This window comes from Sciurus vulgaris (genome assembly GCF_902686455.1).
Source record: "Sciurus vulgaris genome assembly, chromosome: 19".
Classification (NCBI taxonomy): domain Eukaryota; kingdom Metazoa; phylum Chordata; class Mammalia; order Rodentia; family Sciuridae; genus Sciurus; species Sciurus vulgaris.
In genome coordinates, this window is record NC_136480.1 from 556666 (window position 1) to 626085 (window position 69420).

At 55.3% G+C, this 69420-nt stretch overlaps 2 protein-coding genes and 2 long non-coding RNA genes across 4 annotated transcripts; 1 reads left to right on the forward strand and 3 right to left on the reverse strand.

Moving 5' to 3' along the window:
• Window positions 1-2255: 2255 nt before the first annotated feature.
• H1-10 (H1.10 linker histone) lies at window positions 2256-3181 on the reverse strand. The gene has a single exon (XM_079122096.1). It carries the CDS (start codon window positions 3037-3039, stop codon window positions 2392-2394), a length of 648 nt encoding a protein of 215 aa, XP_078978222.1. The 5' UTR covers window positions 3040-3181; the 3' UTR covers window positions 2256-2391.
• Window positions 3182-4356: 1175 nt separating this feature from the next.
• On the forward strand, window positions 4357-6085 carry LOC306650250. The gene is made up of 2 exons (XR_013760834.1): window positions 4357-5720; window positions 5811-6085. It is a non-coding gene; the product is annotated as an uncharacterized lncRNA (long non-coding RNA).
• A 12492-nt stretch (window positions 6086-18577) lies between these two features.
• RAB7A (RAB7A, member RAS oncogene family) lies at window positions 18578-59231 on the reverse strand. Its single transcript, XM_079122148.1, has 6 exons — window positions 59013-59231; window positions 31827-31887; window positions 28562-28688; window positions 21062-21280; window positions 20426-20554; window positions 18578-19164 (listed from the first exon to the last, which is right to left on the reverse strand). The coding sequence occupies exons 2-6, from the start codon at window positions 31877-31879 to the stop codon at window positions 19069-19071; spliced, it is 624 nt and encodes a 207-aa protein (XP_078978274.1). The 5' UTR covers window positions 31880-31887; window positions 59013-59231; the 3' UTR covers window positions 18578-19068.
• A 5164-nt stretch (window positions 59232-64395) lies between these two features.
• LOC306650291 lies at window positions 64396-66446 on the reverse strand. Its single transcript, XR_013760852.1, has 3 exons — window positions 66315-66446; window positions 65603-65814; window positions 64396-65331 (listed from the first exon to the last, which is right to left on the reverse strand). It is a non-coding gene; the product is annotated as an uncharacterized lncRNA (long non-coding RNA).
• Between the last annotated feature and the right edge of the window lie 2974 nt (window positions 66447-69420).

Below are 69420 nucleotides of genomic sequence, written 5' to 3' on the forward strand. Positions count from 1 at the left end.
TCAGAGGACTCCATCTTCCAGGACCGAAAATAAGAGGAACCTGGAGGCAGGGAACAGACTGGGAATGGCAGGTGGCATGAACAGCAAAGGGCAGATTTAAGGAAGAAATGTGGAAGGACAATGAAGCCCTAAGGACAACCTGAAGGGCCCGTTAGCGCCCATGCCATGTCCCCAAAGGATACATGGCATTTTAGCTTTCCGTCACTGTGACAAAATACTTGAGAAAATCAGCTTTAAAGAGACAAAAGGTTAGTTTTGGCTAGCAGTTTCAGAGGTTTCGGTCCACGGTGTCTTGGCCCTGTGGCAGGGCAGAACATCATGGTGGGGGGCACTCAGTGGAAGAAGCTGCTCACCTCATGGCAGCCTGGAAGCAGAGAGGGAGGGAGGAAGAGGCTGGAGCCCCATACCCCCTTCAAGGACACGCCCCCAATGACCTAACTTACTTCCATGGGCGCTGCTTCCAGAAGTTTCCACCACCTCTCAATCAGCGTCATCAGCCGGGGCCCAGCCTTCCGCACATGAGTTTTGGGAGGACATTTAGGGTGCAGGAACTCAAGGGGGGACCCTAGGAGCCCGCAGACCGTGGAGTATTCAGTGAACAATCAGGTGGGAGGCAGAAACCTCCTTCACCCTCTCGGACCGCAAAGAAATTGGTCAGAAGGCAGAGTCCCTGCCAACCCCCCGAATTCAGATCTGGACACCTGGGGCAGAGGTGGCATCTGGGTCTGCTGGGGTGCCTGAGGGTGTCCTCTGACGCATCACACTTAGCTGGTCAGTAACACCACCCTAGAATTCTGGGTAGGTCTCAGGCCTGCTGGCTGCTGGCGGCCACTGGCTGGCCTCATAGGCGGCAAGGGACAGGACCTGAGGGCACAGTGCCCCCAGTCAGAGCTGTAAGTGACTGTCGCTGTTCTTGGCCTGACGGGGGCTCTTCCCCAGACCCAGGCCTGCCTACCTCCTGGGTTCCCAAAGGAGCTGTGCCCTAAGGTCAGGGACCCCTGCTCTCCCTGTCACCAAGGCTCAACCTGCTTCTACACATCTCTCTGAACTTCTGCCAAGAGGGCCATGGTGGGCTTGAGGGACGTGGGGACAGCTGTGTCCCCCCTGGCCAGGAAGCTTGGGCAGGCCAGGCCTGTGGAACTCAGGGCGGCCTGTGGCTCAGCTCGGCAGGGAAGAAGCCCCACCAGCTGCGAAGATTAGACACGGGAGTGGCCACTTGCCCAGGCGGCCCAGGGGTCTGCCTCCTGAGCCCACCCGTGTCAGGGTGGGTGGTGGCGGCGGCCAGGGCCAGGTCAGGGGGACCCGGAGGCCGGGGTTTCTCCCACTGCTATTGCCAAAGGCCTCCCCACCCTTTCTGGGAGTCCTTTCCACTTGGGTAGAAAGAGCTCCTCTGCCCGCCTGTGTGTACATAGCTCCTATTCCAGAACCTTCGCTGGCTCCCACCGGCCCCCAGGGCCTTCCACCTCCTCAGTAAGCTTGGGTCCCCTTTGCGGCTCCAGATGGGCCAACAGGTAAGGAAGAGTAAGGGCCAGGCTGGGGCCACACCTCCAGGGAGGTCCTGTTGGGACAGGACCTGGTTGCTCCAGATTCAGAATAGCCCTAAGAGAAGCAACCTGTGGCTGCCCGCTGGGGTCCCCTGATAGAGACTTGGGGACCTTGACCAACTTCCAGCCCCGACAGGCGTGCTAGAGGGCGGGTGCAGGGGCAGCCTCACAGCCCCGGGAGGACCGAACCGTCCCCTGCCCCGCCTCCAGGCGGATCTCACGCAGCCTTCGCAGAAGGCAGCGGAGGCTCCTCCTGGGATCGGCCGGGTCCCCCCTCACCCTGCAGGCACCGTCCCTTGCCGGTGGTTCCTGGCACGCTTCAGGCCTCCTGCTTACAGATGCGGGTGCGAGGACCCCGGGCCCACCCACCCAAACCGCGTCCCCTTCCCCATCCCGCTCGGCAGAAGACGAGGACGGTCCAAAGGTTCCAACAATGTCTTTATTGTGCCCCCTCCCCCTCCAAGAAAGGCCCCGGGGACGCGCGGAGCCCGAGCGATTGTCGCGCGCCCCGGGCGGCCAAGAGGGCGGGGCCGCAGCCGCGTCCCGGCAACCAGCGGCCCCGCCCGGGCGGGCGCGGCCTCGGCCATTGGCGCCCAGGGGCCGGTAACCATGGCGACGGCCGTTGCCAAGGGCGAGAGCCAATCGGGGCGTCGCCAGGGCTGTTTCAAAAATCTACAGCAAACAACAGCAGAAAGGCCGGCCGCGGGGGGAGGGGCGGCGGCGGCCGGGGCGGACCGGGCCGGGCGCCGCGGACAGAACCGGACCCACGTCGGGGCGGGAAAAACCAAAACGCCGGAAACAGACCAATAAACAAAAACCGGAGAGCCGGGCGCGCGCGGGCGGGCGCTCACTTGCGGCCCTTGGGCACCTTGGGGACGCTGGGCTTGGCCGCCTTCTTCACCTTCGCGCCCCCGGCCGCCGCCGCCGCCGCCTTCTTGGCCTTGGCGCTGCCCTTGTCCTGCCTGGCGGCGGCCGCGGCCCTCGGGGGCGCGCGCTTCTCGGCCGGGGCGCCCTTGGCGGGCTTCGGGTCCGCGCGCCGGGGCGCGGCCGCCTTCCGGGCCTTGGGCGCGGCGGGCGCGGGCGCCGGGGCGGCGGGGGCGGCGCGCCGCTCGCCGGCCGCCAGCTTCTTGCGGTTCAGCTTGAAGGAGCCGTTGGCGCCCGTGCCCTTCACCTGCAGCAGCGTGTCGTTCTGCACCAGCGCGCGGATCGAGTACTTGAGGTAGGTGCGCCCGTTCTGCTGGTCGAACCACGCCACCTGCCTGGCCTCCGCGTAGATGCGCGCCAGCGACGAGCCGCCGCGCTCGCCCAGCCTGCGGATCGTCTCCACCACCAGCTGGCTGTACTTGCCCGGCTGGTTCTTCTTGCGCCCGTTCCTCCTCTTCCTCGCGGGCGCCAGCGCCGCCGCCGCGCCCCCGCCGCCGCCCGCGCGCGCCGCCTTCCTGGCCGCCCCCTCGGCGCCCGTGGGCGGCAGGGCCTCCTCCAGCTCCACCGACATGGTGGCCAGCGGGTTGGTGGCGGGCGGCGCGCGGAAGCCGGGGGGCCGCGCCGGGAAGAGGAAGGCGAGGGGCCGCGGGGGCGCCGGGGGGCTGGGGGCGCGCGGCGGCTCCAGGCGGGAGCGGCCGCGGCCGGGCCTGGGGCCGGGCGGCAGGGCTGGGGGCGGGCGGGCCGAGCGGGAGCGAGGGGCCGGGGCGGGGGGCGGGGGTCCCGGGCCGGGGCGGGAGCGCGGAGCCGATCGGAGCGAGGGGAGCTCGGAGCCCAAGCGCGCCGCTGCCGCTGCCGCTGCCGCTGCTGCTGCCGCCGCCGAGCTCGCCGGCGCCGCTGGAGCCGTCTGGGCGTGCGCGCTGCGCTCTGGCGGGGAGAGCGCCGCGCTCCGCCTTTATGGCTCCATGGCGGACCACGTTGAGAACAACAACAGCCTGGTCCGGGGCCAGCGCCAACTTGTGCTTCTTGGAGCCCCTTTCCCGGCCGCTGGCTTGCAGGACGGCGCCTCTGCCGCGCCGCCGCGCCCGCAGCCAGACGGCCCGGACCGGGTCCCAGCCCGCGGCGCGGCGCACAGGCGGCTGGCGCCCGGGAAGGGCTCGGCAAAGGGGAACGGAGAGGTGCACCCTAGGCTGCGGGAGCGCCAGAGGAGGGGGGCATCCCGTTTGGAAGCGAATAGCGGGGGCCCCGGGGGTGGCCCCGAGGCCCGGAGCTTTGCAGATGGCAACCAAGAGGGCGCCACGGGCCACCGAGCCCTGGCCGGGCCCCGGGGCCCCCACATCCGCCCGCAGGACGGGCTTTAATTTGTCCCAACTAACACAGGGCGCGCCCTCCCGTGGTCGGCTGGGGCAGCGCGAAGTGAGCTAGGACTTCTTCCAGGGGGTCTCCTCCTGATCCAAAGGGAATCGCGGATGCGACACGCCCTGCAGGCGCGCGCCTGGGGCCGTTTGCCTCGGGCACCCTGGCACCACCGAGGGGGGCAACGACCCCTGGACCCTCTGCGGGGACACTTGCCGCGCGGCTCCCTGATGCCCCAAGTGCCCCATTTTGAGATGCATGAGTAAGGTACCCCTAGTTCTCCCCAAAGTCCAACCGGGAGCTCCAGGGTGGTGGGCGAGTGTCAGGCCGGGGTCCTGGAGGAGTGTCCCCGAGCCCACGGGTAAGGGAACCGCTCTGGGCTGCCGACCTCGCCCCTCCCGCCGCTAGTCTGGGGAGGGCAATTTGGGCAGGAACACGTTAAAGGAGAGCGGGGTCTCTGCGGTCCCCCTTCCTGGGCATCAGAGGCGTCCTCCGGGCGGGGGCGGGGGCCGCGCCAGCCCCAGGCCCTGTGCAGAGGAGGTAAGGGGGGTTTTCTGGAAGCCGGAGGGCTGTCACTTGCGGAAACCAAGGTCGTGGTGAGACTCTGGGGAGGAAAATGGATTCTTTCCAGGTAAATGAACTCCACCCCTCCCACACCCACGCGCACCATCCTGGCGGTGCTGGTGGTGGCAGGGGCGTGGCAGAGGGGCAGACAGTAGGCAATCTCTTGAGACCCCATCATGCCCAAACCCTGGAGGGCAGGGACAGGTGGGGTGGGTCAGGCTGCTAGCCAACTGGGGTTCCCACGACGGAAGTGGAATTTGCAGTTGGCAAAAGCCAGAGACCACTGACGTCCCCAGAAGGGTATAGGTGGGCCTGTTGGGGGTCTTGAGCTGCAGCAGACCCCCTTGCCCAGGGCCAGTCCTGGCTTCCCCTCCCCTCCTGAACGCGACACCGTCACAGGCCCCCCTGTTCTGTCCCCTAGAGATGAGGAAATCGAGGCCTGGTGGGGGCAGGGACGTGGGCCAGCGTTACAGGACAGACCACAGCCCCTGCCCCTGGCAGTAGAGCCCAGGAAGAAGGGACAAGGGCCACCCAGATTTCCTAACAAAGGGAACTGGTTTCTGAAAGTCCCTGAGCTGAGCCGAGGACGGCACCTGGAGCAGAAAGGGCCTTGCAGAGGCCACACCCTTGAGTCTGGATTCCAGTCCTGGCTCCCTAGAAGCTTCGGTCCACGGATGAAAGAGAGGCAGAAAGGATGAGGTGCCCACCCCCGGGCACTGGTGCCATCCAAGGCGGAGCAGAGGTGTCCCCCCTGGGGAGGCGATGGTGGCAGCAGAGAGATGTAACTGGGACAGGGACATCGGCAGGGGACTCCGTGCCAGGCGGAACGGCAGCAGTCAGCGACCAGGCCACCTGGGGCTTGTGCTTGGGTCTCTTGAGAGGTCAGAGGGGGAAAGAGTTGGTGACCCTATTGGGATGCCAGCCCTGGGCAGCCAGGCTTGTCCCTCAGGCTGGAATGTGTCCAGACGCCGCAGGGAGAGGTGGTCACTGGAAGTGGGCACCTGGACCTGTTTGCAGCTGGGTCTGGCGGAGGCTCAGTGTCACTTGTGGGGCAGGCTGGGGAGGACACTCCGTGGGAGACGGAAGATTTGTCAGAAAGGAATGAGGGAAGCCAGGAATGACCAGTGTCATGGAAGCTAAGGAGGAGAGAGTTTCAAGAAAGAAGGGCTCCCTCTTCTAGGCCAGCCCCCGGCAGGGCGGACCAGTGGTCAGCGCAGACCGGGCGGGCACAGCTGCCAGCCACCAAGATCTGTCCCCGCCTTGATACCCTTTGTCCAGACAGTTCCACCCAGTCTTTTGTAAAACCTAAAGAAATTCCGAGATTGGAAAAACCAGGTAGTTTTTTTTCAGTAGGATGCAGGCGTCCGCCAGGTCGGATCCTGACCCCCCAACATAGAGCTGTTTTTCTAACAAATCTCCTTAAAGTTGTTTTTCAGAAATAACGTCCCACAAGCCACCCTGAGAAGCAGGAGCTGGTGGCCCAGAGGCGACCTTGACGTCCTGCTACGACCTGCATCTCCACCGTGGGATCCGCTGGGCGCAGCCCCTGCCGTCTCCAGGGCGCTGCCCAGACTGCGCCTGCGCGGGACCTTCCCCACCAGCCCAGCCGGCCCCAGGTTCAAGTCCGGGGAGGTCGCGGCTTTGCAAGTGACTCCTGGGGGCTCATCCGCTGCAAATAATGTTTTGCTGTGTGACGACCATTCTTGATCCTGTGTCCCGGTCTTCGGTGGCCACCAAGAGGCAGACTCGTTGAGGCTGGTGATGGATTGGTGGCCCCCCGGGCGGGACCCTGCCTCTGAGTTCAGGGACGCCTTTGGTGAGGGAGAATGGGGTCTCCTCTTGCTGCCCGTGATCCATGTCGCGGCCCCTCGGGTGCGGAGGGGGCGGGACCTGGACGCGCTCGTGGGGTGTCATAGAGCTGGCATCAGGGGTGTGGTCTGGTTCTTGTCCCTTTTTCTGTCTGTCAGGGAGGCCCCGACCTGATATCTGGGTTTTGGTCTGTTCACCTGAAGCCCCGAGGACGCATGTGGCCAGGGAGGAACAGATGCCGGAGGGGCGGAGGCCTGGCCAGGGCATGAGGGGACCTGTGGTGGCCTGAGTGGCCCTTGACCAGCATGCAGGAGTGTGAGGTCAGGAAGGCGCTGGCTCCGGCTTGGGGACTGGCAGAGACCAAGCGACCTCATTGTGTAGACAGGGACACCAAGGCTGGGGCCAGAGGCTGTGTCCAGTGAGGGTGCTGCCCAGAAGCCACACCCTGTCACCTCCCCCAGCACCCCACCAAATAAACCAAAGTGGTCAAGAAAAATGGCAAAATGGGGGAGAGCCCAGGAGCCCCAAGCAGGGGTGCAGACGACTCAGCCAGGGGGCGGCTGGGGACGCCCAGCTTGGAGGACGCCGTGGCCGGCCCCTCTTCCTCCTGTCCGTGGGGAGCTTGTCAAGTGGGGGACCCGTTCTGTGCACTGGCGACCCCTCTCTCCAGCCCCTCCTGCCACATGCCTTAGGATGCGCCCCAACCTTCACGTTAAGGCCGCTTCTCTGGCCTCCACCCGTGGCCTCCTGCCTGGTCCACGCACCTGTGGTGTCCTCTAGCACAGCTTCTAACACAGAAGTCTGACACCTTTGTCCCTGGAGGGCTGCAAGGGGGCTCCAAAGAGGGGTCCTCAGCTCAGGACCACTGCGTCCTTGACAAACCGCACAGAAAACGTTTGCTAGGAGCATCCAGGGTGGAGGCCCGACATTTATTTAGGAAATCAAGGGAGAATGTGGGCCCTCTTGAGAGCTTTTGGGGTCCCGGACTCTTCTTTTAAAGGAAGCACAGACCTGTCACAGGGCTAAGGTGGCCCTGACGTCTCCTCACAGTGGTTCAGTGGGCCTGTTACAGAGAAAGGCCACCCACAGGGCCAGAGTGACCGCGGATGACCTGCTACTGGTTCTGGCGATCACACCAGAAAGATTTCAGACACGTTGCTCTGAGTAAAAGGATCGAGTCTCCTGCGGGACAGGAAAAGGGAAAGGGGACACTCTCAAGGGACAGAGCGGGTCCTCAGAGAGGAGAGGGACAAGGTGCCTCTCCTGTGTTCCAGTTTTACTGGGGGGGGGGGGTCCCAGAGAAGTTTCTGGAAAGTCCCGCCCAGGTCCACCTCTTGACTTTTGACTGACAGCAGGGTGACGTCAGACTTTCTAGTCCCACTGGGCATGACAACTCTAGGTCCCCTGGGCCCAAGCTGACGTTGAGTCCTTATCTCCTGCGGGTGACAGATATTTTTGCAGAATGTCGCACAGTGGGGCTGCAGAGAGCTGCTTTCCTGTTGGGCGGTGCTGGGGAATCAACTCCAGAGCCTCAAGCATGCCACCAAGCCGGGTCCCTAGCCGGGAGATGGCTTTAGAAAAGAAAAGCAGCGGCAGAATCGGCAGCGTGGGCCCAGTGAGGGCCTGCTGTTTTGGATGGCCAGGGCGGTTGGGGTCTGTGACATGGTCTTGGTGATAAGGGAGGGCCGGGGACACCTGCCGGGCGTGGCTGCTCTTCAGTCATTTTTTCTTAAGGGGCTGTTATTCCTCAGGGCTGGAGGAAGAGGGTGGGGCTCTCTGGCCCCCAAATTCCAGGTGCTCTGGCGGTTTCCAGTCTCCCTCCCGGGTCCCCGCCCTGCCCACTCATTCATGGCCACCTAACATCAGGGCGAGGTCATCGTCTCCATTATCTGACCAATAGGGATGCCCGGGCCTTAGTAGTATCTCATTTAAATTTGCGGGGGTGTTTTTTTGTTTGCTTGTTTGTTTTTTTTGTTTTTCCTGAGGAAATTTGACTCATTCCAAGCTGGTTAAGGTCAGGGTGTTTGCGTTTCCGTCCACCGGGGTGCGAGCCGGTCTACATCTGCGGCTTCCTTCTGCAGTCTGTCTGTGCCAAGCCTGTCCTGGTGCGTTCTCTGTCCTCTGCTATGCTTTGAGAACACCCCTGTCCATGGTCATAGTCTATTAGTTACCATCGGTCACACCGCCTGGATCCCCCCCACCAGCATCGTTACCGTCTCCTGAGTCCTCAGGATGGGGTATCTGTCAGGCTCTGTCATCGAACCATCTGCAGATTTCTGACACCTAAGTACTTTTTCTTTTTCTTTTTTTTTTTTTTTTTTTATAGGGAGCAGGTACCAGGGATTGAACCCAGGGGCACTCAACCCCTGAGCCACATCCCCAGCTCTATTTTGTATTTTATTCAGAGATAGGGTCTAGCTGAGTTGCTCAGGGCCTTGCTAAGTGGCTGAAGCTGGCCTCCAACTTGCGATCCTCCTGCCTCAGCCTCCGGAGTCACTGGAATGACAGGCGTGCGCCCAGTGATTTGTAATGTCTGTAACACTCAAGTCCCACTTGACTCTTCACGCCATTTTATATATTGCAGCAAGGCTAGGAAAGGGTCGCGGCAGCCACAGCTGAACTGAGCCTGAGTGCAGGGTTATTGCAGGTAGCGCTGGTTCAGGGCGCAGAGCTTTCAAAGCACAGGAACTTATTTGAGGCCAAGGTCCACACAGATGGAGGGACCGCAGGTTCACCGTGCCAGCTTGGACTCCGTGCCACGGGTGGTCTTCACGGGCGGGAGGAACCACACTCGTAAATCCCAGGTGGTGTTCTCCTGGGCCAGCCTCTTGATGACTAGCCAGGCAACGGGCCTTGACCCAGGCGGTTGTTTTTGGCAGCCTGGGGTTATTTTGTTTATGTTTACGTGGTGCCAAGGATGGAACCAGTGCCTCCCAGCTGCCAGGAAGCCCCAGCCCCCTGGTGGCCTTGCTTATGGACACCATTACTTATCAGCTTGTGCCTATGTAGTGTCAGGCGGACGAGATGTGGGGTTGTCCCTCGCCAGCCCTTAATCTCAAAATGGAGTCGCTTATGGCAAAATGCTGCTTCACAGAACGGAGTCTCGCAGGATTAGACTCAGCCTGAATGCCCGTCACAGAGCAGTGCAGAGCAGGGCCCAGCCCGCTGTCTGCAAGGTGACACTGAGAAAAGTCCCTGTATCATAGGATTCTGGAAAAGTCCCCTATTATAGGTTTTCTGTCTCCTTTTGCTCAATCTATTCTAAAAATCCTTTTTTTTGTACCACGGATTGAACCCAGGGGCGCTTCACCACTGAGCCACGTCCCCAGCCCTTTTAATATTTTATTTAGAGACAGGGTCTCAGTTGCTTAGGGCCTCACTGAGTTGCTGAGGTTGGCCTCCAACTTGTGATCCTCCTGCCTCAGCCTCCCAAGCCACTGGGTTACAGGTGCACCACCGCACCCAGCCAGGACAGTTTTCATGAGTGAATTTCCAGATTGTTAAAGATTGCAGTTGCTCGGGAAATTTGGGGGTGACAGGCCCAGGAGAGAGAACTGGCTTGGGCAGGCCAGTTTGGCTGAACTTTTGCTTCAGGCTTTTGGATGTTTTCCTTGTCCTTCCTTTTCGCTCTCCCTACTGATTTTTTTTTTTTTTTTTCTTCTGTCCCATCTCCTCTGGGCTGAAAGGCTTCAATGGCTGCTCATTAGACTTAGGGCAAGATTTTCAGGGGTCCCTGCCACAGCTGCCCTGCCAAGTCTCTCCCCAGGCTGATTTTGGGTTCCCCACAATTTCCCAGAGGGCTCCCCAGGGGAAGCCGGGAGCGCAAACCTGAGTCTCTCTTGTCAGTGACCATAGGGTGGCTCTTCCTATTAGCTGCAGCCCCTCTGGGGGTGGCCCTGCTCCAAAGACCTCTAGGATTCCCTGCTTTTTATTTAAAAAAAAAAAAAATTTATGTATTCGTAGATGGACGGAATGCCTTTATTTTCTCGTGGTGCTGAAAATTGAACCCAGTGCCTCACACATGCCAGGCAAGTGCCCTGCCGCTCAGCCCCAGCCCCACCTGCTTTGTCCTGGACGCATCTATCAGCATCTGTTTTAGAAAAACATAGTCCACCCTCTGCTTATTAGCATGTATTTGCATATTGTGACCCAGCTTGCGCTGTGAGCTCCCAGGACCTCAGGTCCGCTCGGTCTGGCTCCCCACAGACTCACTGGCTGGAGGAGTGACCGGAAGGAGGGTTGGGAATCTGGAGCCCCTGGCTCCCCACAAGTGTGACCGGACTCAGCCTTGGTCCCCACGCCAAGGCTGCCTGCCTTGCAGCGTGGAGTGGGGGGTGGGAGGGGTGTGGGTGAGTGCGGCTTCTCTGGACTCAAAAATGAGGGTGTGCAAGAAGTGGGGGTGGCAGGTTGGGGCGGTGGGACCTGGCATTGTGGGGGGACTCTGAGCAGGTGGCTCATGGTGGGGGAAATAAAAACAGCTCTAATGTCTGTCTTTTCCCCAGGGTGTTGGGGACAGGTTTAGGGATTAAAAAAAGAATACAAATAGAGGGGAGCATTTCAGCATTTGAGGGAGACCCGAGGGTGTTCCCTAGAGGAGACTTCGTGGGGGACATTTTTGGCTGGGTGGGGTGGCCCTGGTGAGCAGAGGGGGCCTGTAGGTCTGAGGGAACCCAGATGGGTAGGCCAGATGTATGAGGGGCCCGGAAGTGGGCACTGAGCCCCAGGACCCCTGCAGGCCCTTGGGATGAGTTGAGAGGCTCACCCAGTTTCGAGGGGTGGCCCGGGCCTCGCGTCTGGAACACAGAAAAGGACTCTGATATATCGAGTGTGCGTGTCCCAAATTGCCTCCCACGGTGGCTGAGAGTCACATTCTTGGGCGCCACTGGGGTTCACGTTGGGGTGAAGGACAGTGGCCTGGCCAGGTCTGCACTCTGGGGATCCCCTGGGAATGTTGGGCCCCTGAAAAGCTGGGAGCCTTGTTAGGGACGGGGACTTTGAACCCTGAACGTGCACAAGCAGCTGTCTCCAGGAGGGACGTGACCGCTCCTCAGTCACACCCGTCCAGGACGTTCTTAGAACTGTCCGAGAAAAACGTGGCTACATGTGAATAAAGTCACCCGGATGGGGCGGGAGGACGTAGAGAGAAGATGGAGCCCTGGCCCCGGCCACCTGCTCCCGCGCTTGGTGGCCCTGCCACGAGCCCGTATCTTCATGTGTGACACTCCACGCTCCCTGGGCCTGCCTCTGGCCTGGGGGGTCAGGGCAAATCCACATCCAGCCTGTCCTTTTGCGGAGTGACCCTGGGGCAGCCCCTTCGTTCACAGGTGCAGAAATGTCTGCAGGACTGAATGGAGTTGCTGTCACAGGGAGTCTCTGGTGGCCCGAGGTGGCCCCGACTCCTGTCTGCACACCTCTGTCACGCTCACATGAGCGCGCAGCCCAGGGGTCGCGGCCCCCGTCACTTCCCCGGGGCCACCATTACAGCCCAGCAGCCTTCTTGGTCACTTCTGGTCACCTCACAGGCTCCTACTTAGTAGTACAGAAAGGAGAGGCCGGTTGAGGGCGGCCTCCACGAATCAGCCCAGCTGTTCATTCGGGATCGGGTGTGGGGCGGAACGGCCCTGGTGGACCCACTTTCCTCCTGGAAACTGAGTCCCCAGACAACGACAGGGACTGGGTTTGTATGGGTCACTTTGGGGGGTGGCCTGGTGAGCCTATGAGTCTGCGCACTCAGGAAACAGGTTCCTGGGGATTTAGAAGTTTGTCCTCACTGGGTGATACTTTTACGTGGTGAAGGACAAGGGCCTGGGGTCAGCGTTCAGCGTCTCCTTCCCCTCAGGGTCCCGTGGCTCCGTCCCTGGGAAGGGACGTGTCTGGGGAAGGATCGCTGCTGCGGCTTCCTTTCTAGGGACTGCTGTGTCCCTGGGAGGGGCAGCACAGGGTCGGCCCTCAGCGGTGGCTTTCTTTGTCACGCCCTTTCCTCAGGCCTGGCTGTGGGGTTTGTCACTTCCCGTGTCTTTCTGACTTCATCTCGGGCTTCTTCCCAGTAGAAGTGCCCTGCTCAGAGGTCCCCGTTCGTTCCTGCTGTGCCCCGAGTGTCCCTAGAAATCTGTTTCCCCGAGGCTTCCAGGCCCCCCGCCCGCCCCCCAGGCCCTGCCAGGGTTTCCACGTCCTGAGGGTTTGGGGCACCCTAAAGCCGCATTTCTTGTGCTCGGAGACCTCCTGCTGTCCCCACCCTTGGGACAGCAGCTCAGGGAAGGTCCGTGCTGAGTAAGACGCTGGCCTGGCCTGTCCACCTTCAGACCAAAGCCTTCTCGGGCTCTTCTGTCGCTCTGGGGACAAGAACCTCCTAGATGTGAAGATGGCCTGATGCTCCTCCCAGCTGGGAGGGGGTCCCCAAGACCCCTCAGTGTGACCCCCAGCCTGGCCCTGCGAGAGGGGGTCGGGGCTCCCTCCCCGGGGAGAGCGAGACTTTTCCAGAAGCGAGGCCCCGTCCCCAGGGGGCTGGGATGGATCGAGAGCCCAGTGCAGAAGTCCCCGCACCAGGACAGAACCTGACAAAGAGAGAAACCAGCTTCTTTTGAGGAGAGTGTCCGCGGGAGCCTGGCCTCAGGCAGGTTTGTCTCCCTGTGTTACCAGCAATCTCTTGAGGGGACACGGAGGGGGACACACCCAGAGAGTAGGGCTGGCGGGGAGAGGCCCCAGGGTGCTGGCTCCATCATCCAGGTGAGAAAACAGGAGTGTGAGAGATCGGGTACTGTCCCCGTCCACCCGGCCAGCGAGAGGTGGCTGGTCGTCTGCTGGTCGGCCCAATTTCAAGCGGTGTCCCCGCACCTGCTCCTTAGCTGCTTCTTGGTCTGCTTTGATCCCCCCTCACTTTCTGAAGGGACGCACTTTTGTCCCCAGCAACCCCCAGAGCAGGGACCTGGTCCCACCCGGCCCGCCCGGCACGTAGTAGGCCCTCAATAAATATTTGTTGAATGCATGAGAGGGACGTCAAGGCCATGGCAACAGACCGGGGTGCCTTGCTTCCCGCAGGCCAGCAGCCCCCCGGGGACCCAGCAGTGGGTGGCACCTGTCCGAAGACCTGGCCCCAAGCTTCCTGTCACCCACCCCGTCAGGCAGGCCCAGCTCCCAGGAACCAGGAGCCTTCGCGGGGTGGGGGGGTTTCCTTGGCAACCTGAAATCAGAGCCTGTCCCTGGCCGGCATCTGTCTGCTGTCACCAGCCCCTGGTCCCCTGCCCCCCAGGAACCCCTCTCTCCACAGAAGTGGCAGACGCCTCGGGACAGGCGAGGCAGAGTGGACTGTCCCCTCCGCTTCCGGGGTCCCTGCTGACCTCTTCGACTTTATCTTCCTCTTCCCTCCCCGGCCTCCCGAGCCCGTCGCTCCCCTGCTGACCCCTGTCCCCGTCCCCAGAGACCTTGCCTGTCTTGTGTTAACAGAAAGTGACAAGAACCTAGGATGACAATCGAGTGGCCGTGGACCTGGGGAAGCCCCAACCCTGCCAGCGCCCCGTCTGGGTGCTGCCGGAAGTGGCCCTTCTTGAGAGGTGGCCCTAGAGAAATGGCTCTCAGCCACCGTGGCCCCTGATCTCCCGGCCCCACGTCACATGAAGAAGTTGAGGTCCAGAGAAGAGGTCAGGCCGGCACGGGGGGGGGGGGGGGGGGGGTGCTGGGGTCACACGCCAAGCCTGGTTCCCAGTCCGGTGGCCTTGCCCCATCGGGTCCCCTCCAGCCACCCTGTCCCAGGCGGCCAAGGAGAAGGGGGCGCTTGGCAGGTCACAGGGAGGGAGGAGGGGACAGCCACATTGGGCATGGGGTGTGGGGACGGCAGGTGCAGCCTGTGTACCTCCTGGGACAACCGCCCGCTCTCACTTGGAGGGACCCAGGGCCTTGCCGCCCGCAGGCGGGTGGGGAAGGTCTCGCGGTGGGTCTTCTGTTGTCACAGCCCCTCGGGGTCCCAGGGCTGCCTGGACCCTGCTGCGGGCGCTGCCCTGGCCGGTCACACTCCTAGCAAGGACTTCCCATCCCACTTAGAATATGACCAGGTGTCCCCGAGCCTGGAAATGCCCGGGGTGCCCGCCCTTCCCAGGTGGCTCTGTCCCCTGTGCCCCGTGTCCCCTGTGCCTGCTGCTCCCTCTCTTCGAAGACTTTCACAAGACTCATTCCTTTAGCTAACGTCACCTCCTCAGAGACGCCCTCCCTAAACACCCCATCTGAAGTAGGGTCACCCTGCCCCTCGGTCACTTTTCCATGTTTGTCCTTCATAGCACTCATCACTCTGGAGTCTGTTGCGTTTTTGTTTTTCTTTCCCGTTTTTCCGCCCGTCGCCTGTCCCCACCATTAGCCGGCCCGCTGGCCTGTCCCCAGGCGCCCCTGAACCCGGAACACAGTAGATGCTCAATAAACATTTGTTTGAATAAACCGCGGGGGCTGGACTGGTCTGCCTGGGGACAAGGTCGGGGTCAGCGGACCCCGGCCGCAGGTCCCCTCGTGGCCCCGGAGGGTCAGCTGCCGGGCCGGCGCCTTCGCTGGGCACCCGCGGGGTGGCCGGGCAGCTGCGAGCCCGCTGGGATCGGGGGGCCGCGTGGGGTCGCGGGAGGCGGGCGTGGGGAGGACCCGGGGGTTCAGAGCGGCCCGACCCCCAAGTCCACAGTTTCGGGGGTCCTTGGGGACGTCGCGGGAAGCCACCCGAAAGCGGAGGGGCGGCCCCCGAGGACCCGCGGGAGGACGGCGCGGTCCGTTTAGGGGAAGCCGCGGCGGCCGTTGCCAGGTCCCGCGCGGCCCCGGGGTGGGATCGGGGCCCACGAGCAGCGGGACCCGAGCGGCCGCGGCCCCAGCGAGAACTGAGGCTCGCGGGCGGCGGCGGCCGTTGGGCGTTGGGCGTTGGGCGTTCGCCCCGCCCCCGGCCCCGCCCCTCCGGCCCCGCCCCTGGTTTCCACGGAGACCCAACCTTCCCGCCCAGCCCTGCTCTCCGTGGCACGCCGGTGCTGCGCGCCTGCCCCGAGCCCGTGGCAACCAGAGCGCCCCCTTTTTGCACCCGGCGACTTTGCGCTTCGCATACTCGTCTAGTCACAAAGCCACCCTGTCGCCTCCTGGGCCCCTTAACCCTGAGCCACACCCCCAGCCCTTTTTATATTTTGTTTAGAGACAGGGTCTCCTGGAGTTGCTGAGGGCCTCGATTTTGCTGAGACTGGCCTCGAACTCGTGATCCTCCTGCCTCGGCCTCCGGAGTCGCTGGGATGACAGGGGTGCGCCACTGTGGCCCACTTGGGCCCCTTCTCTAGCAGCTGGTCTATGGGGCCGGGCAGCGGCGTGGGAATATCTCTATTTTAACCAGGGGGACGGGTTGAGGATGAGATTCAGTGGTCCTAGCATACGTGAGGTCCTGGGTTCGGTCCCCAGCACCACAAAAACGAAAACCCAAACAAAGGAGACGGAGTTGACCCGAGTCTCTTGTGTTGGGGCCCTTGGGTATCCCCACTAGAACAGCACCCCCGGGAGCCAAGTCCTGCACCGGAGGACGTGTTTCCCTGCGGTGGGTGGAACTGCAGCCAGACGCCAGGTCTGCGCTGAGCTCAGGTTCCCCCTGGGCTGAAGTGAAGGAGCTGAGCCTAGAAGGTTGGAAATGGGCTGACTGCGCTCCTCCAAGGATAGACACCCCCCGGGACAGCATTCCTGCTGCGGGGACTGTCCTCCCTCGGATCCCAGTGAGGTCCTCACAGAAACACACCCAAACTCTCCTTGATCATCACCCAGAAGGCTGAAAGAACATTCTACACCACCTGTGGTGCCCTCTAGAGTCAGGCTAGGCCACATCTAGGCCCCCTCAGGGAAGGAGACTGCTACAAAGACCCTGCACAGATGTCCAGAGTTCAAGATCCAAAGGTTGCTGGGCACCTGTCATCCCAGCAGCTTGGGAGGCTGAGGCAGGAGGATCACAAGTTAGAGGCCAGCCTCGCCAATTTAGCGAGATGCCCATGCAACTCAACGAGGTCCTGTCTGCCTCTAAATAAAATATAAAAAGGGACGGGGATGTGGCTCAGTGGTGAAGCAGCCCTGGGTTCGGTCCCCCGGTATCAAATGCAAACAAAAGTCCCTAAAAGTTCCTAGGGGGCCAGGCATCCACGCGTGATCTGAGGCCACTTGTGCTGCTGGCTTTGTTTTGTTGTTTTGCCTGGTACTGAACTGGGGATAGACTGCCATTGAGACAGGGTCTTGCTAAGTTGCCCAAGCTGGCCTTGAACTTGGGGTCCTCCTGCCTCCGCGGGAGAGCCTATTGCTCAGAGGAAGAGCAGCGGCAGATTGGCTAGCCAGCCCCTGGGCTCCGGAGCGCTCCCCGGTGTTGCTGCTACCACCATGCTGGCCACCAGGCGGCGCTGCTCTCCCTTTAACTTTCTGACCCAGACCCAGCGCAAATCCTCCCGAGGCTCCCAGCACCGAGACAGCCCTGCGCAGTAGGAAGGCCAGGTAAACGCGACAACAGGGCCGCCGGGCTGATCCCACATGCTTTTCTTTTTGGTGTGTGGGGGCGCTTACCGGGGATTCAACCCAGGGGTGCTCAACCACTGAGCCCCATCCCCAGCCCTTTTTCTATTTTATTTAGAGACAGGGTCTGGCTGAGTTGCTGAGGCTGGCCTCCAACTTGCAATCCTCCTGCCTCAGCCTCCTGAGGCACTGGAATTACAGGTGTGCACCACCATGTCCGGCAGGTGGATTTCCTTTTTTCCAGTGAACTCAGATTTTGGTGCCCGGCACATTAACCCAAACTAATGTCAATACTGGAGAACTGGAGTGCCCCAGGTCACAGCAATTCAGGAGGCTGAAGCAAGAGGATGGCAAGTTGGAGGCCAGCCTCGCAATTTAGCAATAAAGACTTGTCTCAAAACGGCTGGGGACATAGCTTAGTGGTAGCGCGCACCCGAGTTCAATGTCCAGTGCCAAAAATCGTCCATTTACTATCACTGCAAACATTTTTAATTTTTTTATGGGGGAGGGGGTACTGGGGATTGAACGCAGGGGTGCTTAGCCACTGAGCCACATCCCCAGTGCAGTGCTGTAAAAATTGTGACAGGTCTAAGTCGCTTTGGGCCTCATTAAGCTAAGGCTGGCCTGGAACTTGCGATCCTCCTGCTTCGGCCTCCCTCCTGTCTTCGAAGATGGTATGTCACAAACACACAGCTGGCCTAGGAGCAGCTGCCACACCCCCTAACCAGGTGCCATGAAGCAAGTTCATTTTTAGCTGCACTCGATCGGGGCTTAATTTCTTCCTGTGGTGCAGGGGGTGGAGCCCAGGTACCACTGAACCACACCCCAGCCATTTTGAGACCGTCCTGCTTCGTTGCCCAGGCTGGCCCTAAACCTGCATCCATCCCCATTAAGGCTTCCAAGCAGCAGGATGACGGGCCCGTCTGGGTTCTGCTTCTTTATTTCTGTGGTACAGGGATTAAACCTGGGGCGCTTGACCCCTGAGCCCCATCCCCAGCCCTCTACATGTGTTATTTAGAGACAGGGTTGCTTAGGGCCTCACTAAGTTGTTGAGGCTGGCCTCCACCTTGTGATCCTCCTGCCTCAGCCTCCTGAGTCGCTGGGGTTCCAGGCGTGCGCCACTCAAAGACCCAAGCAGGGACAGGAGTGGGCCCAGCTGCGCATGGCGGTCTCCACAGCGGGGAAAGAAGACAGGGCGGAGGCAGCTGTTGTTCTTGGTAAGTTTTATTGGCATCACGTTCATCTCTTTACAGAAGAACTCGGTCCACACCTGGGATGTCGACCTCTGGAGAGGGGAAAGGCTCTCTGGTAAAGCAAGCTACGATGCAGGCGGACCCCGGGCAGGAGCGGGACTGCCGGTTCCAACCCGAGAGAAGAGACAGGTGGGCTTGTGAAGGGGCGATGCGGGAGACGGGTGGGGAAAGGGGAGAAAACGATCTGCTAGCCTAAGGAGACCACAGCCTGACAGGAGTGCCTTCTAGAACAAAGGTAGAATCAGTAGGAGGGATCTGGGGGTGGCTTCCCCTCTGACGAGGAGGGTGCTGATCTGATCTGGTGGGGCGCGTAGTTCTGATGTGGAGCCGGAGAGAGAAATCAAGAAAAAGAAAAAAACCCAGGAGAGTGGAAAATTTAATCGGAAATAACAGCCGTTTATCTATTGCACACGGTTTTCCGCAGATCAACCTTTCTGGAAAAAATTTAGACACAGAAGGGACCTGGACAAGTTTCCCCTCTGGAGAGATGAAAAGCTCTTTTTCTTTCTTTTTCTCTTTTCCTTCTTGTTTCGGCTCGAGTCTTTGAGAAAGGGCGTCCGTCTGTCCCGGCGTCTGCTGCACAGGGCGCCGCCCTCCCGCTCCTGGGGCTCCGACACAGTCCAGGACCCTGTCACACTGATTCACACGTCTGTCTGAAGGTCGCATATATTACACGTACGGTAAGATTCTCCTCTAAGAAGCATCACATAGTAAACGGACACCGTAAAAAGGCCTGGTTAGTTCAAAGGGACGAGCGTTAACAGATACGTACAAAACGCAGCCTGGCCGGGCCGCAGCCCGCCGAGAAGCGTGGCGCCAGCCTTCCCCAGGGAGCCTCCGCGTGGGGACGAGACCTTTAAAAAAACCAGATAACCAATTAGACACAGGCCGACTGTGACCAGTTCTCTCCAGTGGACACGAGGAAGCTTCCCAGCCGACTCCGGCCCAGAGCGCCGGCACCGCGGCCGGTCCTGCTGCCCGTGAGGGCTCTGGGGCCGGGGACGGAGGCTGGCGTCTGTGTGCTCGAGGGTGTGGCGGCTCTGGCGGCGGGTGGCGGTCCCGTGCTGCTCTCTGGAGGAGGGGGCTGTGTGGAAGGCCTGCTGTGCTCCGGGGGCGGAGGACTGTGCGCGGCCTCAGCAGCTGCAGCTCTCGGCCGAGGCCTTGGCCCGGTCGTTCTTGTCCAGTTTGATGGGTTCTGGGAATTCGTTGTACAGCTCCACCTCCGTTTCCTGGACGGGGAGAGAGAGAGGCTGGTGACACAGCGCCTGGACACGCTCCACGGACCAGCGACTGGAAGGCGGGTGCTGGGGAGCACGCCTGTCTTCCCAGCAGCTCCAGAGGCTGAGGCAGGAGGATCGCAAGGTGGAGGCCAGCCTCAGCCCGACTCAGTGAGATCCTAAACAAATCAGTGAGACCCTGTCTCTAAATAAAATAGAAAAAGGGCTGTGGATGTGGCTCAGGGGGTAAGGGTCTCTGAGTTCAACCCTTAGTATCCCCCCCCCCCCAAAAAAGATACATGTGCCCCCAGCCCGGCTCTGGGGGGGTTGAACCCACAGCTCTGCCCGTGCCAGGCAAGCACTCGGCTGCGTCTGAAGCTGCTTTTACTTTTCGGGACAGTCTTGCTGCGCTCCTCGGGCCGGGCTGGAATGTGCAATCCTCCTGTCTCACCTTCCCGAGTCACTGGCATTGTGCTGTCTAGGCTCTGGCCATCACGAAGGGCAAACTTTACATTCCCACGAGGACTTGGGACTGTGGTCAACACAAAAGCCGAAGGCTGAAAACTCACGGGTGTGCCCTGCGTGCAGCTCGTGCTGAGCCCCGGCGAGCCCGGATCTGGAGGCCGATGTTCTCTCTGTTATGCGGGTACCCGGGATCGACCGCTGAGCTGCGTCCCCAGCCCCTTAGAGTCTTTACTTTGAGACACGGTACTGCTAAGTTGCCCAGGCTGGCCTTGAACTTGCAATCCTCACGCCTCAGCCTCCCAAGTGCCCAAGATTACTGGCATGCACCCCCGAGCTCGGCTCAAAACGCCTGCTGTCTCAGCTCCCCGGCCTGGCGTTCTGTTGTGGTCAGCCTGCGCAGACTACGGGTTCTAGTGATCCCAAAAGGGTTATTTCTTTCCCTTTTTTTGGTACCAAGGACTGAACCCAGGGGTGCTAACTGCACAAAGTCACATCCCCAGTCCTTTTTTGTATTTTATTTAGAGACAGGGTCTCAGTAGGATGCTTAGAACCTTGCTAAATGGTTGAGGCTGGCCTCCAACTTGCCATCCTCCTGCCTCAGCCTCCCAAGCTGCTGGGAGGACAGGCCCACGCCACCCAGTGGGCCTTTTGCAGGTTCTAGGTGATTCACAAAGAGGAGGAACTCTAGGGCTCAAGCAGAACAAGTCGCCCCCCTTCCCAGGCACGCCCTGGGGTTTTCTGGCCATGCGGAGGCCGCTGGGGAAGGCATGGGGTGTGGGGGGGGCCCAGGCATCACCAGGAGCCACACCTGTTTCAGCGCGTTCCGGGCGATCGTCTGGAAGGCCTGCTCCACGTTGATGGCCTCCTTGGCACTGGTCTCGAAGTAGGGAATGTTGTTCTTGCTGTAGCACCAGGCCTGCGCCCTCTTCGTGGCCACCTGGGGAGAAGGACACGCGGGCGCTGTGGAGCTGGGAGCACCCGCTCGGCCAGTCACTGTGACAGGACAGGAACTGGCCTGGGGCCACCCTGCAGCCTGATCTCAGGCTTGGCCACCCACCACTTGCTGTCCCCGGGCCCGCTGGGGGCCACGCCACTCTGCAGCTCTCTCCCGTCTTCATTCTGTCCCCCACATAGGGAAGAGCTAAGGGCCAGGCCCGAGGGACACGGGAGGCGGCTGTTGGAAGCCAGCTGTGCCCACTGAGCGGCCGTGATCGGGCCGGCGCTGGGCAGTGGGCAGCCCCTGGGTCTCGAGGAGACGGAGCCCTGCCACCTAACACGACGACCGAGCGGGAACTCGGGGCTGCTGCACAGAGCACTTTGGGAACAGTGGCCCGACTTCCCGAGTCCAGGAGCGCCCCATGCACCTGGGGCCAGGACGGCGCCGAGGACACAGAAGCCCCCTGCTCCTCCCAGGCCCAGGTCCCCGCGCCCTGGGGGCACCCACTTGTCTGTTCTCGAGGTCGATCTTGTTCCCCAGCACGACGAAGGGGAAGTTCTCGGGGTCGCGGGGACTGGCCTGGATGAGGAACTCGTCCCTCCAGCTGTCCAGGGTCTTGAAGGTGTTGGGGGCGGTCACGTCGAAGACCAGGACGCAGCAGTCAGCGCCCCGGTAGAAGGCCACGCCGAGGGACTGGAACCGCTCCTGACCGGCCGTGTCCCAGATCTGCGAGAGACCAGACGGGCTCCTTGGGGGACACGCGGCAGAGCAGAGGACAGTGAGAGGCGCAGGGCCCGGCTGGACGGGGAGGACGCCCACCAAGGTGAGCGCCTTCAGCAGGTCCACAGCCCGGCAGCCAGCGACCTGCACTGAGGAGGTGACACCGAGTCCCGCCTCTGGGGACTCCGCTTGTTAGATCCTGACGCAGGTGGCGCCACAGGGACAGAAAGGGTGTCAGACCCAAGCGGACGGCTAAGGCCTGCGTGGTCTGCGTGTGGGTTTTCTGGGGGTGACAGAAATAAACTCACTGAATTGCACGTGACTATCTGCACGTTTTTGGGGGGTACAGGTGATGGAACCCAGGGGTGCTCACCCACGGGGCCGCGTCCCCAGCACTTTTTATTTTTTACAGGGTCTCGCCGAGTTGCTCAGGGCCTCGCTTTTGCTGAGGCTGGCCTCCAACTCATGATCCTCCTGCCTCAAGCCTCCAGGTCACTGGGACGACAGGCATGTGCCACCGCGCCCAGCTACATCTGTACGTTTTAATATAACTTGTCAGTCTCGACAAAAACATCAGGATATTTGTTTTGCTTATAACTCCATTAAAACCAAACTAAACAAATAGCCTGGCAGAAAGAGATGGAGAGAGGGGAGAAGGAAACACTAAAGACTGAGGCCCATGGCTGCCGCTGGCCAGCTCGGACGTCCTCCTCTGGGGCAGAGCGAGGCTCGATCCTCACGCCCTGCGTCCCTGGGCCAGGCAGACACCCTCAAATCCCTTGGTTCCACCTGCCCCTCCACAGGTGGGGGACTAACTGCTCCCCGCGGGGACCCCAGGGACAGTGCAGACCCAGGAGGGGCTGCGGGCACAGGTGTCTCTGGTTCCTCCGGCATCCAGCACCCTCCCATGGACACGGGTGCGGCTGGCTGGGGAAAGCAACCCTTTTCTCAGAAGTGGGGTCTGAAGAAGTGGAGGAGGATCAAGAGCTGGGTCCTCTGATGAGGAAAATGGGAGCAGACGGCTCCACCTCCAGAGAGAGTAGGAAAGCCAGTTTCAACACAGTAGGCAGGCCGGGCACGCCCGTCATCCCAGTGGTTTGGGAGGCTGAGGCAGGAGGATTGCAAATTGGAGGCCGGCCTCGGCAACCTAGTGAGGCCCTGAACAATGCAGCAAAACCCTGTCTCTAAATTCAAATTTAAAAATCTAAAAAAAGGGCTGGGGATGGGCTCAATTCCCAGTACCAAGAAACTCCACAAAAAAAACAAAAACCAAACCCAGCAAACCAAGAAACAAAAGAACACAGGCTTCAGCCCCGGCTTAGACACGAGTTAGGAACAGCCACCCAGTCCCCGTAGGAAGCGGCGGTGCTGTTACGCAGTCATCCAGAAAGTAACCACAGGAGCAGAAGCAGAAGCAAGGGCCCCGGGCACCGTCCCACGCGGGCCCCTCCGCCACCCATGCCACGGCCTTTCTGGAGCCAAATCCTGACACCCAGCTGCCGCCGGGCTCTCCTCTGTCCCACGGGCACGGCACCCTGTCCCGCAAGAGCCCGCAGCTTCACTGTCGCCCAGACACTTGGCCAAACATCACTCCTGCTCAAAAAAAAAAAAAAAAAAAAAAAAAAAAAAAAAAAATACTGCCACCAAATTTCCAGACTGTGAAGGGCTGAGCAACTTTCTGGATCCCCGAGGCCACTCCTGGGCGGGACCCCGAGGGCAGCCGACAGGAGCAGCTTCCTGGGTGGCAGCCCCGGCTCCTTGGAACGCACACATGCAGGGAAGACGGCGACGCCGCACATCAGCTCAAATCTGAAATTAGAAAGGTGGGGCCCCGTGCTCCACCAACAAAGTGCCACTCCATGGCTGCCTGTGGCCTTTTTATATTTTATATTTACCTTATTTTGGGGTGGAGGGGAGGGTTCCAGGGATTGAATCCAGGGGTGCTCAACCCCTGAGTCACATCCCCAGCCCTTTTTATATTTTATTTAGATACAGGGTCTCGCTGAGTTGCTCAGGGCCTCGCTAAGTGGCTGAGGCTGGCCTCCACCTTGCGATCCTCCTGCCTCAGCCTCCCGAGCCGCTGGGATGACAGGCGTGTGCCACCACTCCGGGCTAGTCTGGAGTTTCGATCTGGAAGTTTCCACTTTTCCCTGCCTTTAGGTCTGGAGGCCTCCTGCAGGCCTGCTGTCCTTCGGCGTTCCCTGCCCGGTGTGGGTCTCTATGCCAGTGCTACTGTCCAGGTGACAACGAGGGCTGGGGTGTAGCGCGGTGGCAGAGCACGTCAGTGTTTCTAGGTCCCAGGGACGGAACCCAGGGGCGCTTACCCACTGACCACGTCCCTGCCCTTGCCATTTGACACAGGGTCTCGCTGAGCTACGGAGGTGCCCTGGGGCTTGTCGTCCTACTAAGATGCTGTGGCTGGGGAGGCCGCCCATGGGCCACTCTGCTGTCGGGGATGCCTCTGGAACCCTGGCCCCCAGCATCCCTGCAGGCGGGCGCTTCCCGGGGGCTCGGTGCCGCGGGGACTCCCGCTGTCGCCCAGGAGGTGAGCTGGGCCGCCCTGCTGCTCGAGGCTCCACCTTCCTCCTCTGGCTGCTGGTTTTGGGGGAATGTCACGGCGTCCCGTGTGGGCTTCCTCTTCTCCCTCCTTCCTGTGACCTGGGGTCCTGGCTCCGTGCACTGATGCCACACAGGCTCTGGGCTGGCGGAACTGCACGTGTCCCCTCCGCGGGCCCAGGTTCCGTCCTCCACGTGACTGAACAAAACCAAACAAGAAGGGCGCCGACTTCCTCGGCTCATCTCGCTTCCCCGCACGCCCCCCAACATTTGTCCTTCCTTGCAGCCCTTCTCTGGTGCGACCCATCCGCAGTGAGACTCATTCTCTCAATGTCCGGACTTGGGTCACTGCACTGCATTTTGAGAGGTCAGGTGAAGCCGCTCTGTGTTTCTGTCCCCACATCGACACTGTCTGTTCAGTCCACAGGTATCAGGCGGCTGGTTTTCTTTTTTGAATTAAAGGCCGGTTATTGCTGGGTGCACAGGCGCACGCCTACGGATTCCAGGAAATTGGGAGGCCGAGGCAGGAGGATCCCGAGTTTGAGGCCAGTCTGGGCAACTTGGTGACTCCCGGTCTCAGAATAAAATGGCCGGGGGTGCGGCTCAGGTGGAGTGGCCCTGGGTTTAACCCCAGTGCCCTGCTCAGAAACAAAAACAGAAAGACAAAACTCACCAAGAAAACCCAAAACCATCACACGGAACCAACCCAGTGTCCTGGATGAACGGATCAAGAAAATGCGACATTATGACAAGGCAGCTCCACTCTTCCCCAGAGATGAAATCGTGTCATTTGGAGGAAAATGGATAGAACGAGACAGCATCATGTGACCCCAAATGCGCCAAACTCAGAAAGAAGGCCAGGGTGGCATGTTTTCTCTCACATGCGGAAAAGCGAGAGGAGAAAGGAAAAGGGGGTTGAGCTACTAAAACCCAAAGGGACACCAGCAGAGGAAAGGGACCTGGGCCAGGGAGGGGGAGAAGCTGGGGAGGCACAGTGGCCAAATGGTTCTGCTCAACTGTGTGCCTGTGGGGACACGGACAGCAGCGCAGCACCACTGACAGGGCAGGCACCCGTGAAACGTGAGCACGTCGATCCCCTTAGTCAGCCACGGCTGCTGCAGAAAACTGCACACATCTAATACACGTGACGTCATAGCCCCGAAACCGTCACAACCTGTGCCAGAAACTACCCATCAAAACTCTTCCAGGGCCAGGCCAGTGGTGCACACCTGGAATCCCAGCAGCTTGGGAGGCTGAGGCAGGAGGATCGCAAGTTGGAGGCCAGCCTCAGCCACTTAGCAAGGTCCTGTCTCTAAAGAAAAAATCACAAGGGCTGGGGATGTGGCTCTGAGTTTAAGCGCCCCTGGGTTCAATACCTGGGACCAAAAATAGTAACAAAAACATCTCCTCCTCCCCTCTTATAATTATTAGTGAAAAAAAAAAAATACAAAATAAAATAAAATAAAATAAAACAAAACCCCCCCTCTGAGCAAATGCTTAAATATTTGACAGTGTCTTGTAACTACAGGGACTACGCTTGGCTCCATCCATCTTGTGTAACTGAACTCCATATCCTCCTCCTCTTTGTGAGTTTTTTAGTTGTAGACAGACACAATACCTTCATTCATCTTATATTTTTATGCGGTGCTGAGGATCCACCCAAGCCCCAAACGTGCGAGGCAAGTGCTCTAACACCAGCTGCAAACCGTGGCCTCCTTATTTCTTTATGTTAAAAATAGCTTGAATTACCAGGGAGGTAATCCCCCCTCTATTTTTTGGGGTACTGGGAATTGAACCCAGGGTGCTTCACCCCCAGCCCTTTTGATATTTATTGACAGGGTCTCACTGAGTTGCTTAGGGTCTAAGTGGCTGAGGCTGGCCTCCAACTTGTGATCCTCCTGCCTCAGCCTCCCGAGCCGCGGGGGTGGCAGGCGAGCAGCAGGGCACCCAGCAGATGACGGCTTCCAGGAGAACGGAGGACGGCGGACTCGCAGACGTGACACCGCACGGGCCTCCTTTTCTTCGGCTGCACGACCGACAGGCCAGCTTCTCACTTTGTTGATCCCAATGCCACGTGCTCACTTGAAGCTCCGAGTTTCCCAGATCCAAATTCTTCACACGGTTGTCGGGGCGGTTTCTGTTCCCCGTCGCCGTGAGCGAGTCCCGGTGGCCGGGCTTCAGGTCAGGTGGAGACGCGGGTCAGAACCCGCGCACGCGGCAGCCCGCGCTCTGGCCACGCGCCTGGCGGCGAAGCTCCACCGGTCCCATCGCGAGGCGGGAGCCGCCTTTGCTCCTGCCTCTGGAACTTTCCTGCAGCCCCAGATCTGACTTTTCCAAAACGCACTTATATTCTGAAACGTGAAGGGCGCGGCAGGTGCACGCGAGCGGGTCCCCAGGCGGAGCGCCAGGGCTTCTGCTGGCCGCGGGGCTGGGGACAGAGCCCGGCCCTGTGCGCCAGGCGGACACTGCCGCCCAGTCGCGCCCCAGCCCAGAACACCATTTTTTGGTTTTGGCACCGGGGATTGAACCCAGGGGCGTTTAACCACTGAGCGAGCCGCTTTCTATTTTATTTAGAGACAGGGCCTCGCTAAGTGCCTGAGGCTGGCCTCCACCTTGCGATCCTCCTGCCTCAGCCTCCTGAGCGGCTGGGATGACAGACGTGCACCACCGCGCCCAGCCCCAAATCTCTCTTTTCAATCACTGTCATTCACACATTCCCGAGCCCCTACCGTTGGCCAAGGCGCTCCGGGTGGGTGTGGTGTGATGGCAGGGCCTGCTCAGGGGCACCTACGCAAGACAGGTCTGCCAAGAGCGCAGGACGGGCCGCCAGGCAGGAGGGGAAAACAGAATCCTAGTTCTTCCCGCCCTGCACAGTGGTGTCCAGACTGATGTTCTCCAGAAGCATCCACAAGGCTCTTCCCAGGCTGGGCTCCTCAGCCGCCATCCAGTCTATGCCTGGGATGTGATGCAGAGTGACCCCAGAGAGTCTGGAGTCACTGATCATGGTAACCTGGGAAACTGCCACGTACTCACAGGCAGGTCCAACCAGTGACTGGCCTGAGAGAGGATGTGACAATCCAAGATCTAGAGAATCTGCAGAAGGAAGCTGAGGCAGGAGGATCACAAGTTGGAGGCCAGCCTCAGCCACTTAGACCCTAAGCAACTCAGTGAGATCTGTCTCCAAATAAAATGCAAATAAAATGCTGGGAAGGTGGCTCAATGGTTGGGTGCACCTCTGTTCAATCCCAGGGACCACAATATATAAATAAATAGTGAAGAACAAGCAGAATAACTGCTCCTATCCCTGTCAGTGTGGTAGCACTGTATAGAAAATCCTGGATTATTTTTTTTAATAGCAATAAAACACACACACACAGTTTACAGTCAGATGCAAAGTCTTTCAAAAATCACACAAGAGAATCAGCAACTTAGCCTGACTCCTAAAAGGGAAACCACCCTTGGAAGATTAAAAAAAAAAACAAAAAGAAACAAAACTTAGACTAGCTTAGTAGAAAATCACCTTTTGAGGCTACGAATGGGATTCTTCAAAGTAAGAAAATGAGACTAATGTCTGCTTTAAGAACCTTGCAGAAACAAAGATTCCTTTTTCTTTTTAATATAGATTTTATTCATTTGTTTTGTGTTACTAGAGATCAAACTCAAGGCCTCGCCCATGCTAGCCAAGCACCCTACCACTGAGCCACATCCCAGCCCCTTTCTCTTTCTCTCTCTGTGGTGCTGGGATGGAACCCAGCGCCTCGTGCATGCGAGGCAAGCACTCTACCAACTGAGCCGCATCCCCAGCCCCTTTCTTTCTTTTTTAGTGCTGGGAAACTGAACCCAGGGGTGCTTCACTACTGAGCCTCACCCTCAGCCCTTTTTCTCTTCTGACAGTGCCTTGCTAAGTTGCCAGACTGGCTTTGAACTCGCGATCCTCCTGCCTCAGCCTCCCGAGTCACTGCACCTGGCAGAAACGCAAAGATTTCCGACCTAAAGCTTTGGCAAGGATATTAAGAAAGAGATGAGTTAAAGCCGGGCACGGCAGCGCACGCCTGTCATCTCAGCAGCTCAAGAGGCTGAGGCAGGAGGATCGCAAGGTGGAGGCCAGCCTCAACAACTTAGCCAGGCCCTGAGCAACTCAGTGAGACCCTGTCTCTAAATAAAATATTAAAAGGGCTGGGGAGGTGTCAGTGGTGAAGCGCCCCTGGGTTCAATCCCTGGTATCAAAAAAAGAGATAAGTTAGACATTTTTGGAACACAGGTGGGGACCTGGAAGGCTGCCAGATTTAGCACAAACCCCAAACAAAAAATAAGCCCGGTTAAATCTGAATTTCAAAACAACTCTGAACAATTTTTATTGTCTCATTTTGCAATATGAAATTCAAAAACAGTGCTGGGGGCGCTGGGGAGATAGCTCAGTTGGTAGAGTGCCTGCCTCGCAAGTACAAGGTCCTGGGTTCGATCCCCAGCACCACAAAAAAAAAAAAAAAAAAACAGTGCTGGGGCTGCAGTTCCGTGGTAGCATGTGGGGTCCCTGGGTTCAGTTCCAGTTCTGCTTCCCCACACCCCCAAATCCAATTTCAACTGGCTGCCTTGCGTCTTACCTGAGAATCCCATCTGTGGCCGGTCATCCACAGGGTCTGACCGACAGGGGGCGCCTGCGAGGCAGGACCAGAAGTCAAGCAGCTGTGGCTAAGGAAGCGTGGCTCCCGAGGCTGAGAAGGGGCTTACCTGCATGGTCACTAGCCTGTCATCCACCATCACCTCCTTGGTCAGGAAGTCTGCTCCTATGGTGGCTTTGTACTGATTACTGAATTTCTTGTTCACATACTGGTTCATGAGTGACGTCTTGCCGACGCTGAAATGAAATTGGAGAAAAAACCCAAGCTGTCAAACAGGAGGGACAGAGATTGACTCTGGTATTTGTAGCTTTATTTTGGCCCAGCGATTGAACCCAGGGGCGCTGAACCCCTGAGCCACATCCCAGCCCTTTTTCTGTTTTATTTAGAGACAGGGTCTCGCTGAGTTGCTCAGGGCCTCTAAGTTGCTGAGGCTGGCCTCCAACTCGCGATCCTCCTGCCTCAGCTCCCAAGAGGCTGGGATGACGGGCACGAGAGTGAGGAAGCAAAAGGGCGGTGCCAGCAAACGTCCCTGCGTGACACACTGGGAAAGTGGATTTGGGTGGGGCTGGGGCTGCAGCTCAGCGGCAGAGCCGCTGCCTGGCATGCGCGAAGCCCCGGGTTCCATCCACAGCACTGCAACAGAAACAAGCAAACAGCAGCAGGACACAGAAGTGCACCAGATGTGGACAGGCTGCTTGTCGGTTCCGGTACGGGCAGCTCAGATGGCAGGAGCCGGTGTCATTCTTTTTCCTTCCAGAAGGATGTCAGGAAATGCAGTCCTTCCAAAAGAAGGTGCAGGAGTAGGATCGCTCCAGGGTCCCAGAAATATCACCGCACCACCCCGGTTCTCCCTCCGCTGGCTGCTTTTCGCTGGATGAAGTGATACCAGCAGGGAGCCACTGGCTTTGACACCGAAAAACACAGGCCAAGTTCCAACTCCAAGGCCGAGAAAGCACCCGGATGCCACAGGCCGGAGTCCACGCGCCTCCAAGACGTGCAGCCAGAGGCCATGTGAGCGCTTTGGTGAGCAGCGCAGAGCAGGCTCCAGAGCCTGGGAGCCCTTCCTCAGGCCAGGGCGTCACCGCGCTCCCCCCAGGGAACACGTTCAGGTCCGCCGCCCGCCCAGGCCTCGCCCTCCCTCGCGGACTGCCTGCACCGCAGTTTGCAGGGGCGAGGTGGGTAGTGGAGGCCAGGAGGACACCAGGCTGGGGAGGCTCTGCAGGAAAGTCTGTGAAACGCAGGCCCCAAAGCAGAACCTCAGGCCTGACAGCACCGGAACTGGGGAGAAGCGGGCACCCAGACCCCACCCCCGTGGTCTGGGGCTCAGCAAACGCCAGCTGGTTAAAGGCTCCTCAAGGGAGTCCAAAGCCAAGAACAGAAACATCGCTGGCTGTGGCTTTTTTATTTTCTTGGTACTGGGGATTGAACCCAGGGCACTTGGCCACTGAGCCACATCCCAAGCCCTATTTTGTATTTTATTTAGAGACAGAGTCTGGCTGAGTTACTTACAGGCCTCACTGTTACTTAAGGCTGGCCTCTATCTTGTGAGCCTCCTGCCTCAGCCTCCTGAACCACTGGGATGACAGGCAGGTGCCACCAGTCCTGGCTGGCCTTGGCTTTTTGAAGGGCAGGGACCTTTGGAACATAGGGGCACACACGTCTTTTTTTTTTTTTTTTTGCGGTACTGGAGATAGAAGCCAGAGTGTGTGCATGCTGGATAAGCTCTCTACCACAGAACTACACCCCCAACCCTTTTTAAAAATTTGGAGACAAGGGCTGGGGCTGGGGCTCAGGGGCACAGCCCTTGCCTAGCACATACGAGGCACTGGGTTCCGTCCTCAGCACCACAGAAAAATAAAAAAATAAAAAACAAAAGTATTGTGTCCATCTACAACCAAAAGAAAATAAAAAGTAAAAAAGTAAAAAATTTTTTTTGCGGTGCTGGGATTGAACCCAGGGCCTCGTGCTTGTGAGGCAGGCACTGTACCAACTGAGCCATGTCCCCAGCCCATAAAAAGTAAAATTTTGAGATGGGGTCTCACAAAGTTGCCCAGGCTGACCTCAAACTTATGATCATCCCACCTCAGTCTCCTGGCTAGCTGAGGTTACAGGTGTGGGCCACTCCATCAGGATAGCACTGTAATTTTTTTTTAAATTTTGTGAGAGAAGGGACCTTTGTTGCCCAGCCTGGCCTCAAACTCTTCAGTCAAGCGATCCTCCTGCTTCAGCCTCCCCAGTAGCTGGCACCAGAGGCTTAAGCTACAGCATCTGCCTTATTATTGTTATTGTTATTGATTTATTTATCTGGAGGCACTGGAAACAAACCTAGGGTCTTGCGCAGGCTAGACAAGTGCTCTACCACTACGCTCTACCTCCGGCACTTTAAAAAAATCTTTCAAGTTTATTTATTTTTATGTGGTGCTGAGGGTCAAACCCAAAGCTTCATATGTGCAAGGCAAGCACTCTACCACTGAGCTACTGCCCCGGTCCCACCTCCAGCCCTTGTAAAAATTTTACTATTTATTTGTTTGTTTGTTTTTGCCATACTGGGGATGCGAACTCAGGGCCTTGTGCTTGCGAGGCAAGCACTCTACCAGCTGAGCTATCTCCCCAGCCCTCAAAATTTTATTTTAAGCTGGGTAAACTGGTGTATGTCTGTAATCCCAGTAGCTTGGGAGGCTGAGGCAGGAGGATTGCAAGTTGGAGGCCAACCTCAGCAACTTAGTGAGGCCTAAGCAACTCAGCAACATCCTGTCTCTAAATACAATATAAAAGGAGCTGCAGACGTGGCTCAGTGGTTGAGGGTCCCTGAGTTCAATCCCTGGGACCCAAAAAATTTTAAGACAGGGTCTTGCTCAGTTTCCCAGGGAGGCTGGCCTCAAATTTTGCTCCTCCTGCCTGGGCTCCGAGAGCCTGGGATCACAGCGAGCGCCACTGCATCTGGCTAATTATTAGTGTTAGTTTTCAGAACAGGCGGGCCTCCGAGCCATCGCGGGCCACCTCCGCCCCCGTCTGGAAAGCCACGGAGCGTCGCCGCGGGCTGAGTGCGAACTGTGGAAGCGGAGCAGCCTCGCGGCCCAGGCTCCTTCACACACAGGCCAGCAGAACAGCGGCAGGAGGGCCGGGCACAGGGCGCCGAGCCCGTGGGGTGGGGGGCAGGAGGCGGCAGAGCTCCACAGGCCGGACTCTCGAGCGGCCAGCGCGGGGACGAGGGGCTCCCGAAAACCATGCTACCAACCAGGGACCCGTGGTCACGTAATAAGGGGCCGCTCCAAGGTCCGCTGCGCGCTGCGGAGCAGGGACAGGACCCGCCCACGCCCACCCACCAGCGCGGGCTCCGCCCACCAGCTCTGCGGGGACGCAGGGACACTCACCCCGAGTCTCCCAGGATGATCACCTTCAGCAACACTTTCTTCCTGGAGGTCATCCTTCAAACTGCAGGAGGAGAGGAGAGGGCACAGTGAGCCGGGGACGCAGGGCCTGCGCGGCCCCAGCCCTGCGAGAGCCGCGCCCACGCCCATCCTCGCGACCCGGGGCGAGGCTCCGGGAGGCAGGGCGCCCTCACAAGCCACGTGGCACCGTCGGTGTGCGCAGCGGCGATCCCAGTACACTGGACACCCGCAGTGCTGCTGAGGCCACGTCCTCAGAGGCGACCACCCACCCAAAGTGGCACATCCCTCCCGTCTTTTTTTTTTTTTTTTTTTTGGGGGGGGGGGGTACCTGGACTGAACCCAGGGTCGCCGAACTCCTGAGCCCCCTCCCCAGCCCTTTTTCTATTTTATGTAGAAACAGGGTCTCGCTGAGTTGCTTAGGGCCTCCCTAAGTGGCTGAGGCTGGCCTCCACCTTGCAATCCTCCTGCCTCAGCCTCCCGAGCCGCTGGGATGACAGGCATGTGCCACTGCACCTGGCCAATCTGGTGTTTTGATCCCTCAGTGTCACTGGTGCACTGAATCAAGAATGTGGAAAAAGGAATGCTGTAAAGAACATCTCTGAACTTCCATCTGTGGGATGACTTCCTTGGGATACAGCAACACCTAAGGTCAGACTCACAGCCACACCTGGTCGGCAGGCCAATCAGCAGCAGGAGTTATTGCAAGAGTTCACTCGGGCAGGGCACAGTGGCGCACACCTGTCATCCCAGCGACTCAGGAGGCTGAGGCAGGAGGATCAAAGTCAGTCTCAACAACTTACCAAGGCCCTGATTCTAAATGAATCACAAAAAAGGGCTGGGGAGGTGGCTCAGTGGTTAAGCGCCCCTGGGTTCAATCCCTGGGACCAAAAAAGAAGAGAAAGAAAGAAGTCCTGCAGGCAAAACGATCGTGCGTTATCAGAACCACACGCGCCAAACAAGCAGTGAGCAGAATCAAGGACCAGAAGGCCAGGCGTCCACGAAGCCAACAAGACCAGAGTGTAGCCAGGCATGCTGGCGCACACCTGTCACCCCAGCAGCCCAGGAGGCTGAGGCAGGAGGATCACAAATTAGAGGCCAGCCTCAGCCACTTAGCGAGGTCCTAAGCAACTCAGTGAGACCCTGTCTCTAAATAAAATAGAAAAAGGGCTGGGGAGGTGGCTCAGGGGTGAAGCAGCCCTGCAGTCACTCCTGGTTCACTCGCTGGTACCAAGAAAACAAAAGAAAACGAAACAAAACGAAAACAACCAGGTGGCTGGACCTGCCCTCCTCGGCCTGCTGTGTGAGGCCAGCTGACATCATCCTGGCCCAGGCAGCACAAGCAGCTCAGCCAGGAGGAAGCGCGCAGAAAGGCCTCAGGTCTCCACAGGGAGGCCGCAGTGGACGAGCCACGCCTTCTGAGGCAGCGTCCAAAGTGACTACTGCAGACGTCCTAGTTCACTAATCCCCCCTCAGGACGCACGGTGGAAGCTGTCCAAAAGGGCTGAAATGACAGAGAGCGAGCCTGTGGGGTGCTCCCAGAGCAGCTGGGCACCAGGGGCTGAAAAGAGCTCTCTGGGGCCAGGCCAGGGCCTAGGCCTACGCGGGGTGCACGGAGCAGGCTACTCACGCCTTCTCCAGAACTGGCCGCAACCCAGCCCCAAGTGCCCGGGGTCAGGTGCACGGCCGGCTCCTCGGACGACCCCACAGCAACGAGACCTCCAGCAGGTCGGCTCAGGCGGGAAGTGCCGAGTCCAGGCGTCGAGGGGGCCTGTCTTCCTGGACACCACCGCACCAGCGGTGGAGGAGAGGTGGGCTTTTCTCCAGGCAGATACACACTCTCAGGTCGCTGTCCCTGCCAGTGTGGCCTTCCAGGCTCGACTGAGACGGAGAGGTGCTGGACTTTTCTCTTTCAGATAAAGGTTTCTAAGCAGGGCGCGGTGGCACGTCTACCATCCCAGCGGCTGGGGAGGCTGAGGCAGGAGGATGGCAAAGTGGAGGCCAGCCTCAGCAACTCAGCGAGACCCTGTCTCTAAATAAAATAGAAAAAGGGCTGGGGAGGTGGCTCAGTGGTTAAGCGCCCCTGGGGTCAATCCCTGGTACCAAAAAAAAAAAAAAAAAAAAGAACTAACAAATGAACTAAGCCACAGAGACACGGTCACAGTCACAGAGGCAGACGTGGAACCCTGCAGCGTACAGAGCTAACTAGGGGCGTGCCACATAACTGACGTCTACTTTGTCACTGCTTCTGTGTGGCTTCTTTATTCCTCTCTGCACTTGGACTTACCCACGTATCCAGTGAGAAAGGTCACGACTCTAAACGCCCTGGGGGGACCTCAGAGCCGTTCCGCAGTCCCGGGCTGCAACCCAGGGCCCTCCGAGAACATGGTAGGCAAACGACCGGCGGTGTCCCAGTCCTTTCCATTTTAATTTGAGACAGGGTCTCGCTCAGGTCCCCAGGGCAGCCGGGCACTCGGGATCCTCCTGCCTCAGCCTCCTTAGTAGCTGGGATGACAGGCAGGCGTCCCTGTGCCCAGCTGGTAATGTGGTTAAATCCAGTCCTATTTCAAGGTATTGTCAGAACCTTGGTCTAGGCAGGTGAAGCTTTCTTGCTATCACTCATAAGCAGAATCCATAAAAGGGTCGGCCAACTGAACTTCATCAAAATTAAGAACTCCTGTTCTTTTTTATCTTTTTGGCACCAGGGATTGGACTCAGGGGTGCTTAACCACTGAGCGATGTCCCCAGCCCTTTCTATATTTTATTTAGAGACAGGGTCTCACTGAGTTGCTTATGGCCTTGCTAAGTTGCTGAGGCTGGCCTCTAATTTGCGATCCTCCTGCCTCAGCCTCCCAAGCCACTGGAGGACAGGTATGTGCCACCATGCCTGGCAGAACTTCTGCTCTTCAAAAAATACTTGGTACAGGGGTTGGGGATGTAGGACACTGGTAGAGCACATGCCTAGCACATGCCTAGCACATTCAAGGTCTGAGTTTAATCCTCGGAACCAAACAAAAACAATAAAAAACAAAACAAAATTTTAACCCTCCCCCAAAATACAACTCTAAGCCACCGCCACACCATTAAGAACATGGAAAAACAGACCAAGAGAAAATACTACAACTCACAGATCTGATGAAATGCATATATATCTGAGAAAATATAAAATAACTCTCAAACTCAGTAAGAGGGGAAAAAATCCCAATCACCAGGCAAAAAGTTTAACATACTTCACCTAAGAAGGAGGAGCAGGTGAACCAGAAGTTGTGGGGCACGCATGCCATCCCAGCAATTTGGGAGGCCAAGGCAGGAGGATGGCAAGTTGGAGGCCAGCCTCAGCAACTTAGTGAGACCCTGTCTTTAAATAAAATATAAAAAGGGCTGGGGACGTGACTAACCACCCTTAGGTTCAATCCCTGGTACCTCTCCTACCCCAAAAAATACTGAGGTGAAAGGTGGGTGGGGAGGAGTCAGGTTCGAGGCCAGCCTTGGCCGGTTAGGAACACCCTGTCTCGCTCACAGCAAAACAAAATATAAATCAATAAAGGGTCGGGAGTGTCTGCTGCAAGCCAGGGCCCACGCCCCCCAGTCGCAGGCTCCCCAAGCTACCTCTCCACTCCTTCCCGTTTCCTCCTGGTACTAGGGACTGAAGCCAGGGACGCCGGGCTATCGCGCCACATCGCAGCACTCTCTATGTTTGATTCTGAGACAGCCTCGGCCACTCAGCACGGCCCCGAGCCACTCAGAGGGACCCTGTCTCTAAATAAAGTTACGAAGGGCTGGGGAGGGGGCTCGGGCCACGCACCCCGGGCTCAACCCCCGTGAAAAACAAAACAAAACAAAACATGACTCGCATCTGCTGCGCTGAGTCCAGGTGACTGCACAGCCGCCTCCTTACACAAGGACAGCGCGCCTGCCATCACTCAGGGCACAGAATCGGAAGGAGCTGGTCACCCGCCGCAGGGACACCACTGTTTTGCAACAACATAGAGTCCAAGAACTACTCTGTACGCACTGTCACGGAGCAGAAGGCGACCAAGGGACAGGACTAAATGGGCCAGGCTGTTCCTTTCTGGCTACCAAGAAGATTCGGAAATGAAACCCAAGCGCTGACCCTGGTGTCGCAGGCACTCCTGAGCCCCGGGCGACTCGCACAGCCCCGCCCTGGGGGGTGCATTCGTCCGCACAGACCATTTCATTAAAGACGGATCTGCACAGGGAACGCGCATCGCCTGCCCTGAAAACAGCTCTGTGCATCTGGTGGCAGCAGAGAGTCCAGAGGTGGACGCCAGCAGAAAGGACAGTTCAGAAACGACTGAAATAGAAAAACATTTTTTGTAACCCTTTATGAAGACGGGATTCACATAAAGGTCATTAACAACAGCAATACTTAGGTACGCCGGGCACAGTGGCACATGCCTGTCATTCCGGCAGCCTGGGAGGCTGAGGCAGGAGGATCACAAGGTGGAGGCCAGTCTCAGCAATTTAGCGAGGCCCTCAGCAACTGAGCGAGACCCTGTCTCTCAATAAAATATAAAAAGGGGCTGAGGACGCAGCTCAGTTGGTACAGTGCTCGCCTCGCAAGCACAAGGTCCTGGGTTCAATCCCCGGCACCGCAAAAAAAAAAATAAATAAATAAATAAATAAAAAGGGCGGGGATATGGCTCAGTGGCTAACCACCCTTGGGTTCAATTCCTGGTACCTCACCTATCCCCAAAAATACGAGGTGAAAGGTGGGTGGGGAGGAGACACACAGTACCACATCACCCAGAGATCACTTGGTAATCACAAAGGATGAGAGACAGCAGAGGAAGAGGATCTTTACAATGCAGGGACGTGCCTGTGACCGACTCAGTACAGCAATTAGCCTTACTGCCTATTGTCATCAACTGTGGGACAATCAGACCTTTGAAGTTCTGCCAGAAACACACACACTAGCAGGCATTACACACGGCACACACAGGTACATGATACGGACACACGGTGATGCATTCTACATTTCCATCCACTTGGGAGGCTGAGGCAGGAGGTTCACAAGTTGAAGGCCAGCCTCAGAAACTTAGTGAGACCCTGTCTCAAAATTAAAAAACAAAAAACGAAACAACCAAAAAAACGGGCGGGGGAGGTGGCTCAGTGGTAGATGTGTCCCTAAAAGACACGAGGACCTGGGTTCAAGGGCCAGTACTGAAAGAAACCACATCCCCGGCCCCCACCCAAACAAACCAAACCGAACCAAGTCACTAGCTTTTAAAACTAGGCAAGTGTCCTCCACCTCCCGGCCCACGTCCTGTTTTCTGAGACAGGGTCCAAACCTCTCGCGCTGGTGGCCCTGTGCTTCAGGACCTCCAGCCTCAGCGTCCAGAGCAGCTGGGCGGCAGGCTGCGCCCCGCTCCGGCCGACTCTGGGGCAGAGGCAGCAGCAGGCCTCAGACTGCCCGTCTTCCCGTGTCGCCCTGCGGCCCGCCACCGACCAAGCAGCCATTTCTTGGCGGGAGGCCGCCGGGAGTTCGGATTCGTTAGCATAAAGTCATAAACGGCGCTCTTCGTTGTGATTTATGTAACGTACTGTGCTCTGCTTTATATAACTGACTGGGGTAGGTTATAAATAAAAGCTCCAATTTCTACCGCTTTTAGGGATACAATTTCAAGGCATTAAAGACCATGGAGTTTATTTTTACTTTACAACAGATTAAAAAAAAAAAAAAAAAAACCTCTCACTTTAAGGGAACCTGCGGAATGGGATTAAAACATGCCACGTCCAGGGACATCCAAAGCAAGACTCCGTTCTTCCGCAGGCCGAGGACCAGCGGATTCAGATCCCCATTCAACGCGCTCAGTTCTGTACCATCAGGTTCTGTCCTATTATTCAACTAAACCCCCCATTTTTTGGGGGGAGATCAGGGGTTGAACCCAGGGGCTCTTAACCCCTGAGCCACATCCTCAGCCCTTTTCCTATTTTATTTAGAGACAGGGTCTCACTGAGTTGCTCAGGGCCTCGCTAAGTTGTTGAGGCTGGCCTCCACCTTGCGATCCTCCTGCCTCAGCCTCCAGAGCCACTGGGATGACAGGTGTGTGCCACTGGATGGCCTCAGTTCTGCCTAAGACGTCCAGAAGATCTACATAAAGCACTGCTGGCTCAGAGGTCAGCCAACCAGGAGGCAAGCCTCAACATGCAAGGGCTACTCAGATGGGTGACCTTAGAATTAGCAGAGCTTGGTTTCCCAAGCGCCGACACTGGGCCAACTGCCTGCGATGCAAAGATGACTCAGGAGCACTCCTGGCTTCGCGCTTGGTTTAATGAAGCACTGCATAAGAAAACGGGGGTGGGGATGTATTTGTGATGGCGAGGAATATAATCAAGGCTTTTATTTTCCTTCTGGTACTGGGGATTGAACCCAGGGGCACTTAGCCATGGAGCCACATCTGCAGCCCTTTTTATATTTTATTTGGAGACAGGGTCTCGCTGACTCGCTCAGGGCCTTGCTAAGTTGCTGAGGCTGGCCTCCAACTTGCAATCCTCCTGCCTCGGCCTCCGGAGTCCCTGGGATGACAGGTGTGTGCCACTACAGCTGGTTTTGTTTCTAGAGTAAGATGTGAGGGAGTTTAGAGGACTCCATCTTAAAAAATAAAAATACACACGTGTAAAATGCGTTGCCATAGTTGCAAATAATGAATAATTATAATCAAAAGAAACTCTCAACACAAAATAAGGAAGTGCTCAGGAGCCTAGCCCGATCTTAGGCAAAGACTTAGAGAAGCCTTCCTGACAGCGGCCGGCTCTACATGCAGTTCACTCGGCTGAGCAGAGATGGTCTTCCAAGCCAAGGACAGGACCAGAAAAGATCTCCAGGTCACACTCGTCCCTCCTGTTCACGTCTCAGTTTGATCAAGAGGCTAAGTATTTCTCTGAAGCTCTTTTTGGAGGGTGGTGGTACTGAGCTTGGAACCCAGAGGTGCTCTGCTCTACCCTCAAACGACATGCCCAGCCTTCTAAATCTTTCGACGGGGTCCTGCTAACTTGCCCACGCTGGCCTTGAACTCGGCCACGACGCTGGGCTTTTCTGAAGTTCTTAAGATAAAAACGTATCCACCTGCCGAGTGCAGTGGCGCAGGCCTGTCATCCCAGCAGCTCGGGAGGCTGAGGCAGGAGGACCACGAGTTGGAGGCCAGCCTCATCAACTTAGGCCACACAGCAAGAACTTGTCTCTACATTAAAAATACAAAAAGGCGCTGTGGACATGGCTCAGTGGTTTTAAGTGCCCCTGGGTTCAATTCCCGACACTAAAAATAAATGAATAAATAAAATTAAAAATTCAAGAATCTTTGCTGGGCCAGAGATTTGATTAAATCCTTGACCATGGACCTGACCTCGGGCTGAGAAACCGGAGATGAGGGGCTCCGCCTCCCGGAGCATCCCTGCCCCCAACAGAGCCACACGTAGCCGCAGCCCTCCCCCAGCCCCGCCCCGCCCCCTCCACGCAGAGGCGCGTGAGAATGGCCTTCCTGCCCTCTTAACTGAGCTGCCCGAGGAGGACCAGAGGTCAGGGCAGAAGGGCCGCAGAAGAGCCTGCAGGCTCGCTGGTCCCCTCCTCAGCCAGGAGACAGGCTCCCGACCCCCAGCACAGGTCCCCAGTGCCACACTGCGGTCCCTCCCCCACCGCAGTGCAGGCAGCGGAGTGGAGACCCAGAGGAACCAAGTGTTCCAGCGCACACGGCGGGAAGGAGGGAAGTCCCCGCCACAGCCTGCCATGACCTCAGCAGGGCTGTCACCGGCACTCTGCGAACACTGTGCCCTGCTAACCAGTAAGTCTCGCCCTGGCTCCAAAGAAAGCAGCGCAGAGCTGCGAGGCAGGTGGGCAGGCCACGCTCCTGCACCTTATTTCAGTCTTTAGGTTTTTATCACTATTTTATTTTTGGTACGGAGGATTGAGCCCAGGGGTGCTTAACCACGGAGCCCCCTCCCCAGCCCTTTTGCTATTTTATTTTGAGACAGGGTCTCGCTAAGTTGCTTAGGAGCTCACTAAGTTGCTGAGGCCGGCCTCTAAATTGCAATCCTCCTGCCTCAGCCTCCCAAGCCGCTGGGAAAACAGACGTGTGCCACCACGCCCAGCTTCTTATGATTATTCTTTTTTTAGATTTTATTTTAACTTAAGATGGACACAATACCTTTATTTTATTCATTTATTTTTATGTGGTGCTGAGGATGGAACCCAGTGCCTCGTAGGTACTAGGCAAACACCCCGCCGCTGCGCCCCAGCTCCGCTCCTCCTACTATTACTTTTAACTGATGGATTATATCTCTACACTTCTTTGGGTTGTGATGAAATGCTTAGATGGATGATAAGAATGTGGAATGATTAAACCAAGCTCATTATCGTATCTGTAATCTTGGAAAGACAATATACAGGATCTCATTTATATGTGAAATCTAAACAAGCTGAAGCCACAGAAGCAGAAAGAACGCTAGCTGTAGAGACTCGGGTGGCAGAAGGGGAGAGGGAGGGAACGGGCAGTTGTTGGACCAAGGGTTCAAAGTTTCAGATGAACAAGAGGCATAAGTTTTAGCCTTTCACACAGCAGGGTGACTACAATCAATAATAACGTATAGAGTATGGTGACACAGGCCTGTAATTCCAGCAGCTCGGGAGGCTGAGGCAGGAGGATCTCGAGTTGGAGGCCAGCCTCAGCCACTTGGTGAGGCCCTGAGCAACTCAGTGAGACCCGTTTTCTAAATAAAACAAAAAGGGCTGGGATGTGGCTATGTGGCCAAGTACTCCTTGGTTCAATCCCTGGGACCAAAAATAAGATTAAAAATTAAGTTGTTAATAAGGGGAAAAATCGTAAGTTGAGGCTGCTAAGACCTATGCTAAGAGCAAATTTTCTAACTGTGACACTGGCTCTTGCACCTCAAACTGTAAATGTCCCAGCCACAAGACCTCAGTGCTTAGTTACGATGGAAAAAGACTTTAAAAATTGTGAGCAGGTGTCAGTAAAAGAAAGTGTTCCAACGAAAGAACGCGTTAGGGTGGAGCGCTGGCGTGCAGTCAGACGCTCGCCGCTTCACAATAAGGCCAAGTTTGTTTATGGGGGATGGGAGAGTACGCACCAGGGACGGAACCCACGGTGCTCAACCTGAGCCACCTCCCCAGCCCTTTTTATATTTTATTTAGAGACAGGGTCTCACTGAGCTGCTCAGGGCCTTGCTAAGCTGCTGAGGCTGGCCTCCACCTTGCGATCCTCCTGCCTCAGCCTCCCGAGCCGCTGGGATGACAGGCGTGTGATAAGTGTCTGCATTCCGGAGGAATTAACTCGCCTGTGTGCCCGGCGCACATCAGAACTTTGATACTTTGCAGACATATTCCTCGGTTTTCTTGGAAACATCTTTCCGGAAGCATCCATAAGAAAGGCTCCAGAGAAAGCTGTGCAGCGACCTCCTCTCTCTGTAAAAGTGGGCGCTTCTGAAGGGGAGCTGAGCTCACAATGCTTGTGAAAGTGCTGCTGTCTCTGAACAAGTTCCTCCTCCAGAAACAGCCCAAACCCATCGGCAGCCACGCCAGGATGTGATCACAGGCGAGCAACCGGGAGCCTTCAATCAGACCCGGATGACACCTGGGCAGCGCGCCACGCCTGAACTGCCCAGGCCCGGGGCTAAGCCCGCGGTGCAAGATGGGTCCGGCCTCTCCTCCCGAGCCTGCCTGGGCCTCCTGTCGCCTGCAAAGCCTGTCAGGTGGGCTTCCTCCAGGCTCGCCACACCACCTCGGTGCTACGTTAGCTGTGACTCCTTCCACCAGAAAAACCCCCTCACGGAGCATTCTCCTGTCACCCCGTCTAATTACGTCACATGGGGAGTTGACCAGGACAAACTGGTGAGAAAGTGAGTCCCAACCCCTTTTTGATTCGAGTCACATCCCCAGCCCGTTTTATATTTTATTTAGAGACAGGGTTTCGCTGAGTTGCTCAAGAACTCACTAAGTGGCTGAGGCTGGCCTCCAACTTGTGATCCTCCTGCCTCAGCCTCCCGAGCTGCTGGCATGACAGGTGAGTGTGGCTCCAGGCCCTCCCTGGGCTCTGGAACAGGACCACCCATGCGAAGCTCAAAGCTCACCCAAGATCCTCTCAGGAGTCCTGCGGAAGAAGGGGGCATCCGGTTCCAAGGTCCCCCCTCACGTCCAAGGCCAAGCACCACTGTAAATCGCTGCTCAAGAATGCCGAGTTTCACTCTGTGCATGCCTGAAATAACCTGCGAGAACATTCTTCTAACAACAAAAGGACGCCTAGTTACCCACGCCGGGCGCCGGGTGTCCGCCTGTAAACCCAGGGTCGCACGTTCCAGGTCAGTCTCGGCAACTGCTTGGGCTCTGGTCTCTCGATGAGGGCTGGCGGCACCCTGGCTTCCGTTCTGCTGCACTGGTGCATTGACAAGGCCACAGCGCTGCCCCCTCCTGGATGGATCTTTCGGGGGAGATGCAGGGGCGCACCATCAGCGAACACGTCAACGTGCACGTACGTACAGATTCCTCTTAAAGAAGGATGCAGAACAAGCTGCGCCCCTAGCTGTGATCCTTTTTCACAGGACTGGGCACTGGACCCGGGTGCTCTACCACTGCGCTCCGTCTCCAGTCCTTTTGAGTTTTTATTTTGAGAAGCGGGTCTCATTACATTGCTCAGGCTGGTCTTGAACCTGGGATCCTCTTGCCTTGGATTCCAGAGTTGCTGGGACTTCAGGTGTCTGGACAGTCTGTTTACGATCCAATAAAACTGTCATTTTTGGGCTGGGGAGATAGCTCAGTTGGTGGAGTGCTTGCCTTGCAAGCACAAGGCCCTGGGTTCCATCCCCAGTACCAAAAAAAAAAAACAAAACAAGACTGTCATTTTTGAGCCTGGAGTGGTGGCGCACGCCTGTCATCCCAGCAGCTCGGGAGGCTGAGGCAGGAGGATCGCAAGTTGGAGGCCAGCCTCAGCAACTTCACAAGGTCCTGAGCAACTGAGCGAGACCCTGTCTCTAAATAAAATATAGAAAGGGCTGGGATGTGGCTCAGGGGTTAGGTGCCCCAGAGTTCAATTCCCCGTATCAAAACAAACAAAAACTATCATTTTTGTATGTCAACAGCCCCCAGCAAAAAACCCAGGAATTTCAGAGAGCTCAGCACTGTCTCTTAGTAGGCACAGACCAAGACAGAACAAGGCTGGTTTGTCAGGTGTCCCTCTGATCTACCAACACGCCATCGCCTATTCACACACACACACACACACACACACACACACAGTTAAAGGGGTCCTAAAACCTACTGCCCAGCTTGCAAGATCCTACCAACTAGTTCATCTTCTGGAGCTGGCACTCCACGTGCCCAACAGCCAAGAGGAAGATCCGTCGGGGCAGACGCCGCCTCAGTCCTTGGGCGGCTCCCAGCCCAGCCCCGCGATGCCTGCAGCAGACGACACTTCCCCTCCCCTGCGGCACCGGGCTGGGACACGGTGTTCCCTACCGCAGCAGGGGGCAGCAGAATGGCCAAGTGCACTCTCAGATCCTGAACGGGGAAGTTACTCATTAACTCTCCACCACTGGCCTGGCCAGGCGTGCCACCTCACGGCCGAGGTGTCCCTGCAAGACGGCCCCCTCCCTCCTTGGTTAACAGAAACCTGAGCGTGGGTGCTCGACAGCTCAGACGACTTCAGCAGCTCACAGAGCTGCAAGCCCCAGAAGACGGGAGCGGCGCGGGCTCCATGCAGGCAGGGCTCCTTCCGACATGCACACGATCGGCCACACCTTCAAACGACAGCGAGACCTGGTACACGCTCGCCCCCTTCCCACCTAAAAGGCATTGCTGCCAGGCTGTGGGGCATGCCGGTCATCACAGAGACTCAGGAGGCTGAGGCCGGAGGACTGAAAGCTGAGGCCAGCCTCAGTCATTTAGTGAGGCCCTGAGCAACTCAGCGAGACCCTGTCTCTAAATAAGAAATAAAAAGAGGGCTGGGGAGACGGCTCAGGGGTGGAGTGCTTGCCCTGCAAGCACGAGGCCCTGGGTTCATCCCCAGTATGATAATAAGTAAATAAAACAGAAATAAAAGGCGCTCATTTTACCCAATTCGACTGTGACACTTCTTCAGAAAACCTGCCAAACAAAACCTGACCCAACAGTCTAGTCTACTGTCAAAATCAACTAGCCCATCTCTATCTGTCCAAATGAATTCATGATACAACAAAAAAGAAATATTTTTCGTGATGCAAAGCCTGGGACATGCCTGTGGAAGCTGCCATTAATAACTAGCAGAGGGATAAAGAAATCTAATTTGTCAAGGTCAGACAAGAGTTCAGAGGCAATAATCTGGACGGCAGGTGACGAAGTGAGTGTGTATGCACGAGAGGCCAAGGAGGCCACACGTGACACGCTCAGAAGCTTCAGGAACAGAATTCAAAGTCTAATGCTTGCGGGAAGAGCGGCGGAAGAAGTCCCCAGGATGGGACGAAGGGGGACGGGGCGACGGGCCCGGGAAAGATAGTGGAACGGACAGGACGGAACTTTCCTGTTCACATGTGGACACACGACCAGGGAAGCTCCATGCCCTGTCCCACCACAAGGATGGGGAGTGATGCCCCAAGTGTGCGTGACAGGTCACAGTGCACCCTGCTGTCATGGACAGCTAAGTAGGACACATTAAAAAAAAAAAAAAAAAAAAAAAATCCCTAAGACAACAGGAATACGAAGACTAGAATATACGTATTATTCCCACAGCCCCAGGGCTTCCTTGGGGTTAGGAATCAGGTTTTCTGCCATTTGTACAGCTATTCTTTGCACAGGCCTGGGACATAGTAGGCGCTCAATAAAACCCGGCTTGACAGTATCTGTCCTAGAAACGCTGGAAAGAGCAACTTCCCCTAAGTTTCTTCATGAATGCTTCTGCCCATCAGACGAAGAGACCAGGACAAAGGACTAGAAGAGCAACAATTTAATCAGAGTCCAACTCCAGCCACAGCAAAGACAGAAGACTGCCTGGCTTACCAAAATATACCACGAAGCAGAAGCAAGCAAGGCAGCCGAACTGTTCCACAGACAGAGAATGGAACAGAAGAGTTTAAAAAAGACACACGTGGGTGGCGTATGGGTGTGCGAGCGAATCATTTCTAGTCAAGTGAGGACGGGATGATAACACGATGAAACGCTAGGGACAATTGAGCAACCGGACCTCGTACAGAGAAACCCCACATGGGCTAGGTACCTCACAAAACCCAGAAAACAAAAGCAGTTGACAGACGTGACTCAGGAAAGTTTCTGTACTACAAAAACACCCCCTCACCAGGTGCAGTGGCGCACGCGGGTCATCCCAACAGCCGGGGAGGCGAGGCAGGAGGATCACAAGTTGGAGGCCAGCCTCAGCAACTCAGCGAGACCCTGTTTCTAAATAAAACATTAAAAGGGCTGAGGATGTGGCTCAGGGGTTAAGCGCCCCGGGGGTCAATCTCTGATACGAAACAACAACCATAAAAACCTCACCCCACCCGGCAAAGCAAACGAAAAGGGAACAAGCCAAGAAGTACGTGCAACGTGAAAAGGATCAGATTCTTGCCACGTGAGGAACCTATAAATCAGAGGCGGGAATGACCTTCACGAGGCTGCGGGGAACAAGAGGCCATTCACAAAGGGGAGGAGATGGCTAACGAAGGTCCTGCAGAAGCCTTCGCCTACCAAGGAAACACGGCGTTGCTGTTTCGTTCTGGGGCGCAAGGGAGCGAGTCCCGGGACTCCCGCACGCTGGGCACGCGCTCTCCCACCCAGCTCCGCTGAAGCATCACCTCAAAGCGGCGCCTCTTTCAGCGGGATTCTCAAAGTACCAGCGTGACGGGTACCACCAGCCCGAAGGCAGTTTGGCATGGCAACCAAATTTTAAGGCTGCTTAACCCCCACCCAATAAGGAACTGTTCAGACGCGTGCAAGAACGTGCACACGCGGTGGTTCTCCTAAAGCTGAGCGCGGCTCGGTTTCGAGGAGCGCAGTCTTACAAAGCCACTGAGACCAGCGTGGCGGCTCACCTACCATGCCTCAGGCCCTGGGCTGGATTCCCAGGACTGCGGAGAGGAAAGAAAATTCTTTTAATGAGATTCTGTGGATTTTTAAAGATTTAAAAACTCCATCTGCTGTTATTTTTTTTAAAGTTATTTTTATGTGGACCGAACCCAGTACCTCACATGTGCTGGGGAGCCCTCTACCACGGAGCCCCAACGGAAACCTTTTCTTTTAAGGTGGTGCTGGGATGGGACCCAGGGCTTCCGGCATGCGCGGCAGGCGTCTACCAACTGAGCCACATCCCCAGCCTGGAAAAACTTCAGAAACAAAACAATGTGCCGAGCTCCTGATGCGGTGGCGCCTGCCTGTCATTGCAGCTGCTCAGGAGGCTGAGGCCGGAGGATCAAAACTTCAAGGCCAGCCTCAGCCACTTCCGACACCCTAGGTAGGCAACTCAGTGAGACCCTGTCTCTAAATAAAATATAAATTTTATGTATAACATAAATAAATGCCCTGGGTTCAATCCCTAATACCAAAAAAAAAAAAAAAAAAAAAAAAAAAAAAAGAATTTTATTTTTACTTTCAAGGAAAGATGTCTACCGTCGTGGTAAAATTTTTAAAAAGCAAACTGCAGAAGACCATGTACTGTTGTGATTCCATTTAAATTTTATTTAAAAATGTTAACTTTTTCTGAGCATGGTGGTTCATGCCTCTCATTCCAGCAACTCAGGAGGCTGAGGCAGGAGGGTTCCAAGTTCAAGGTCAGGCTCAGCAACTTAGCGAGGCCCTGACTCAAAACAAAGACAGAACAGGAATCAGTAAAAGGTGAGGACAGCGTGGCTTCAGGGCTCATCCCCAGTGCACGGTGCATGTGTTCTCAACTACTGTCAATGAATCATCCAGACAGAGGAAACTATTCACAGGAACTATTCCCAGTCTTCCGCGCTACTTCTGTAATTTAGAAGCAGGTCCTTTATTGCGGGGAGGGGTACTGCGGACTGAGCCCAGGAGCCCTTACCCACTGAGCCACCTCCCCAGCCCTATTTTGTATTTTACTTAGAGACAGGGTCTCGCTGAGTTGCTCAGGGCCTCACTTTTGCTGAGGCTGGCCTCCAACTCATGATCCTCCTGCCTCAGCCTCCTGAGTCACTGGCATCACAGGTGTGTCCCACCGCGCCCAGCCTAAGCAGGTCCATTTTTTAAGGAAAAAAAACCTACCTGCCTAGCCCTGAGGCCATTCTTGGCATTTCATGAAGAAATAAATAGGTAAGGCACCATGTCGGTGGCTTTCGAAACAGCTAGTGGGTCCTTTAAATTTCTGATGGTGTCATCTCGCCAGTTAGGATATTGCAAAAGCCACAGCAGTATGACCCAAGAGCCAGAGAGTGTCACGATATGGAAGGATGTAAGCAAGAGGACCCACTTCTCTGACTTCTCGGAAAAGCAGGCCGAGACGCAGCCCGCCTGCGAACCACACTGTGGTCCAGCTTCAGGACACGACCACCGCAGCTCCTCACGGGATTTCAAACGACAGCAGGAAGTACGCGTGTCCTTTTTTCCGGCTGGGATCACAACAGATGCACCTGCCTGCGTTGGACTCAAAGCCACGGGGGACATCCTCATGGTTTTTTTTTTTTTTTTTTTTTTTTTTTTTTTTAAACAAAGTGGCAAATCTCTGGAAAAAAGATACCCTGAAGATCCCTTCCTAGGACTGGCAAGACACACAGATGAAATCCAGTGGCAATATCACTGTGGCAGCGTGAGGAGGATTCAGTAAAAGGTGAGCATAGAGCCCGGCGCAGCAGCACACGCCTGTCATGCCAGCAGCTCGGGAGGCTGAGGCAGGAGGATCGTAAGTTGGAGGCCAGCCTCAGCAATTTCACAAGGCCGGAAGCAACTGAGCGAGACTGTGTCAAATTAAAAACAAAGAAGACTGGGGATGTGGCTCAGTGGTTAAGCGCCCTGGACTCAATTCAGTACAAAAAAAAGAAAAAAGACGTGAGAGTCTACCGGGCTGCAGTGGTTGAGAAAAGCCAAGCAACACGCCCGGTGCCTGAGCGGAGGAGGCAGCAGCTAACAGGAGGCCAGGCAGAGGTGAAGGGAGGCAGGGACCACGAGTGGCCAGGAAGAGAGTCTGCCCGGAAGGCACGAAGCCAGGCCAGCAGTCCTCGAGGCCTGAGCCCAGGGCAATGGTAAAACAGAGGGTCCAAGAACCCGAGGCACGCTGGCCACCGCGGGGCAGTGACGTGGGGCGAGGACCCTGGGCGGGGTGGGGGTGGCAGGAATCAGTAAGGCTGATGATATGGAAGGCAGGGCAGGGCTAGGGCTGGACCCCTCCTTTCAGACCTACTACGTGCAAAGGTGACTTCAAGACACGTGAGCTGAGGTCACCAGGCAAAGCCCTGAAAAGCAGCTTACAACAGCAAACCACTGAGTGACAACAGGCACCTGGCATCCAGAACGAGGCTGCTCATTCATTTTTTATATTTCTGGTACCGGGGATTGAACCCAGGGGTGCTTAACCCGAGCCACATCCCCAGCTCTTTTTGTATTTTATTTAGAGACAGGGTCTCAATAAGTGGCTTAGGGCCTCACTGAGTTGTGAAGGCTGGCCTCCAACTAGCGGTCCTCCTGCCTCAGCCTCCTGAGTCGCTGGGATGAGAGGCGTGCACCACCTTGCCCCGCCAACTTATCCTCTTTGAGCATTTAAACAGCAAGGTGACCATAGTAAGAAGCCACAGTGAGCACTTCTTTCCCAACAGTACCGATCACAAGCCAGGGCCTCCCCAGCTGTGCCTCCTGGGTCTACAGCAGGATCATACCTCTTGGTTCTCGGGGTGGTGTGACTCACTCTGGCCAATGACTCGTAAGCACAAGTGATGTGCCATTACTGGGCAGGAACAATTAACCGTGGGCGCAACAGCCTCCAGGGGCTCTTTCTCCCTTTGCCAAGACAACCAAGCACATTCCACATGGAAGCTGCTCCTACGGCAGAAGACGATGCAGGGCTGGGGGTGCGGCGGCGCGGTAAAGGGCTTGTCTAGCACGCACCGGGCCCTGGGTTCCGTCCCCACACGGGGGAAATAAAACCGAACCCAAACCATACAAAACTCTCTAGAAAACCCATGCTGAGCCAGGCACAGTGGCACACAGCTGTCATCCCAGTGGCTTGGGAGGCTGAGGCAGGAGGATCAAAAGGTGGAGGCCAGCCTCAGCCACTTAGCAAGGCCCTATGCAATTCTGCAAGACCCTGTCTCTAAATAAAATATAAAAAGGCAAAAGTGCCCCTGGGTTCACTCTCCAGTACCAAACAAATAAAAATAAAGACAATCCACGCTGAACATGCAGAACGAGCAGGGAAGAAACCTGTGCTGTCACTACAGCGGTGTCTGACGCTGCTTGAAAATCTGCCACCAGGAAGCAGTCAACCCCTAACAGAAGAGTCAAAGGACCTCTCTCTCTTTTACTTTCTGGTGGTGCTGGGAAATGAACCCAGGGGCACTACTACAGACCCACCTCCACAACACTTTTTATTTGTTATGAGGCAGGGTCTCTAAATGGCTGAGGCTGGCAACGCGGGTGCAGTAGCACAGCAGTGGCCCAAAAGCATGTCTGAAACAATGAAATGAAACTGAAGGCTAAAATCCACACAGGTGGTTCGGTTCTTCCACAAAAGAAGCCATTATTAAGGTCGCAGAACCATCTGCACACTTGGAACCCCGGGTGCTAGTCTCAGCCCCACGACTCGGAAGCTGCATGACGCCTAGCAGGTCTTGGCGAGCGGTTTCCTCATCTGGAAGACCATCAGTGACAAGCCAAAGGCTATTCAGTTTGAACTCGTGAAGCTTAAACAAGGTAATGGTCGAGTTCTATAAAAGGTGCGGAGACTGTTCCCAGAAACATGATCTGGGTCTCACCTTCCCACCGGGAGGGAAAAAACCCAGGCAACCGACAGGAGTAGGTTCCTTGTAAAGCAATCATTGTTAGGAGGACTCTCTCCCAGAATAATGGACTCTTTCTTTGGGGTCGCCCCTGGGCTGCTTAACCACTGAGCCACACCCCCAGCCCCTTTTATATTTTATTTTGAGACAGGGTCTCGCAGAGTTGCTCAGGGCCTTGCTGAGTTACTGAGGCTGGCCTCCAACTTGCAATCCTCCTGCCTCAGCCTCCATATTTCAGTCCTGCGCCACAGTGTTGGGTTGGACTCTTGACTACTGTCCCAGCTTTGCTGGGCTCTCTCACCAAGCTACACCCCGACCCTGTTCTCAGCTTTCAACCCTGGTACCAAACCAAACGTTAGGAGTCTAGTCCGAGGCAAGATGCTGCCTTTTCTGCTTGATGATGAGACAGACTGGAAAGCAGGGAGCTGGCAACGCAGTTAGATAAGAAGTACTTCCAGCAGCTCACAGGTCTCAACACTAGACAGCGCAGGCATCTAGACAGTGGGACGGACTGTCCGTGAGTTGCTACGAGGAGCCCACGGCGGCGGGCGGGCTGGCTCAAGAGGAAAGCCAAATTAACTGCTCTCCTCCTCTACCCCGCCCCCAGGCCAGCTCCGACTTCCAACCTGCTGTTGAAGGCACTCTTTTCAAGAAGCTGGAGGCTGAACCCAGGGTGCTCTCCCCGAGCTACACCCCCAGGCCTTTCTGTGTTCTGTTCTGGGATAAAGTCACAGAGGCTGGCCTCCAACTTGTGATCCTCGTGCCTCAGCCTCTCCAGCGGCTGGGACTGCCGCACGCTACCTGTTAAAGGCACTTCTGAGGAACCCCTCTCAGGACTAAGGACAACACCTGGACTCTGACCCTGGCACCTCGGAGCGCCTCACGGGGGTCTCTTCAGGCACATTACAACGTCAGAGTCATTCCCGATGCGGAACCGGGCTACCTCTGGTTCACTCCACAGGGGTGACGCTGTCTGTAGAGGACAGCGCTGTCCACTGAAACCTGACCTTGTGGCCACGTGGCGTGGCAGCGCCTGGCCTTTCCGCCAGGTCCAGCCTGCAGTCATTCCCAAAGTGGAGGCGCTGCTACCCCAGCATCCGCTCGTCTGCTCATGCCATTCCCAACTTCAATGGTGACCCCAAGTCTCGCTCCATATTAACTTCACCCAAACCCCATCAGCCCCTCCCTGTCCACCCAGTCACCAAACGACTCTAGCTCGGTACCGGGGCCCTTAGCCACTGAGCCACCTCCCCAGCCCTTTTTACATTTTATTTAGAGACAGGGTCTCACTGAGTTGCTCAGGGCCTTGCTAACTTGCTGAGGCTGGCCTCCAACTTGCGATCCTCCTGCCTCAGCCTCCCAAGTCACTGCACCCATCTTCTAGCATTTTCTTTAAGCTATTTTGATGACTCTCATCTGCCCTCCAGGGCTCTCCATTTTGCACACCCCACAGCTGCTGCAGTGTTTCCTTACAATAGACAATAACGATCTGTCAATCAAGCACGAGACACACAGCTTGTCGTTCACTAAGGCTACACGCTGACACTGTCCCAGAAGCCTAACTGGCACATAGTTACGCGGAAACAGCCATTTGCGTGACCTGCAGAAACAGTGATTTACTCTGCAAAGTTAGAGCTGCAAAACTATTTACTTGGCCCCAGGGAGCCACATCCCAGTCCTTTTCATTTATTTATTTACTCATTTATTTTCTATGTTGAGGCAGGGTCTCACACAATTGCTGAGGCTGGCCTCCACCTGGCAGCCCTCCTACCTCAGCCTCCCAAGCCACTGGGATGACAGGCGTGTGCCACTGTGCCCGGCTCTTAGAACTATAAAATTTGAAAACAAAAGTTGAAGTAACATTTCAAGATCCTTCAGAGAATGATGATTCACGCCGGCCCTCAAGGAGTTTGGGGCTGGGAAGGGGCCAAGTCTCATAACGCGTCCATCACACTAAGGTCTGAAGCGCAGGCTCGGAGTTCAAGACCCAGCAGCCAAAAAGCTGCAGGTCAACTGCTGGCTGACATCTGAACGGTCGACCTCTTTCTAGCACGTGTGTGACGGAATCCAGTATTTTAAGGACAGGGGGAGGGACAAAGTCTGAAGGAAAGCACGGTCTACGCTGGCCACGTCCATACAGCACGTGGTTCTTCTGGGCCAAGTGCAACGAGCACGGGTGCAGAGTATAAAAGCAAAGATCCCGTGAGGGGGAGTGTCAAGGGCGACCCGCTTACTCACCAGACTACAGCCGTTCTGGGTTTGTTGGTTTTGGCACCAGGGATTGAACCCAGGGCTGCTTAACCCCTAAGCCACCTCCCCAGCCCTTTTTCTATTTTATTTAGAGACAGGGTCTCGCTGAGTTGCTCAGGGCCTCGCTAAGTGGCTGAGGCTGGCCTCCACCTTGCAATCCTCCTGCCTCAGCCTCCCGAGCTGCTGGGATGACAGGTGCACCCAGTGTCATTCTGCTTTTCTGATGCCAACACGTTTAACAAGAGGTAGTGTCAAACCGTGACACATTCTGCTGTAGAAACAACCTCCAACAAGCCCCTCAAGGGTTCCCTGCACTGATAAAGAAAGAGACTGTATCCTGGGGAAGAGAGGCTAGAAGAAGCAAGTAAGCGTTAGCGAGCACGTGGAATATCTAGAACGCCCGAGCTCGGCTAACAAGAGTGTGAACTAGCTGGGGGCTGTGGCGCACGCCTGTCATCCCAGAGGCCCCAGGAGGCTGAGGCAGGAGGATCTTGCCTCACAAATTCAGCAGGACCCTGTCTCTAAATAACATAAAGAGGGCTGGGGATGTAAACTGCTGTGCTTTGAAAATGGGTCCTACTCAGTACAGAGAGACCACCGCAGGCTGAAGTGTGCTCTGCCCCGGCTTCGTATACTGAGACTCCAACCCCCACGGCCTCTGAATGTGACTCATTGGCAAACAGCACCTTTAAAACAGGTACTTAAGGAGAAATGAGGTCAGCAGGGTGGGCCCTGGTTCTACATGACTGGTGTCATCCGCCGGGAAGAGGTCAGGTGGCTGACACACAGAAGCAAGATCAGGTGGCTATCGGGCAAGACGGAACAAGCCGCCCACCACCAAGGACAGAGGCTTGAGAAGACCCTCTTTCTCCCGATATCCTTTTTCCCCTTTGTGGTGCTGGGATGGAGCCCAGGGCCTTGCACATGCGAGGCAGGCGCTCTCCCAACTGAGCCACATCCCCAGCCCCTCTGCCAACATCTTGAGCGCAAGCTTCTTCCTCCAGAACGGATTGAAAATCAGCTGTTCCTCAAGCTTCCCCGTCCTTTAAGGCAGCTCCACCAAAAACAGATGCAGATGCAGACACTCAGCCTATCTGCTTTATTTATCTTCTTGAGATGGGGTCTAAGTTGCCCAGGCTGGTCTTGAACTCCTGCCATCAAACAATCCTCCTGCCTCAGCCTCCCACATGGCCAGGACCACAGGTGTGCACCACGGCACCTGGCACTACTAACTGTAAATGCATTATGATACAGCACATCATAGAATAGTACTGAACCATGAAAAAGGAATTAAAACTGCAGATAAACTGGGTGTGGTGGCACACACCTGGCATCCCAGCAGCTCGGGAGGCTGAGGCAGGAGGCTCACCAGGCTCAGCCACTTAGTGAGGCTCTGAGCAACCTAGCAAGACCCTGTCTCTAAATAGAATATAAAAAGGGCTGGGGACGTGGCTCAGTGGTTAAACATCCCTGGGGTTCAATCCCTGGTACCAAAACAAGAAAGCAACGAAAAAATCACTTTATATTGTTAATATAAAGCCTCACAAACAACTCTGAGTTAAAGGAAGCAGATGCAGAGTGCGATTCCATTTATGTAAAATTCAAGTCAAGCAAAATTGGTCCAAGGGTTAGAGGGACAAGGAGCTCAGTGGCGGGATGCTTGCCTTGCATGTGTGAGACATGGGTTAGACCCTCAAAAAAAAAAAAAAAAGAAAGGGCTGGGCTTGTGGCTCCGTGGCGGAGCCTTGCCTGGCACGCAGGAAGCACTGGGTTTGCTCCTCAGCACCACGTGAAAATAAATAAGTAAATAAAGGAAAGGTATTGTGTCCATCTACAACTAAAAATTTCTAAAAAAAAGAAAGGAGCAGACCTTTTTTTTTTTGCTTCATTGTATTTTACTATTTTTATTTTTTAACCAGCACACTGGTCACCCAGGGGCAGGGGGTGATAACCACTTGAGGGCAATGCAGGGGTGTTTCTGAGTGGATGACGATTCTCCAAGTCCTTCAATTATCCGCGCACTTTCCTGGACGGGGCTGGTTGACTCAAATACAGAAATGACAACTCGCTGAAAAATCAGAAGGCCTCTCCGGTGACACTTGGCAAGGAGATCTTATTCTGGGGCTCCAGGCCTCAGGCTCACCCCCTGTTGCCACGGAACATTTGGAAAAAATACAGCTGGTCACATGGTCCCCGGCTTCCTGTCTTTTGAATGTCCCTTAGGACAGGTAGCGCAGTTCAAAGGAGCCAAGAATGGCCCTCTCCTCCACACTTAAACGCTCACACCATCCTGGGGGGGCGAGTGTTCAATTTCATTAAAAGAAAAACAAATTAAAGTACACATTCAGAGGAGGAAAACCGCCAGTTAATGGGAGTGGTCTTGTCTTAACAGAGCATCGTAAATCTTCCTTCTTTATACTTCCTACCTATTTTTTAAACGGAATTAATTTTCCCAGCAGCTTGGGAGGCTGAGACGGGAGGATCACAAGTTGGAGGCCAGCTTCAGTAGCTCAGCGAGGCCCTGAGCAACTTGCGAGACCCTGTCCTTAAATAAAGCACAAAAAGGGCTGGGGATGGGGCTCAGGGGGTGACTAAAAAGGGCTGGGGACGTAAGTCAGGGGTCGATCCCCAGTGCTGGGAAAAATAAGCACATCAAGGCCTCCCGAACCGAGGTGGGTCACTCCCAGAATGTCCCCAGTGAGAAGCCCCAGGGAGCACAGAGCACCTCCTCAGTCTAGCTGGCAAGTCACACAAACGAGACTACCTGAGCGAAGCCAGGCTGCAGATCCCCAACCCGGCCACCCAGGTCCTGGCTCTCGGGCTTCCTCAGACCTGCTCCTGGCAGGCAGGGACAGGGAAGTGCACAACAGAATCAGGCTGACACATCTCCAAGGCAGTGATGACGTCACTCAAACAGAGCGCCCGTGCGAGCCCCACGCCCCAGGCAGTAAATACAGCCACTTCTACCCCAGCACCCGGCCACCGCTGTGTCACCCCTGGAACCAAATCCCCAGCTTCCTCCCTCCCTGCAGGAGACGTGCTGCCGGGGGCTGTCCTCAGCAGCTGTTTCTGGACGCACTCTGGAAGGCTTCTCAAAGCCCTTTCTCCGTCCCCCCGCGCGTCACCTCTACCTCTGACCCTCAGATCACCCTCCACGACCACGACGAAGAGAAAGATCTTAACAAAAATGTGAAGCTCAAACGCAAGCCGTTTCCCAGTCTTCAATGCCGTGTAAAGTCAGGGCACAGTGGACGGAGAAGCCGTGGGAAGGCGCGGGCGGAGAGGGGAGCTCGCTGCGAACGCCGCAGAGGCAGCGCAGAGACACCCTGGGCCACTGACACCGGCGAGCTTGACAACACAAAGCCGGGGACGCGGAGATCGCAACGGGAACCCGACATGGCGAGCCGAGTCAGCAGAGCCAGCGCCAAAAGCCAGGCGGGTGGGCAGCAGGTGGTCCCCAGCTTAACCCTTCAAAAGACATCAGCACCAAGAAGAGCCACCAAGCCTTGGCTGGGGACACTCGTCCTTCGACCCCCTTCCCCAGCAAGACCTTGCCCGCAAGCGCCCAGGCCAGCATCTGGGCAAATGGGTCGCAGCCACCTTTGCTGATTGACATGGACGGAGAGGGAGAATTTCTCCCAGGGTTACAACAGAAGCAAGGGGCTGGGCTGGTGGCCCAGTGGTAGAGCGCTGGCCTGGCAGGGTGAGGCCCTGGGCTCCATCCTCAGCACCGGTAAAAACAGAAGAAAGGCATTAGGTCCAGCTAATAAAACAGAAGCGCTGGGATGTGGCCAAAAAAAAAAAACAGGAACCAAAGGGTAAGATATTTATGTCACACGCCCGAGAGGACCAGCGCAGAGAGGAGTGTGGTCTGGGTGCACCCCAGCTCTGCACGGAACGTCAATCCAAACATAAAGGTAAAAATGTGATCAAGGGTGGAAGTTTCCTTGAAGACTCCTTAAAAAATCTCAGCAAATAACCAAAACTTTCTTGCTTCACCTGGTGGTGGAGAGAGAAAACTGATTCGAAGCCACATTTTACTAGAAGGCACTGACTGCTCTTTGATTACAGGGCTGAGGCCTCTGATAAAGAAGAGGCAAAGCTGGAAAGCCAGGTGTGGAGGCGCATGCCTGGAATCCAGTGGCTGGGGAGGCTGAGGCAGGAGGATGGCAAGTGGGAGGCCAGCCTCGGCAACCTGGCAAGGTGCTAAGCAACTCAGTGAGACCCTGTCCCTAAATCAAATATAAAAAGGGCTGGGGATGTGGCTCAGTGGTTAAGGGTCCCTGGGTTCAATCCCTGTTGCAAAAAAAAAGTCACAGTTGGTGGTCGTGGGGAATTAATAAAAAAAGAAAAAAGAAAAAACACTGCCCCACTGGTGGCTGACAGTTACTCACGGGGACATACCAATGAAACTATTTTTAGAGTGCCTTCTACAGTCCACTGTCCTGTCTGTTTACTCATGCAATTCGATCATAAATGTTGTGGAGACATGGTGGCCAGGGCTTTTATCAAGCACTCGTACTGATCCTATGATTGGTGCGACATTAAGCTTTCTTGTCAGTTTTAGGAAAAAAAAAAATCCAGCCTGCCAAATGTGCCTTTGCTCAAAGTGCAATGTAATGACAGTGACATGGTCTCCCTCTCCAGTGAACCAAAATTGCCACTAGAGCAAAAAGAGAAACAAGTTTCCTGCTGAAGGTTACTTTTCAGAAGACAGGATCAATTAGAAACTGCCATGCTACTTTCTACACTCTCCAGAGCAAACCATACAGATACTGTTGTTCAGATCAACAGAGCTTTCCAGTCAGCCAGTGCGCCAGACTATCTGGATCCCTGACGCGTCATCTGCAGAACTGAGAAATAACTCCTCTTTCCAAAAGCCTCAAGTTCTCCCAGCAGCTTGGGAGGCTGAGGCAGGAGGGTCGCCAGTTCAAAGCCAGCCTCAGCAAAAGTGAGACCCTGTCTCTAAATAAAAAACAAAATAGGGCTGGGGTGTGGTTCAATAGTCAAGTACCCCTGGGTTCAATCCCTGGCACCAAAAAAAAAAAAAAAAAAAAAAAAAAAAAAAAAAAAAGCAAACCTCAAGTTCTTGGCCAAGCAGAGTTCATGGCTATGATCACTCAACATTTTACAATTCCTTGGGGACAGGAACCATGCCTGTTCCCTGAGTCAATTTCGAGCAACGCCTGATGCATGCGTGGTAGATACTCAAAACATTTCATGAATGGATGAAAAAGTGCTCATCATTACTATCCTCCTCGGTACGCAAACATTATACAAGGCTACAATCCATATTAGTCACTTCAATTTGCCAATCTGGGGAGCAAAGTAAATAAAGCAATAAAAATGGACACAAGAACACAACAGGGTTATGGGCACCAAGCTTCAGCGTGGCCAGTGTCTTCAAGCATTTATATCTACTTTCCAGTTCTGAAACTCAAATCTGAACAAATCCTCCCAAGTGTGAAGAGAGAAACACACTAACAGGAGACCTTATTAAACCACGGATGAGAAGTCATGCGGCTAATCAGCTGTTGAAGTCACAAGGAAGAGACAAGGGTCTGTTCTTTAGAATTCAAAGATGCAGTATTTCCAATAGGGAAGAACCGACTAGCTGGACATTCAAGAATTATGGTAGAAAGAAAGGTTTATTTTTTGTTTTGTTTTTGTTTTTGAGTGATGGATACGGGTTTTGAACCCAGGGGGCACTGGACTACTGAGCCACATCCCCAGCCCTATTCTGTATTCTACTGAGAGACAGGGTCTCCCGGAGTTGTTTAGCATCTTGCTAAGTTGCTGAGGCTGGCCTCCAACTTGCGATCCTCCTGCCTCAGCCTCCCCTCCTGCCTCAGCCTCCCGAGCCACTGGGTGAAAGAAAGGTTTCCAAGGCAGGTTTGCCAGGTCTAACTCATTGGAGATAAGATTTAGGAGTGAAACGTTTCGAATCAATTCAGTACCTCGGCGGAATTCAAGAGCTTCCAATTTGGTGACACTACACTACACAAATACGAATTGTAAGTCACAAATGCAAACGAGACAGGGCTTTCAGGTGGAAGTAACGCTATCAGAGAGGTTCCCAAATGACATCACTAGGAAGGAAGTGGAGGAAGGAGATGATGGACAGGTGGCCAAAAGTAAATCTCAACCTCAGGAGTGGTTGGAAGTTGCAGGCTGAGTACGGAGCTCTGGGCTTGAATCTCTGCTCTGGAACTTGGGAGCAGTGTGACCTTGAACAAATGACTCAACCTCTCTGTTCTGGATTTCGTCTACCAACAAGCGGGCACATCACCAGCATATTCGTGGGACGGTCCGGCCGCGCTGCCAGGCGTACCACGAACGCGCCCGTCTCGGCAGGGATCAATCTCGGCGGCCGGCCCGAGGTCCCCGACGCGTCGGAACGCACGCACGGCTCCCGGCCGGCCACCACCTCCCCCAACCCCAGCAACTTCGCAAACTTCTCTCAGGATCTACCGCGACCCGCTCGCGTCCGGCGGGGCCAGAGCCGTCTCGCGTGCGCACGGGGTCCCGGGCCAGCCCCGGGCACGTGACCGGCTCCCCGCGGCCTCGGCGGCCCCGGGCGCCGGCCCCGCCCACACGGCGCGTCCCGCAGCGCGGCGGGCGGAGTCCGCTCCGCGCCCGCCTCCCCGGCTCGCCCTCCCAGGCACTCGCGCCGGTCCCGCCGCCAGTCGGGAACGCCCTCCGCGGGCCCCCATCTCGATGCCACCGTGAACGACGGTCGGCCACCCGCGGCCGGGGTCGGCCACCGGCCCGAGGTCACCCCCGGCGACCTCTGACCCTTCCCCGCCCGGGTGCGGCCCCGGCCTGGTCCCCGGGCGGGAGCGGCGCCGAGGATTCCCCGCGAGGCCCGGGCTGGGCCGGGAGCCCGTCCGGGGCGGGGAGGACGCGAGGCCCTGGCGACCGAGAGGCCGCGGAGGGGGATGGGGCCGGGCCGCTGGCCAGGCTGGGCCCGCTGCCTACCGCGGCCGCTGCGCTGGGGGCTCCGGGCCGGGCGCGTCGCGAGGGCTCCCGCCGAGGAGGAGACGCAACGGAGGGCAGGGGACACAGAAGTCCGAATTCCGGTGCCAGGGGACTCCCGGGCGCTGTCTCTCAGCCTCCAACGCCGCCGCTGCCGCCGCCTCTGGCTTTATGGCCAAGACTCCGGCCCCGCTCCCACTTCCGCCACCGCCGCCGCCCCGAGAGGAAGTACCTGTCACGAGACGCTTGACGCCGGGGGTGCGGGGGAGGAGCCCCGCCTCAACCTTGCGTCACGTTCCGGCCGCGTAGGGCCTGGGCCCGGGTCACGTGGTGCAAACATGTCTGCCCCCGAGTGGGAGGCGCCATCTTGGAGACCCGTACAAGGAGCAGGGCGGCGCCATGTTGGACCCACAAACCAATTCCTCAGCCATCCCCCGTTAGTCCACAATAAAGAATGCCAGAGCAAAGAGAGCGGGGAGAAACCGGCCCTTCCAGTTGCGTCGCTATTTGGAAGGAACCCATCGCCAACCGAGTGTCCTGAGGTTTGCAAGCATCATCAAAGCTCGCTGTACGGAAAAAAAAAAAAGCTTGCTGTAGGAAAGGACTTTACCAAGGAGAAATCTCTGAGCAATGAGAGACAAGACAGCATTATTCGACAGATTCACGCAGGGACGAGGCAGCCGTCATCTTTACTGTGCACCTAAACTACGCCTTTGAATTGTCTCTATTTAGCCTTACTTTGACCACGTACCCAAGGTGATCATCACCATTTTACAAATAAGGAACTGAGACAAGACCTAGCTCACACGTTAAAGGGCAGGGTGGGGCTGCGAACCAGCGCGTCTGTCGGTGCCCCTGTGTGTGATCCCGCTAGGGGATTGAAAATGCTTGCACCATGTGTGTGGCTGGCAACAGAGACAAAGGGATGAATTAGGCATGACCAGAACACTTTTGGTAGAGGAGATAGCCCAAGAAAATACTGGTAGCACCCTCGGGAGCACCAGCCCCAAGGGAACACACCCAGGTCTCATCAGAACGTCTCATCTTCAACACGTGCCCCTCTCAGAGTCTTTTCTTGTTTTGCCAACATGCAAACTCCATTTGTTTGGTGGTTCTGTCCAAAAACCTTGGAATCATTCTGAACTCATATAGTGACCTCCAAAAAGATATATGTCATGTCCCAGAACCTGGGAAAGTGATCTGATTGGGGAAAAGGGTCTTTGAAGATGTTAGCATCTCAAGAGGAGATCATCCTGGATGATTTAAGTGAAACCTACACCCAATGACAAGTCCTCTTAGAAGAGACGCAGTAGCTGAGCCACGCCTGTCATCCGGGCAACTCGGGAGGCTGAGGCAGGAGCATCACAAGTTCAAAGCCAGCCTCAGCACTGGCCAGTCACTAAGCAGTTCAGTGACACCCTGTTTCTAAATAAAATACAAAATATGACTGGGATGTGGCTCAGTGGTGGAGTATCCCTGGTTTCAATTCCCCAGTATCCCCCACCGAAAAAAAAATAGACACAGTAGAGTCCCCCAGAGAAGTCCATGTGAAGATGAAATCTAGGATTGGTGTGAGAACAAGATAAGGATGCTGACAGCCACCAGAAGGTGGAAGAAACAAACAAAAGAGCAACTTAGAGACTGTTGGCTGGGTGCCATGGTACTTGCCTGTAATCTTAGCATCTTGGGAGGCTGAGGCAGGAGGATCGCAACTTGGAGGCCAGCCTCAACCACTCAGCGAGACCCTGTCTCAAAATAAAATATAAGAAGCGCTGGGGATGTGGTTCAGCGGTTAAGGGTCCCTGGGTTCAACCTGGTACCTTAAAAAAAAAAAAAAAAAAAAAACTCTTTCTGGCCTCCAGAAATGTGAGAGAATACAATTCTAAGGTTTTAAGTCAAGAAATTTGAGGTAATTTGTTGCAGCAGCTCTATGAAAGTAATTTGGCTTCTTTATATCGCTTATACTCCTCATCCACATCCTCCAGAATATATCTAGAATGTGACCAAGTTCTTATAGTCTCTGCCACTATAACCTGACTGAGCGTGCATCCTTTTTAACCTGATTTATTGCAGCAAGCTGGATTTCCTGCTTCCTGTCCTATGCACCTTGTCCCCAATCTGTTCTCAACACAGCCTCAAGAGTAATTCTATAAAAATGTCAACCCCTGCTATCCTGCCACTCAAACTTCTCCCATAAGTTGGAGTGTCACAATGTGGGGATTTAAAAAGATCCCTCCAAAGGCAGAGGAAGCCTTTGCTTGGCTCTTCCAGGTTCAAAACAAGCAATGCAAAAGATTTAAGGACGCATCAGGTTTTAGCAAAGGGGAGGAAGTTGGAGAGAAAGTGAAAATGAACCGACACATTCTGACACAGACTTGTGGCTTTCAGAAGTAAAGAGTAAGCTGGGCCCAGTGGCGCACACCCGTCATCCCCCAGCAGCTAGGGAGGCGGAGGCAAGAGGATGGCAAGTGGGAGGCCAGCCTCAGTCACTTAGCAAGGCCCTGAGCAACTCAGCAAGACCCTGTCTCCAAATAAAACATACAAAGGGCTGGGGATGTGGCCTCAATAGTAGGGCACTTGCCTAGCGTCCTTGAGGCCCTGGGTTCCATCTGCAGGAGTGCAAAACAGGTCACAGAGCATCTTTGGAATCTATACCATGTGTGAGGAGGAGCCCTGGAAGATTTTAACCAGAGCAAACCTGTCTCTATGTGTGAGATGAGTTTCCTCCACACGTTGCTTGCTTGACAGAGTGTTTAGAGGTACTGTCCTTCTTATTTTCACACTGTGAGCCTACGGTGGGCTCTTGTCACAGCCCCATGACACAGACCACTCAACCACTTTTTTGGGGGGGAGTACCAGACATTGAACCCAGGAACACTTACCCACTGAGCCACCTCCTCAGCCCTTTTTATATTTTATTTAGAGACACGGTCTTGCTGAGTTGCTTAGGGCCTCGCTGAGTTGCTAAGACTGGCCTTGAACTTGTGATCCTCCTGCCTCAGCCTCCTGAGTCGCTGGGATGACAGGTGTGCACCACCCCACCCAGCCTATTTTATTCGTGTGATGTGTAGGACAGGAAGCAGCTTTATAGAGTTTATAAATTTCTCTGGGTTTTGCTATTTTAAACACCACATGACCAGGGAGGAAATGAGAGGAAGAGACTGGGGTCCCACAACACCCAATAACCTAAAGACCTCCCGCTAGGCCCCACCTCTTAAAGGCTCCACCACCTGCCAAGAGCACCACTCTGAGGACCAAATGGTTAACACATGGGGCATCAAAGATTCAACCTGCAGTAGGAATGTTAATCCTCCACATCTCTAGGCTCTGTTACCTGGCTCCTGTGTGAGTCCATGCGGGTAGGCCCTGGGCCATGACCCTGCCACAGCTCCTGCTAGGAACAGTTCCAGTTCAGCTGGGCATGGTGGCTCCTGCCTGGAATCCCAGCGGCTCAGGAGGCTGAGGCAGGAGGATTGCAAGTTGGAGGCCAGCCTCAGCAAATTAGTGAGGCCCTAAGCAACTCAGCAAGACCCTGTCTCTAAATAAAACATAAAAAGGACTGGGAATGTGGCTCAGTGGTTAAGCACCCTGGGTTCAATCCCTGGGACCAAAATAAAACAAATCAAAATAAACATGCTGCACTAACCCCCAAGGCCCTGATTTTAGTGGTAGAGCCTTTGGGGCCTGAATAATCATTGAGGGATTCAACTTCACGGACGGGATTAGTGGCCTTAGAAAACAACTTGAGGTTTGATGATCTACTCTGCCACCCAGCAAGAAGGCACCCTCTTTGAAGCAGAGAATGGACCCTCACCTGGCTCCAAATCTGCTGACACCTTGAACTCGGACTTCCCAACTTCTTGATAGCTTGCTACCTTTATGAACTACCCTGTCTAGGGTATTTTGTTACAGCAGCAGGAACAAACTAATACAGCTTTACTCTCAGGCAGTTCTAGTCCAGGTGACACGGAAGTCCCTCACCAGTTCTGGATGTGTCTTATTCTTTATTTGTGGGCAACAAAATCTTTCTTCAGCAGCTCTGCTGCCCCCTCTGCAGAAAGAAAAAAAAAAAAAAAAAAAAAAAAAAGACCCAGACTTGTGTTATTGGTCCTAATTGTCCCAGATGTGGTCCAGGGTCCACTTTCAAATGAGTCACTGTGGGAAGAGGGCTGCAGTACAGCCTGTATGCAGGAAGGCTCTAGAATGAAGCTCTGGCTAACATCTCATGAAAGACAGAGACTAGGAAGATAAAATTTTTTTTTAAATGATACCAGGGATTGAACCCAGGGGTGCTTAACCACTAAGCCACCTCCTCAGCCCTTTTTATATTTTATTTAGAGACAGGGTCTCACTGAATTGCTAATGGCCTCGCTAAGTGGTTGAGGTTGGCCTCCCACTTGCCATCCTCCTGCCTCAGCCTCCCGAGCTGCTGGCATGGCAGGCGTGTGCCACTGCGCCCAGCACGGATGTCTTTGTAGGTGTTTCCCTGCTGGTGTGCAGACCACAGCTCCTGGAGCGTAGCGGTGGTGACTGGTTCATCCAGAAGCTGAAGACTAATTCCCTTTGAATGAATTTATGAACAAATTAACAAAACTTTATTTCCTTTGTAGTATGTGATAGAAAACTGCCCCAAGCCACCACCCGAGACATCCCTTACCCAGCAACTGACACATAACTTCAGTCGTCCCTTGTAATGTGCTGAAGCGTGATATAAATCCCATCCACACCTGATCTCACAGTAACTCGAGAGAAGTGGGATTTATTACCACCAGTTAAAGGGAAAATGGAAATCCTGAGCTCAGAGAGCGTGGGGGAAATTTCTCCAAAGACAAACGAGCTCAGACTGGGAGCTTGAGGTTGGGGGAAGTTAGCGGAGATTAAAGATGAAGTTGGGTCAGGGATCTGGGGTCAGTGAGGGAGTGATTCCTGAGTGCATGAAGGATCCAACCAGACAAAACTGACCATTTTATTTATATATATTTTTTTCAATTATTTTGCAGCACAGGAAATTAAGCTCAGGGGTGTTCTATCACCAGGCCACATCCTCAGTCCTTTTAATATTTTACTTAGAGACAGGGTCTCGCTGAGTTGCTTAGGGCCTCACTAATTTGCTGAGGCTGGCCTCCAACTTGCAATCCTCCTGCCTCAGCCTCCTGAGCCGCTGGGATTCCAGGCAGGAGCCACCATGCCCAGCTGAACTGGAACTGTTCCTAGCAGGAGCTGTGGCAGGGTCATGGCCCAGGGCCTACCCGCATGGACTCACACAGGAGCCAGGTAACAGAGCCTAGAGATGTGGAGGATTAACATTCCTACTGCAGGTTGAATCTTTGATGCCCCATGTGTTAACCATTTGGTCCTCAGAGTGATGCTCTTGGCAGGTGGTGGAGCCTTTAAGAGGCGGGGCCTAGCAGGCGGTCTTTAGGTTATTGGGTGTTGTGGGACCCCGGTCTCTTCCTCTCATTTCCTCCCTGGTCATGAGGTGTTTCCTGTTCCACCCTGGTGGACTCCTGCCATGATGTCAGCAGCAACTAGGTCAACGTATGGTGGATTGGAACGTCCAAAACTAGGAACCAAATAAACCTTTTTCCTTCATAAGTTGGTTTTCTCAGGTATTTGTCATGCTGGAAAGCATGTGAGACTCAGGATTTGAAGAGGGAGCTGGGGGCTGGTCTCTGTTCTTTTTCTTCCCAGCAGACGGTTCTGTCTGGCCTTGTGGGACAAGGGGTGTCAGAGCTACAAAGAAAAGCTCCTGCTAAAATATTCTTTGCATTTGTCTGAAATTCAAATGTAATTGGTGTGTGATCTGGAAGCCGATCCAGTATTTGATCTAACGACCAGCTGTGTTTGCTGAGAATCTGTGACCGGTTTGTTGACACAACCCTTTGTGTTTGGTCTCCTTCTTCACTTCCTTCTCCCTTTCCTCCTGCTACCCCAGGTTTGAACTCCTCAATAAAGTGACAGCATGTTGAGCTTGGACGAGACTCATTTTTATTTTTGTACCAGGGATTGAACCCAGGGGCGCTTAACCACGGAGCCACATCCCAGCCCATTTTATCTTTTATTTACAGACAGGGTCTTGCTGAGTTGCTCAGGGACCTGCTAAGTGGCTGAGGCTGGCCTCCAACTTGCGATCCTCCTGCCTCAGCCTCCTGAGCTGCTGGGATGACAGGCATGTACCACCATGCCCGGCAAGTAAGAGGAATTCTAAGAGACCCACTCTTAATGCTTGGGGGATGGGGCACAGCAAGGGAGATGGGCATTTTATTTCCCAGCGGAACCCACGACTAGACTGCACGTGAGTTCATTCTACCCTCTTGATTCCCTGGAGCAGGAAAGGAGAGAGAGGGGCAGGGGACGGGGTGGTTGTGGGGGAGCGGCCTGCAGACCCCAGTTGGGGAGGCTAAAGGGTGGCACTTTCCCAGAGTCCAAGCCTTAGTCTAGAAAGGCCCTGGGCTTGAACCATTGCATCAGTTCTTTGTTCTTGCAAAATGAAAACACCTCAAAATTTAGTGTCATAAAACAATGGTCATTCATTATCTCGCCATGTCTGTATGTCGGAGTTCAGACATGCAGAGCATCAGTGACTGACTTACGTGCACTCCATGGTCTGGAGACTCAGCTTGTCTTGGAAGCTCAAGGAATGGGGCCTGGAACCATCTGGAAACTTGCCAGGGGCTAGGGAATCCGCTTCCAACCTGGCTTGCGCACAGAGTTGGCAAACTGGGATTGACAAATTGAATTCTTTCCATCAGCTGCTTGAAGGTCTCCATGAGATGGATGCTGACTTCACCCTTGAGGAAACAATCTAAAGGACGACAAGAATTGGCAATGTCTGACACATCCAAGCCCTAGAAGTCATGTACTGAGCTGGGTGCAGTGGCACATGCCTGTCATCCTAGCAGCTCGGGAGGCTGAGACAGGAGAATCACAAGTTGGAGGCCAGCCTCAGCAACTGAAAGGCCCTATGAAACTCAGCAAGACCCTGTCTCTAAATAAAATATTTTAAAAAAGGGTTGGGGATATGGCTCAGTGGTTAAGTGCCCCTGGATTCAATTCCCAGTACCAAAAAGAAAAAAAAAAAGTCATAGTCTGTTGTGGCTACAAAATTCTCATCATCACACAGGTCATCTTGGACTCCTGGTGAGAGGAGACTAGAGCTGGACATGAACAGCAGGTGGTAAGGATCACTGGGGCCAACATGGAAGCTGGAGAGTACAACTGTTGTATTACTCCATTTTCCATTGCTATAGCAAACCTCCTGAAGCTGGGTGATGTTCAAAAGAAAAAAAGGTTTGTTTAACTCACAATGTGGGAGGCTGAAAGTCTGATTGTGTGGCCCCCTCAAGTCAGCCTCTGGTGAGGGCTCCCTTGGCTACCTCACATCATGGCTGAATCCCATGCAAGAGTCATCGCGTGATGAGACAAGGAAGCCAGAGAGTGGGGAGGGGCCAGGCCGGCTCCCTAAGTAGGTGTCCCCCAGTCACCTTCCCAGTCGTCTTCCACTAAGCCCCTCCTCTTAAAGGTCCCGCCACCTCTTAATGAACACCAGGCTGAGCAGCAAGCCTTCAATACAGGCGTTTTGGGGAGACATACGATGTCCCAACCAAAGCAAATCTTGCTGGAAGGAATGGACAGAGAAGCGGGGAGGCCTCAGGAGGAGCTGAAGTGTAGGGGGACCTCATGCCTGAGCCAAATCTCCCTTCCTCTGACTCAGAGCTTTGAAGAACTCCATTGATTCTGTGAATGATTGACACGTGCCCCATGTGACCTGCAGGTCCTGCAGAGGACGTCACAGGCCAGCGAGCACGGCCAGAGAAGCAGTCGTGGCCCTGTATCATCTAATGACGGGCCACCTTGTCCAACCGCCTTCTGGTGTCACCTTGGTCATAAATCAGACGGCTATTTATTTATGCATCTATTTCTAGATTCTGTCGCGGTCCATTAATCTGTTTACCTGTCCTTCTGCCAATTGCACCCTGTGTTCATGACGTACTGACCCAAGAGTCCTGCTATCTGCTGGTGCAATCCTCTGACTTTCCTTTCCTTCCCTGGTCTCCTTGGCTATTGCTGGCCTCCACTAGAAATGTAAAAATAAATTTGTCGATTTCCACACACAAAAACCCTGCTTGAATAATGGCCAGAAATGCATGCATATATTCACAGAAACATGTGGTTGGAATTTTATCAAGTTGTACATTTAGGATGGAAAGGCTTTTGTCGGCTGGGCATGATGGCCCAAGCCTGAAATCTCAGCGGCTCAGGAGGCTGAGGCAGGAGGATTGCAAGGTGGAGGCCAGTCTCTGCAACTTAGTGAGGCCCTAAGCAACTCAGTGAGACCCTGTCCCCAAATAAAAAACAAAATAGGACTGGGGATGTGGCTCAGTGGTTAAGCGCCCCTAAGTTCAATTGCCGGTACCAAAATAAATATATAAATTATAAATACTTTTGTCTATGTATGCTTCAATTATTTTTTTTTAATTTACTATCATTGAGAAACCTACTGAGAACATTTCATACTTGTATTACATGACAAGGAGATTTTTAAAACAATTAATACTACATTTTCAAAAATAAATGTACAAGTTTTTCCTTGCAGAAATTCCACTATATGCATAACTCCTTTATTATTACTATTATTATTATTATTATTAATATTTTTTGATAGGAGGGCTTGAACACAGGGGCGCTTAACCACTGAGCTACCTCCCCAGCCCTTTTTATATTTGATTTAGAGACAGGGTCTCGCTGAGTTGCTTAGGGCCTCGCTGAATTGATGAGGCTGGCCTCCACCTTGCAATCCTCCTGCCTCAGCCTCCGGAGCCACTAGGATCACAGGTGTGTGACACATGCCTACAGCGACTTTGTGTTTTGCAGGTGATGCTTGACTGCTCGATGCCCTGACTCAGGAAGCTGGGCTGAAGTAGCCTCCAGCATCTCTCCCTCCACATACTGCTGTGTCATGGGGACGTGAGTAGGAAAACTCATCACCTGGCTCTTGGAGAGCCCCACCCCATCATGACACGAGTCATCTCCACTCAGGTTCATTCCAGAAGCCCTGCCACACCTGGGGGAGACAGGGAGGCGGGAGCCCACCATGTCCCTGGAAGGAAGAGAACTTGATCGGAGGTGAACAGCCCGACCTGCATTCACACATGTCCCCATGTACATTAGTGAACGCTCTGGGAGTCCAGGAGTCTGATCCATTTCGGGGGGAAAAAATAACAAAGAGAACACAAAGAGCCACACAGAGGGTTCAGAGCGACCTACTGTGAATAATGCCGCCACCGTGAAAGAATAGCACCATTTTCTCTCCCAAGTTTCTTTGGAGGTTATGGTTGATGTAGGATCATTATTACGGTCGTCTCCCAACCGACTTTTATTATTATTATTTTTTGGTCCCAGGGATTGAACCCAGGGTGCTTAACCACTGAGCCACATCCCCAGCCCTTTTTCTATTTTATTTAGAGACAAGGTCTCGCTCAGTTGCTCAGCGCCTCACTAAGTGGCTGAGGCTGGCCTCCCACTTGCGATCCTCCTGCCTCAGCCTCCCAAGTCACTGGGATGACAGGCGTGCGCCACTCTGTCCTGTGAAACGCTCTATTTTTATGCTTAAATCTGATGAAGAATGGACAGCCATGTGCAAATATGATTGGATAAAATAATATGATCCAACAGTCATAGACAGGGCAGAAATCCAGCCAGCGCTATCAGAATTTCCTTGGGCTCTCTGGCTGGCCTTCTTCCTCCTGGCTCTGGCACAGGACTCCTTCTGGAAGGAGGGTCTTAGGACCCACTGTCAGCAAGGCAGTCAGCCTCTCCTTCTGGCCAGCCCTTACACACACAAGGCCACAGAACGGGTCCCATAACAGGTTCTACGGCTGACCTGGGGAAGGCCGGTTCTAGTTTCTAGGATCCACGACCACAAGTGGAATGCTAGTTTTTAGGGTCTGCCTTGGAGAACGGCAGGGAGCGGGAGGAAGCAGCACAGGTCAAAGAGAGATTCTGCCTCTGAGGCCCTTCTAATTGTCTTAGGTTCAAAGCACCCAGCATGCCAATGCGCTGTAAGTTGGGCTACAGTTTCAAACACCTGGCGCTCATAAATCCCTCACTCTTGGCCCCGGGGCCCAATGTGTGTTGGAACATGTTTCCATTTGCAGGAGGACAGTGCGCAGCGCCATCTTGGCCTTACTTCCTGCTCTGGACTTCGTCCAGCTCAGCAGAGGTCCACCTAGGGCCTCAGGATTCTTTTCAGAGCATGCGCACGCCCATGACCCATGATGCACACGGCCTCCTGGATTCCCGAGACTATGTCAGGGCTTTTACTGTCCTGACGGACAATCATTCCCGAACTTGCCCCTTGAAGCTTCTGTTTAATTTTTTTTTTTTTTTTTTTTTTTTTTTTTTAGCCTGC

Excerpts from the sequence above, each read along its gene's own strand:
- RAB7A (XM_079122148.1), bottom strand. The coding sequence starts at position 31,879 with ATGACCTCCAGGAAGAAAGTGTTGCTGAAGGTGATCATCCTGGGAGAC. Across the intron at positions 21,281-28,561 it reads ACAGGCTAGTGACCATGCAG|ATCTGGGACACGGCCGGTCA; the intron begins GTAAGCCCCTTC and ends GGTCTCTCGCAG. Across the intron at positions 20,555-21,061 it reads TCGACCTCGAGAACAGACAA|GTGGCCACGAAGAGGGCGCA; the intron begins GTGGGTGCCCCC and ends CCTTCTCCCCAG.
- H1-10 (XM_079122096.1), bottom strand. The coding sequence starts at position 3,039 with ATGTCGGTGGAGCTGGAGGAGGCCCTGCCGCCCACGGGCGCCGAGGGG.